Source organism: Oncorhynchus masou, chromosome 14 (genome assembly GCF_036934945.1).
Source record: "Oncorhynchus masou masou isolate Uvic2021 chromosome 14, UVic_Omas_1.1, whole genome shotgun sequence".
In the NCBI taxonomy this organism is placed as follows: Eukaryota; Metazoa; Chordata; class Actinopteri; order Salmoniformes; family Salmonidae; genus Oncorhynchus; species Oncorhynchus masou.
The window spans coordinates 25,409,062-25,471,681 of record NC_088225.1 but is presented as its reverse complement, the minus strand read 5'-3'; the positions used below and the strand labels follow the sequence as shown (position 1 = coordinate 25,471,681).

The 62,620-nt window shown below is 42.8% G+C and overlaps 7 protein-coding genes and 1 pseudogene across 11 annotated transcripts; 4 read left to right on the top strand and 4 right to left on the bottom strand.

Moving 5' to 3' along the window:
- Positions 1 to 3,122: 3,122 nt before the first annotated feature.
- Positions 3,123 to 18,124, bottom strand: si:ch211-256e16.3 (kelch-like protein 20). 3 transcript variants are annotated; one of them, XM_064987016.1, is made up of 12 exons: positions 17,996 to 18,124; positions 16,435 to 16,723; positions 12,439 to 12,573; positions 12,082 to 12,273; positions 11,507 to 11,650; positions 6,738 to 6,924; positions 6,171 to 6,317; positions 5,832 to 5,960; positions 5,390 to 5,566; positions 4,911 to 5,057; positions 4,534 to 4,699; positions 3,123 to 4,172 (listed from the first exon to the last, which is right to left on the bottom strand). In XM_064987016.1, exons 2-12 carry the CDS (start codon positions 16,702 to 16,704, stop codon positions 4,001 to 4,003), a joined length of 1,866 nt encoding a protein of 621 aa, XP_064843088.1. In that variant the 5' UTR covers positions 16,705 to 16,723; positions 17,996 to 18,124; the 3' UTR covers positions 3,123 to 4,000. The 3 variants fall into 3 exon arrangements, with proteins under 3 accessions (XP_064843088.1, XP_064843089.1, XP_064843090.1); XM_064987017.1 differs by lacking the exon at positions 17,996 to 18,124 and adding an exon at positions 15,931 to 15,985 and having other exon boundaries at positions 16,435 to 16,522; XM_064987018.1 differs by lacking the exon at positions 17,996 to 18,124 and having other exon boundaries at positions 12,439 to 12,557; positions 16,435 to 16,509.
- Positions 18,125 to 19,015: 891 nt separating this feature from the next.
- anks4b (ankyrin repeat and sterile alpha motif domain containing 4B) lies at positions 19,016 to 28,742 on the bottom strand. Its single transcript, XM_064987019.1, has 2 exons — positions 28,433 to 28,742; positions 19,016 to 20,893 (listed from the first exon to the last, which is right to left on the bottom strand). The coding sequence occupies exons 1-2, from the start codon at positions 28,591 to 28,593 to the stop codon at positions 19,732 to 19,734; spliced, it is 1,323 nt and encodes a 440-aa protein (XP_064843091.1). The 5' UTR covers positions 28,594 to 28,742; the 3' UTR covers positions 19,016 to 19,731.
- On the top strand, positions 21,839 to 23,537 carry LOC135554836 (zinc-binding protein A33-like; annotated as a pseudogene).
- A 377-nt stretch (positions 28,743 to 29,119) lies between the features above and the next one.
- Positions 29,120 to 35,457, top strand: slc25a17l (solute carrier family 25 member 17-like). Its single transcript, XM_064987020.1, has 9 exons — positions 29,120 to 29,468; positions 29,688 to 29,748; positions 30,017 to 30,083; positions 30,424 to 30,578; positions 30,802 to 30,918; positions 31,012 to 31,157; positions 31,241 to 31,336; positions 31,537 to 31,619; positions 31,770 to 35,457. Exons 1-9 carry the CDS (start codon positions 29,394 to 29,396, stop codon positions 31,915 to 31,917), a joined length of 948 nt encoding a protein of 315 aa, XP_064843092.1. The 5' UTR covers positions 29,120 to 29,393; the 3' UTR covers positions 31,918 to 35,457.
- Positions 35,458 to 37,674: 2,217 nt separating this feature from the next.
- Positions 37,675 to 48,350, bottom strand: dxo (decapping exoribonuclease). Its single transcript, XM_064987010.1, has 7 exons — positions 48,271 to 48,350; positions 42,869 to 43,365; positions 42,355 to 42,581; positions 40,365 to 40,584; positions 39,566 to 39,701; positions 39,307 to 39,401; positions 37,675 to 39,131 (listed from the first exon to the last, which is right to left on the bottom strand). Exons 2-7 carry the CDS (start codon positions 43,357 to 43,359, stop codon positions 38,981 to 38,983), a joined length of 1,320 nt encoding a protein of 439 aa, XP_064843082.1. The 5' UTR covers positions 43,360 to 43,365; positions 48,271 to 48,350; the 3' UTR covers positions 37,675 to 38,980.
- LOC135554615 (inactive serine/threonine-protein kinase 19-like) lies at positions 47,469 to 50,976 on the top strand. Of its 2 annotated transcripts, XM_064987011.1 has the most exons (8): positions 47,473 to 47,544; positions 48,316 to 48,466; positions 48,707 to 48,805; positions 48,901 to 49,046; positions 49,370 to 49,605; positions 49,955 to 50,052; positions 50,136 to 50,283; positions 50,722 to 50,976. In XM_064987011.1, the coding sequence occupies exons 2-8, from the start codon at positions 48,409 to 48,411 to the stop codon at positions 50,765 to 50,767; spliced, it is 831 nt and encodes a 276-aa protein (XP_064843083.1). In that variant the 5' UTR covers positions 47,473 to 47,544; positions 48,316 to 48,408; the 3' UTR covers positions 50,768 to 50,976. The 2 variants fall into 2 exon arrangements, with proteins under 2 accessions (XP_064843084.1, XP_064843083.1); XM_064987012.1 differs by lacking the exon at positions 48,707 to 48,805 and having other exon boundaries at positions 47,469 to 47,544.
- A 238-nt stretch (positions 50,977 to 51,214) lies between these two features.
- Positions 51,215 to 58,514, bottom strand: LOC135554616 (ras-related C3 botulinum toxin substrate 1-like). 2 transcript variants are annotated; one of them, XM_064987014.1, is made up of 6 exons: positions 58,186 to 58,514; positions 55,311 to 55,382; positions 53,831 to 53,948; positions 53,514 to 53,576; positions 53,070 to 53,233; positions 51,215 to 52,785 (listed from the first exon to the last, which is right to left on the bottom strand). In XM_064987014.1, exons 1-6 carry the CDS (start codon positions 58,218 to 58,220, stop codon positions 52,725 to 52,727), a joined length of 513 nt encoding a protein of 170 aa, XP_064843086.1. In that variant the 5' UTR covers positions 58,221 to 58,514; the 3' UTR covers positions 51,215 to 52,724. The 2 variants fall into 2 exon arrangements, with proteins under 2 accessions (XP_064843086.1, XP_064843085.1); XM_064987013.1 differs by having other exon boundaries at positions 51,432 to 52,785; positions 53,074 to 53,233; positions 58,186 to 58,512.
- A 424-nt stretch (positions 58,515 to 58,938) lies between these two features.
- LOC135554617 (small integral membrane protein 10-like protein 2A) lies at positions 58,939 to 61,400 on the top strand. The gene is made up of 2 exons (XM_064987015.1): positions 58,939 to 59,333; positions 59,701 to 61,400. The coding sequence occupies exons 1-2, from the start codon at positions 59,154 to 59,156 to the stop codon at positions 59,719 to 59,721; spliced, it is 201 nt and encodes a 66-aa protein (XP_064843087.1). The 5' UTR covers positions 58,939 to 59,153; the 3' UTR covers positions 59,722 to 61,400.
- Positions 61,401 to 62,620: the final 1,220 nt, after the last annotated feature.

The following is a 62,620-nucleotide window of genomic DNA, read 5'->3' as shown; positions in this document are numbered from 1 at the left end:
CGACTGTAATGCATTTTCATATTGTAACTTTTGTCATAAGGGTATGTGTTAAATACACTACAATAAAACAAAACAGTTGTGGTGACTGAAGGAGAAACAGCTCAGCTGAAGAGAGAGGGCAGGTCTGGTGTGATCAACTGGGTTTGTCATCAAACCCACCACAAGACTGTCTTAGCCCACTGAGCTAAAGCCTATGCATTAGCTTGGCGAACAAGTCTTCAGGTCTCATGCAAGGTTAGTCACACAAGTGAGACTGACTGCAAATGGATTTGAACCCATCTGCGCAATACAAGACTGGTATTCTATTCTAAAAGCCTAGGCGGTATTTAATAATGCAAGTCTTTGTGTCTTGCAGCCATTAGCTGTTGGATTTTGAAATTTGAGGTATGGGGATTCTTACTGACTTAAAAAAGACTATGTTCAGATTGTGCACTATCCCTAAATTCATTACAACAGCTCAGTTTCATATCTCGATAGAATACCATTTCTACAGCGTGATTAAAGTCCCTCCTCCCGGGTCGCCAGTAGCTTCCACCATAGACAATCGGCACATAACTAATACCGTGAAGAAAGAGAGAGGTGAAGTTAAGTCAGCCTGGTTAAGTGGAAATGGTACATTGCTAATATTTTGTGGTATCCAGGCTCAGCCATGGAAAATTCTGCAAATGGAAAAGCTTAATGGGAAGAAGATTAAAAGCCATGTACCTGGTGCTTATTCCAGGTTGAGGGGGAGTCATCACTGGGGTCCCAATATATATGTCCACAGCATATGAGATTAGTGCAACCTTAATTGGGGAGGACAGGCTCGTGGTAATGACTGGAGCAGAATAAGTGGAATTTATAAAATACTTCAAACACATTATTTCCATGTGTTTGACTCCATTCCATTCGATCCGTTCCAACCATTATTATGAGCCGTTCTCCCTTCAGCAGCCTCCACTGGTCCACAGATGTGAAGGGAAGCAGAGTGATTAAGGATGGTGTTCTTGGGATTGTACTCATTCTTCTTCCTCCAAACACGGCAAGTGGAGTTCATACCAAAAAGCCCTATTTTTGTCTCATCAGACCACATGACCTTCTCCCATTCCTCCTCTGGATCATCCAGATGGTCATTGGCAAACTTCAAACAGGCCTGGACATGCGCTGGCTTGAGCAGGGGGACCTTGCGTGCACTGCAGGGTTTTAATCAATGACGGCGTAGTGTGTTACTAATGGTTCTCTTTGAGACTGTGGTCCTGGCTCTCTTCAGGTCATTGACCAGGTCCTGCCGTGTAGTTCTGGGCTGATCCCTCACCTTCCTCATGATCATTGATGCCCAACAAGGTGAGATCTTGCATGGAGCCCCAGACCGAGGGTGATTGACCATCATCTTGAACTTCTTCCATTTTCTAATAAATTGTGCCAACAGTTGTTGCCTTCTCACCAAGCTGCTTGCTTATTGTCCTGTAGCCCATCCCAGATCATCCTGCACCTGCCACTGCTCTGCGAGGACCTATGTGTTTGTGCGCTCCAAGCAGGCCCTGGGACGCGCCCAGTCATTGCCACTTCGGTCACCGTCAAGGAGGGCTCGCAGCTTAAGCCCCAGATCCAGTCTACCCAGATGGCCATTGAGAGACTGCTGGTGTGAGCAGAGAGCTCAGGGTGGGGGTTGTAGGGTTAATGGGACACCACCTGCTTTGGTCATATTCAGATTTTTGTAAATGGGACGGACTATGATTTAATGTTGTCCTGCTTTGTTTCATGTCCTGTCAGACTTATGTACAGAATATTCTATTTTGTAGGGCTGTGTCCATTTTGAAATGTTGGGACAGAATAGGTATATCTGAAGCGTTGGAACAAAAATGGCGTAACTTGTTTAACATTACTATGTTGTAAATGTGGTAATTCTATATAGAGTATACTGGACGTCAAACTAAGCATAGTAGAATCATAGCAACTACACTTAGCTTTCCTTATGTTGACCTTTTTCCTTAATTTGGTGCAGTTAAAGGTGGACATGTTCATTCCAGTATTTGTAGTGTTTCATTTGGGAAACATTTGGTGCAGACTTTGGTGCAGTTAAAGGTGGACATGTTCATTCCAGTATTTGTAGTGTTTCATTTGGGAAACATTCCGACATTGGTTTTAAATTATAATTTGATTATCGCCTACACAGTGACTTGCCCAATGTATTTAATGTATAATTATGGAAGACCCTGTTCAAGTTTCAGCATTGTAATCAAAGGAACCTCTATGGGCAGATGGCTACATGTATGTCACTGGAAACCTGGGTAAAAGCCATGTGGTAAAATGGGTTGAGATCCTGGCATCTGTAGAGGGACAAGATTAGGTTGAGATCCTGGCATCTGTAGGGGGACAAGATTAGGTTGAGATCCTGGCATCTGTAGGGGGACAAGATTAGGTTGAGATCCTGGCATCTATAGGGGGACAAGATTAGGTTGAGATCCTGGCATCTATAGGGGGACAAGATTAGGTTGAGATCCTGGCATCTATAGGGGGACAAGATTAGGTTGAGATCCTGGCATCTATAGGGGGAGATCCTGGCATCTAATAATGACAAGATTAGGTAGATCTATAGGGGGATCCTGGCATCTATACGGGCATCTATAGACAAGATTATGGTCCTGGTTGAGATGTGTTGAGATCCTGGCATCTGGGGGACAAGATTAGGGGATTAGGTTGAGATCCTGGCATCTGTATAGGGGACAAGATTAGGTCCTGGCATCTATAGGGGGACCAGATTAGGAGATCCTGGCATCTATAGACAAGATGTGTTGAGATCCTGGCATCTGGGACAGGGGGACTGAGGGGACAAGATTAGGTTGAGATCTATATATAGGGACAAGATTAGGTTGAGATCCTGGCATCTATACGGGGACCATCTATAGGGGGACAAGATTAGGTTGAGATGTGTTGAGATCCTGGCATCTATAGGGGGACCAGATTAGGTTGAGATGTGTTGAGATCCTGGTATCTATAGGGGGACCAGATTAGGTTGAGATGTGTTGAGATCCTGGCATCTGAAGGGGGACGAGGTTAGGTAGAGATCCTGGCATCTATAGGGGGACAAGATTAGCATGCCACTCTAGGTTGAGATGCACCCAGAATAGCCAGATTCAGTATTAACTATATTGGCATCGATATGCTTTTATTAAATTCACATTTCCACTTTTACAGAATTAAAATGACTACTCAAAAGCAACATTTACTAAGCATACCGATTAGACATATAAACTAAACCATTTAACAGGCAGTCAAAAGGCAATTGTGAACATACCTTCCAAATTTGCATGACAAAACACTTAACATGTTTGGCTTTTGTTCACTAATTAGTCTTAAATACTGTTTTTACAATGGATTCTTTGGCCAATAAAGAGCATCTTTTATAAACGGGAAAAATAATGATCTTCCAATTGTAATAAAATGGGCCATCCTCAACTAAAGACATCAAATAAATACAAAACGTCACATACAAATAATGCAAAAATAGACTGCGATGGTTGTGGAGAGAACATCTTGGTGACAGTTTAATGAAACACCCTGACCCCAAACGTTCACGTAACTTTAAAAGAGAGGGTTCCATAAGTGTGTGACGAGGGTCATCCATCCTAAATGATACCGTTACCATGGACATACTGACATGGCAACAGAATGGAACCATGCCATTGAGTAAGAGAACAGGCTTTCATGGTGAAATAAAGACCACTTTTGTCAGGCTTGCCATTGAGGCAGTCACACAACTGTCCTTCTCCATGAGTTAAGCCTGGAGGCGCAGTCACTTGGCAAGGTCAAGACTCACGATGAGACAGAATACCAGCCCAACTAAGGTAGTTAGCTGCCCTCTGGCATTCTCTCTGGCACAGAGTGACTTTGTTCAGCACCTTAACAGCCAGGGTCAGGTTGACTGTTTGGCAGAGATGCATACTCAGAGCTCTCCAAAAGGTGGCAGCCTGGAGCAATATAAATGAATGGTTCAAGGACCTCCGTCGGGAGTTCTCCCTCAGTCCACAGAGAACTCGGTCTCCGAGGCAGTGCCGGGGCGGCTGCCCCCATGGGCATCCTTCCTCAGCTGCAGAGAGACACAGCTCAGCCAGCTCCGGCTGGTGGGCATCTCCCCTACGATCTCCCAGCTGTCTGTCTCCTCACAGTACCGCTCGATGGTGTCGTGGTACCTGGCGGACAGATGGGACAGGTTGTGTAGGCTCTGGTCAAAAGTAGTGCACTACATATGGAATAAGGTGCCATTTCATCAAAAGTAGTGCTATGAATAGGGTGCCATAGGCAGCCCAGATACTTTTCATATTCTCCTTAAAAATATATTTTATAGGCCTTGCACCTGCCAAATCAGGGTCGTATTCAGTAGGCACCAAACGTGGGAAAACTGGCTGAAATAGGGAGAGAATACGTCAACCTGTTCAATAAGAAATGCTTGATTTCATTTTCTGTTGAAAACCATTTTGCTCAGGTGTGGCCTAATAAATACAATCAAGCTGAATATGATTAGAAAAGGCTTGACATGGAGCTGTCTTTTACCTGTCCCAGCCCTCCTCTCCACCCAGCACGTAGATCTTGCCGTCCACCACGGCCACACCGGGCCGGTAGCGCCTCTCCCTCATATGGGCACACATGGTCCACTGGTTACTCTTGGGGTCGTAACACTCCACCTTGTCTGTGTTCTCTGTGGACGCATGCCATCCACCTAGGAATGGAATACAGCAGAAAATCCTAATGTATTTTTCCACAGACAATGTGGAAATATCCCCTGGCTTCAAACTTGGGCCTTACTACTTTTTTCCTGAGTCACTATGTATCAAGCATCTTAGAGTAGGTGTGCTGATCTAGGATCAGGTCCCCCATGTCCATGTAAATATATTCATTGTGATCTAAAAGTCAGAACTGATCCCTGATACCTATGACGTAGATTTTCCCCTTCAGGGTGCAGGCAGCAGAGCCGGAGCGAGCGATCTGCATGGGGGCCACCTCAGTCCATACAGACGTTTTAGGGTTGTACACCTGGGCCAGGTCTGTGCCGTCACCATCCTCTAGAACAGCACCACCTAGGAGCCAGGAGGACACTGATAAGTTACTATCTAATATTAAAGATGACCTGTAGACAAATCAAACTACCGCATAAAGCAATTTCAGAAAAATGATATAAACCAAGCTGAACCTATAGAGTTGCTGTGACTGTCCACAGTAAATACTTTGCCTGAGTTTATACAGTCATCCCAATTCTGATATTTTTCCCACAAATAGGTTTTTGACCAATCACATCAGATCTTTTTCAGAGCTAGAGACCAATTAATGAAAAAAAATATCAGAATTGGGCTGCCTGTGTAAACGCAGCCATAGACTTCTCTGGAAGTGGGTGAGCAATGATCTCCCCTACCTGTGACATAGAGCAGTCCATCCAGTGCCACCACAGCAGGGCTGGTGACGGCCATCTTGACCGACTCCATGAACTGCCAGGTGTTGGTGTGGGGGTTGTAACACTCTACAGAGTCCAGGCGGGAACGGCCCTCCCAGCCCCCCACTGCAAACACATAGCCGTCCAGCATCACCAAACCTGGAGGGAAGGGAGGGGGACATATTTATGGAAGAGCTGGCCTGCTCAACTTTAAAACAGAGAGGAGTTATCCAATGGAAGTCTGTCAGCATTCACAAAGAATGTACTGTATTGGCTATTGTTTTATTCCATTACAGAAGTCATGGACGGGGACCTAAGCTGTTACAAAAAAAGTAATGTCCCCGGCTGTCCTAACCAGTGTTATGACATGTCAGATAGCATGTAAAAATGGATAAATAAATTGCTAGAATTGACTGATTTTTACCTAGCTCTGAGCGAGCTACGTTCATGGGGGCCATCTCCAGCCAGGAGTCGAAGCAGGGGTCATAGCGCCACATCTCTCTGCTGGCTGAGCCATCAGGGAACTCCCCTCCAGCCAGGTACAGAGTGGAGCCTGGGGGAGTGAACATGGAGATTGGAATAAATTAGAAAATGATCAAATTCCTCACAAAATGTATGTATTTTGTGAGAAACTGACATCTCTTTTCTTCATCTCTTTCTCAAGCATGAGGTAAAATGTAACAAAGGTCCTATAACTATCTATGACATAGGATCCAGCTTACCACTAGGTCTTAATATACAAACTAAACCAAATGGTCCTCACCTGAAACCACCAGGCCATGTTTACTGACAGCGAAGGGCAGGCAGGCCAGACTCTTCCACTGGCTGGTAAGGGGGTCAAAACTCTCCACGCTACGCAGCACCACCTTATCGTCCTCTCCTCCCACCGTCACAATCACCTCAGCTGTCCCTGTCACAGAGAGGCCAGCAGACAGGGATGTGACTGGGGAGCCACAGAGACTTGTCCCTTCAGAGAGCTGATCATTGTATTAAAGGCAGTTGGTAGAACAAGCCTCCAGGCATACCAGGGTTTGCGCTTCAGAAGTCTAATTAATTAAAGCACTAGGCGTGTGGAGTGGGAGGTTAAATGTGTGTGTGTTCAAGTCCTTGTGTTTGTGTGTGTTAGGGTGACAGGGTGTATTTGGAGTGTGTATGTTCATGTATCCATGCGTGTGGTACCTACCTGTGGACCTACGTGGGCGTGCTCGGGGGCAGTAGAGCTCTCCTCGTCGGTCCTGTAGCAGCAGGTAGTCCTTGTGTTTGTGTGTGTTAGGGTGACAGGGTGTATTTGGAGTGTGTATGTTCATGTATCCATGCGTGTGGTACCTACCTGTGGACCTACGTGGGCGTGCTCGGGGGCAGTAGAGCTCTCCCCGTCGGTCCTGTAGCAGCAGGTAGTCCTTGGCCTCAGAGATGAGCCTCTGACAGCGCTGGGACTCCCGGACCACCTCCAGAGACTCAATCACATCGTGGATGTAGTACGGGCTGATCAGGGGCAGGCGGATGTGCTCCAAGACCTGCAGGGAGACGTGGGTTAGAATGAAGACACATACACTGAAAACAAACACACCCACTGGATATAGACATGAGCAGACAGACACAGGTAGGCATCTCCATCCGACCTCTACAGTGTTATATACACATTAAAACAAGGCCATAGGACCTAACCTTCAATTTTGTTCATTTAATTTAATGGTTAGGTCCTATTCCATTTTATCAGAGCGACCTTGATACCTCCAACTTCCACTTAACATGATAGTGTCGCTGACCTCTGACCTATCCAAAATGACACCGACTCACATCTGAGGCTTTAAATTATATTGGTGCCAGGCCAGGGTGACACCTTCCAGGGCCCATGGTTACTACAGGACCATACAATGGGGTTCTAACCCCTATAAGAATATTTTGAAGATAAATACACAACACAGGATGACAGGACTAATGGTCAATAGCAAATTGTAAATAGGAGTTGATTTTCAGTTCAACATCTGTTCAGAATCTGTGGAATGTCACTCCTGAACTCAGAGCAATGTGGGCTACATTTGCCACATTTTCATTGGTCTGTACATTGAGTCGGGAGCACCAGATACTGACTGTTACTTTTGATTTTTCTTGTTATTTGCCATTGGTCAAGTTGTACTGCAAGGACTTCTGATTGGTCAACCCCAGGCTAGGGTTGGGGGGTTATAAATGGCATCCTGTTCTTTTTTTTGGTGGGGAAAAGCTGAGGACAGGGGAGACTGAACATTGACTCCCAGCATAACATCTTGATTTATCCTCTCTGAATAAACCTATTCTTCTCCCCCTGATTTGCTTTGGAGTTTGTGTTATTGAAGAATAACATAAATTGCTAACACTTGGTGTCGTGTTCCTGATGAATTGGTCTGAACAACAATAAGAACTTATCAACTGTGTGTTTATCCAGAAGAAAGAGGCTGAGCCCAACCCACTTTGGGGAGTCAACTCTTAATCTCCTGATTGATGACAGAATTGCTGGGTGAGTCTAGACCAAAATCCTTTTAAACAAACCAAAACAGGTTCAAATAGTGTATGCAATGAGTGATATGTATCTGTGATGTATAAGTGTTCAAGTCCTTTGTTTTATTACAGAGTGTAGTCCTTTACTGTATAAAAAATGTTGGAGTCTGTTCTTGTGAAACCTTCTAGCAATTTTTACACGTGGTAAATGTAAGCCTTGTAAATCATTCAAAAAGCTTTGAGTGAACATACGCTACGGGTAGCCAAGCCCTACAGAAACAATGTGTTCTAGAAGAGGTTGGGGTCCTCAAAAAGGGGTTATATAACAAAAAACACATACATAAACTAAAAAAAATGCACAAAAAAAAACATCCTCTCACTGTCAACTGCGTTTATTTTCAGCAAACCTAACATGTGTAAATATTTGTATGAACACAAGATTCAACAACTGAGACAAACTGAACAAGTTCCACAGACATGTAACAGAAATGGAATAATGTGTCCCTGAACAAAGGGGGGGGGGGTCAAAATTAACAGTCAGTATCTGGTGTGGCCACCAGCTGCATTAAGTACTGCAGTGCATCTCCTCCTCATGGACTACTCCAGATTTGCCAACTCTTGCTGTGAGATGTTATCCCACTCTTCCACCAAGGCACCTGCAAGTTCCCGGGCATTTCTGGGGGAATGGCCCTAGCCCTCACCCTCCGAACCAACAGGTCCCAGAGGTGCTCAATGGGATTGAGCCTATTGCGGGCAGTCTGAGCACTGATGGAGGGATGGTGCCTTCCTGGTGTAACTTCGGCAGTTGTTACCATCCTGTACCTGTCCCGCAGGTGTGATGTTTGGATGTACCGATCCTGTGCAGGTGTTGTTACACGTGATCTGCCACTGCGAGGACCATCAGCTGTCCGTCCTATCTCTCTGTAGCACTGTCTTAGGCGTCTCACAGTACGGACATTGCAATTTATTGCCCTGGCCAAATCTGCAATCCTCATGCTTCTTTGCAGCATGCCTAAGGCACATTCATGCAGATGAGCTGGGACCCTGGGTATCTTTCTTTTGGTGTTTTTCAGAGTCAGTAGAAAGGCCTGTTTTGTGTCTTAAGTTTCATAACTTTGACCTTAATTGCCTACCGTCTACAAGCGGTTCGTGTCTTAACGACTGTTCCACAGGTGCATGTTCATGAATTGTTTATGGCTCATTGAACAAGCATGGGAAACCGTGTTTAAACCCTTTACAATGAAGATCTGTGAAGTTATTTGGATTTTTATGAATTATTTTTGAAATACAGGGTCCTGAAAAAGGGACATTTCTTTTTTTGCTGAGTTTATATTATATAAATTTTGACGTTAATGTAATGTCATTGTTAAGTGAGAAAACCACTCTGGAAAAGGGTGGAACAGCTCTTTCGGATGTGAACATGACATTTTAAATTCACTGTCTATAACCATTTCAAAGTAGAGCAGGAGACAGATGAAAGTCAGACATGACTCCCACCCGTGGCCTATGTTCTCCTAATCTATCCTTACACTGAGTTGTGCAAGGCAGATCAGATTTCAAGCAACTGGTTGGCACTGCCTGTCTTTGAGTCAACAGATTCTGACAGCAGTGACGAACAATGTCTTAGGCCAACCAGAACACAGGCTGTGAAAGGGAGTAAAAACAAACTCCAAAACAGTTGGATTAATGGTCAAAAACTTTTAAGCTTCCATGAGACGTGGTTACCAGAGTTATACAGGTTCCGAGTGAAACCAACAACATAATCCGTTCAGGAGAAGAGAAACCTGGTGTGTCATTATTGCGGGGTTTCTGATCACTGGCAGCAAGGCTGTCAGAAAAGAAAACATGATTTTATGAGAAGTGGCCAAGAGAAGCAGGGTCCGTCTAAGGGAAAATTGAAACAAGACAACAGCCCCAACGACACAATACTTGTGCAGAAATTTAAAAAGCTCTCCAGCTCAGCAGCAGAGGTTGCTTGATGCTGTGGAGGTAAACTAATAGACCCCCCTCTTACGTCCCATCTCAGCTGGTGTACACATGAAATCGGATGGAATATATGTGAACATGATGGTTAATAACTTTGCAGTAGATTTTTTAGTAGATACAGGTGCTGAAGTCACTGTATTGCCCACATCTTATGCAAAACATATATGTCCTCAGTACACGGGAAAGAAAATGGGAGCAACAGGAGTGGAGGGAAGACGGATATGAAACAAACCAAACCATTATCAATTTCTATTGGTCCAATGAAGATTGATGCAGGGGTATGGATAGGCTCATTTGAACAACCTATTTTAGGCTTTGATGTTATTATGTAACTTGACTCAACATTGAACATTCCTTAAGAAAAGGTGACGTGACAAATTAGACAACCCCAGAAATCTATAGTTCAGAACCATGCTATTTGGACTATGAAGAGAAATGACTGTGGAACTGTGGATATGGAATCAGTGTGCTTGACAGGTGATGCCCCACCTTGCACAAAACAATATCCAATTAGCAAGGTAGCTATAGCCACAACTAAAGTCGTGAGTAAAGATCTATGGGACGTGTGTATAGTTGAAAAGACACCATGTAATCCAGCTACTCTGATGCTTCCTCCAGACACCACAATGTGAATGTGGTAGGGACCAGAATGTGGTGGGGACCAGAATGTGGTGGGGATCATCACCACACCAAGCCTCATGACTGTGGTCAATGTGCCCGTGGTAACTGTCCTCGGTGCTGTAGTGAACCATGCTCTCTCAGATGTACACTTGTTAAGACCTCTTTTCTATAACTTTGTGTGAAATCTATTTCTTATGGCAACGGCAAGTACAATATGCCCTTTGTGTTTTATAGAAATGCAAGGTGTTTAATGTGAATTATTTTATGCTTACTGCTAATGTATTTTATTCTGTCTATTTTTTATGTTTTCTAAAATGACATTTTAACCATGTTTCTTTTTTTAAATGGTCTAGGGGGAAATAAAATAATATTTTGAAGATAAATACACAATTCCGAGGACGAGTGTACTAGAGTACTAATGGTCAATAGCGATTTGTAAATAAGAGTTGGTTTTCAGTTCAACATCTGTTCAGAATCTGTGGAATGTCACTCCTGAACTGAGTGACGTGGGCCACGTTTTTATTGGTCTGTACATTGAGTCGGGAGCAGGATACTGGTTATTTGGCCATTGGCCAAGTTCTACTGCAAGGACTTCTGATTGGTCAACCCCAGGCTAGGGTGGGGGGTTATAAATGACATCCTGTTCTTTTGTTCGGTGGGGAAAAGCTGAGGACAGGGGAGACTGAACATTGACTCCCAGCATAACATCTTGATTTGTCCTCTCTGAATAAACCTACTTTTCTCTCCCTGATTTGCTTTGGAGTTTGTATTTTTGAAGAATAACAAATTGCTAACACCCCTAACGTTTATGTAACGCTGAGTGACTGACAGCTGGGGTTTCAGACGGTCAGATCTACTGGGGATTCCAGAGCTTAAACCCCCCCCCACCACAGTCAACAGAGAACTGTAGGGAGGGGGCGTAGCACAGAGCTGGACACAATCTGTCGCCTAGATACCGCTCAACACACAGACAATGGGGGACCACTGCATTGACTGTTGTGTTTTCATGCTGACCTTTTCAAAGCTCTGCCTGCGGGTGGCGCTCTTGTCCAGCCACAGCATGGTGGCCTCGAACACTGTCTCCTCCTTGGCTACGTTCAGGTGGTCGCTGGCGATGATCTCCGTCAGCTTGTCTGCACACAGAGAGAGGAACTCCTCCTGGGGGGGGGGGGGGGGGGGGCAGTGTTCAAAAGATCTTGAAATTTAAGCAAAAAATTACATTGCTTATTGGAAGAAGTCCAGGTAGTCCCTCCCTGTTTAAGTCTAGTTTCTTCCTTTTGGTGCCTAAGGAACATGATCCTGGGCTGGCATAGACCAGCAAGGGGAACAAAAGACAGTTGACTATGATGTCACTTCCCCTTTCTTATATACACAAAGAATGGGAATGTCTAAACAATGAGACATGAGAAATGTCCCCTCCTTCATCTGCACTGTTCTGAAGGAACAACACGGGTGAAACCAAATACCTCTCTGGGATCATTGTGTTCAATGCAGCACAGATGAAGGAGAACAGAGGTGAAAAATACATTTGAAACTATTGAGACCAGGTCCCAGGTTTGGACTACACAATCCAGACCTCCCTATCTCACCTGTTGGCAGACACTGCCAAAGTGCTGGAGGATGTAGTCCATGCTGTGTTTCTCCAGCTCCCTACAGGAGTGGGCCTCAGCAAAGCAGTGGATGCCCACACAGTTCATCTCATCCATCTGGCGCTCCATGAAGCGGCAGCAGGCTTCGCGCACTGCCATCACATCCAAGAGGTTGGCCGCAGCCAGCAGGGCCTGGGGGTCACAGGTCAATGACATTTGATTTCAAGACAGTCAACTCAGGACATTTATATGAAACTGACTTCAACTCTGGGGTAGTACAACTTTAATTTAACAACTGCAATGCTAAACCAGAAGCTGACTACAAAGTGAGACTGGAAGACAACGGTTCTACCTCACCTGCACGTTGGCCTTGGAAATGACCACCTCAGCCGTGTAGGCGTAGCTGACCAGCATGCCAATCATCTGGGACTCCACTCCGTTGATGGCCACCCGCTCCTGTCTGGACTCCATCAGGTCTGTGGAGAACATGGCCTGGGGAGGACAGAGGGGACGGCAGAGCATTAGGAGAAGAGAGAAACATACTACTGCCAATGGAAAAGCGCCAACAGCAAATTACCACATGTAAGTACTTCAGGTCTGCAGTGAGTGACAATATAAAAGATGCACGGTCATCAGTAAACTGTATCCATTCAGTAAATGGAATAGTTGAGAAGCAGGGGCACCGTCAGCTTGCTCATCCCCGTTGCACCACTGTATTTCCCTCTGGGTCTATGTAGTATAGCAGGGGGGTGGGGGGTGCTGCTGATATTTGTCCTGTTATTTGCATATCCCAACTCCCCCTGAGGCACCCGCATGGAGTGGGGTCACGGCCAGGTTCACCATTGTACTGTTCCCCTGGAGCAATTAGGGTTAAGTGCCTCAGGAGCAAGGGCCCTGTGCTCAAGGGCACAGCAACATTTTTTTTACCTTGTCGGCTCCGGAAGTCCAACGCTCAAACCTCGAGGCCATCGACTTACAGTGGGGCAAAAAGTATTTAGTCAGCCACCAATTGTGCAAGTTCTCCCACTTAAAAAGATGAGAGGCCTGTAATTTTCATCAAAGGTACACTTCAACTATGACAGACAAAATGAGAAGAAAAAAATAATCCAGAAAAATCACATTGTAGGATTTTTAATGAATTTTCAAATTATGGTGGAAAATAAGTATTTGGTCAATAACAAAAGTTTATCTCAATACTGTTTTGTATACCCTTTTCTGTAAGTCTTCACAAGATTTTGGCCCATTCCTCCATGCAGATCTCCTCTCGAGCAGTGATGTTTTGGGGCTGTTGCTGGGCAACAGACTTTCAACTCCCTCCAAAGATTTCCTATGGGGTTGAGATCTGGAGACTGGCTAGGCCACTCCAGGACCTTGAAATGCTTCTTACGAAGCCACTCCTTCGTTGCCCGGGCGGTGTGTTTGGGATCATTGTCATGCTGAAAGACCCAGCCACGTCTTCAATGCCCTTGCTGATGGAAGGAGGTTTTCACTCAAAATCTCACGATACATGGCCCCATTCATTCTTTCCTTTACACGGATCAGTCGTCCTGGTCCCTTTGCAGAAAAACAGCCCCAAAGCATGATGTTTCCACCCCCATGCTTCAGAGTAGGTATGGTGTTCAACACGACAAGTTGAGTTTTTACCAAAAAGTTATATTTTGGTTTCATCTGACCATATGACATTCTCCCAATCTTCTTCTGGATCATCCAAATGCTCTCTAGCAAACTTCAGACGGGCCTGGACATGTACTGGCTTAAGCATGGGGACACGTCTGGCACTGCAGGATTTGAGTCCCTGGCGGCGTAGTGTGTTACTGATGGTAGGCTTTGTTACTTTGGTCCCAGCTCTCTGCAGGTCATTCACTAGGTCCCCCCGTGTGGTTCTGGGATTTTTGCTCACCGTTCTTGTGATCATTTTGACCCCATGGGGTGAGATCTTGCGTGGAGCCCAGATCGAGGGAGATTATCAGTGGTCTTGTATGTCTTCCATTTCCTAATAATTGCTCCCACAGTTGATTTCTTCAAACCAAGCTGCTTACCTATTGCAGATTCAGTCTTCCCAGCCTGGGGCAGGTCTACAATTTTGTTTCTGGTGTCCTTTGACAGCTCTTTGGTCTTGGCCATGGTGGAGTTTGGAGTGTGACTGTGAGGTTGTGGACAGGTGTCTTTTATACTGATAACAAGTTCAAACAGGTGCCATTAATACAGGTAACGAAAGAAGAAGTTACAGGTCTGTGAGAGCCAGAAATCTTGCTTGTTTGTAGGTGACCAAATACTTATTTTCCACCATAATTTGCAAATAAATCCTACAATGTGATATTCTGGATTTTTTCTCTCATTTTGTCTGTCATAGTTGAAGTGTACCTATGATGAAAATCACAGGCCTCCTCTTTTTAAGTGGGAGAACTTGCACAATTGGTGGCTGACTAAATACTTTTTTGCCCCACTGTATATTAACACAGTCTGACTGTCCGGTAAGTGTTAGTATATCATATGCAAAATTTCCACGGGGGATGAGAGGGACATGTCCCCTCCCCCAATATTATTATAATTTTTACATTTGACCCCCTTTTCGTGGTATCCAATTGTTAGTGCTTACGATCTTGTCTCATCGCTACAACTCCCGTACGGGCTCGGGAGAGAGATGAAGGTCGAAAGCCATGCGTCCTCCGAAACACAACCCAACCAAGCCGCACTTGCTTCTTAACACAGCGTCGAAGAAACACTGTGCGCACTGCGCCCGGCCCGCCACAGGAGTCACTGGTGCGCGATGAGACAAGGATATCCCTACCCCAAACCCTCCGTAACCCGGACGACGCTAGGCTAATTGTGCATCGCGGCCAGCTGCGACAGAGCCTGGGCGAAACCCCGAGTCTCTGGTGGCACAGCTAGCGCTGCGATGCAGTGCCCTAGACCACTGCTCCACCCGGGAGGCCGGTCCTCCTCCAATATTCTGACCAGGTTGATTGCAGAATAACAGGCCATTTGATTTAAAACTACAAAATTCTTTCTCATCCTCATGGCAAAATGTGAAAAGCATGAGATGAGCTATAAAACAGCACATTTCTCTCTACCTCATGGCAAATGTGAAGAACTGCAAAATAATTGCTTTAAAACTGCAACATTTTCTCTCAGCCTCATGACAAAAGTGTGTAGAATAGCATTTATAAAACTGCTCTGCATTAGTCCGGCCCCGTTCAGACGCACTGAGCCTCCTCCGCTGTCTATACAGACGCACTAATATATATATATATATAAATACATATAAATATATATATATAAACATATATAAATATATATATAAACATATAAACATATATATATAAACATATAAACATATATATATATAAACACACATACATACATACATACATATATATATATATAAAAATAAATAAGCATATATATATATATATATCTCCCGCTTCAGTACCAGTAAGTGAAATATTACTAATTTACAGTTACAATGAAGACTCTCCCCTACCTCTCCAACAGGCATTCAGCCAGTCCTTAGTTCAAGGTGTGTTTTAGCTCAACCTTCACCTGTAAACTATGAAAACTTGATAGTCAATGTATGATCAACTTAGTAGATGACATCCTATGTAAATATGTGCATCATCATTATAATAGTACTCAGTCTTCATCTTTTGTGTATTATTAATATTTTAAATACTTTCATTGGTGACTTATCCTTTCACTTATACCGTTTTCAAAGTACCCGTCAAGAGGGCATAAATTCATGTCAAAATGTAGAATTGCAGGAACTTTCTTTTTATAGGTAAATATTCACAATTATAATAAAACTCAGTCTTGATCTTTTTTGTCTTCTTAATATCTGCCTTGAAATACCTTAATTCATGATGGTGCTGACTTATCCTTCCACTTGTACTGTTTTCAAAAAACCCTTCAAGAGAGGCATAATAAAGTAATGTCAAACTGTGCACAATTACAAGAAATGCCTTTTAAAAAGTTTCCCCAAATATTCTGGGGAACGACTCCCAGATCCAACGTCTACTGTTTGTCCCCCCAAATATCTACCCACAATTTAATTTACATATACATTTTAGTCATTTTAGTAGACGCTCTTATCCAAAGCGACTTACAGGAGCAATTAGGGTTAAGTGCCTAGCTCAAGGGCACATTGGCAGATTTTTCACCTAGTTGGTTCGGTGATTCAAACCAGTGACCTTTCGGTTACTGGCCCAACGCTCTTAACCACTAGGCTACCTGCTGCCCTTGTAGTGTATGGAGAAGTAGTGTATGCATTCTATGTCTGCTCCTGGACAATGTATGTTTTCTGCACTCTTGTGGGGATTAATAAGGTTGTATTGTACCGTACACCACTGTCCATACCTGGAAGTAGGTGCTAAAGGAAGCCAGTACGATACGGTGACAGGGGAACTCCTGCCCCCCACAGCACAGTGTCACATCACAGAAGGCATTGTTGAGACGCAGGCTGTTCAGGCCCTCCAGGACCTTGTTGGGGTGCCTGGCCTCCACAAACACATAGTCCTCACTGTCCAGCGAGGCCAGGGGAAAGCCAGAGTCCTCAAGGACAGGAGATGGGGGCAGGAAGAAGGTGGCGGATGTGGCCGAGATGTTCACAGCAATGATATCGGCCATCCTTTCACTTTAGTCAAGCCTGTAGGGGAGGAAGAGGCAGATAGAGACCGTAGCCTACAGTCTTTACCCAGCAGATCTGATCCACTTGCTTACAGCTGCACTAGGGTCAGACAGCATTCCTGTGTATATTAAGAAACCGTGGACCTGGCGTGAGATTTGGCTCAGAAAACATACCAGGGATATGTAATCCAGGGATGAGAAATGTGCTGTACTATGAATTGTCCCATTATCCCAACTGTTACACTGACATCATGCTAGTTATAGGTAGTCACAGCAACCATTATGGAATGGCGCATTGAACAACAAAATGGCTGCTATGTCTTCTGCTATCTAGCATGAGGACAACAATTACACTTTTCCAGAAAAACTAGCAGTCGTTCAATCTTCTCAGTTTAACAGTTGGGATAATGGGAAAATTCGGAGTACAACGCATTTCTCATCCCCCAGGTCAGCAGAAGACAAATCAAGCTCTGCACGGCAATGCCATTCGACTCCAAAATGTTGTAATAATGTGAATAACAACTCCGTATAGCTCTGCATTGACATGACTGGTTGCATTATGTCCTGTATAAACACAAGCTCCCTTCCTTGACAACAGCTATGCGAATTGCAAGAAGTATGAATGCCTTGACTTCTGCAGAGCCGCATCGGAGTAAATGCTGTGTATGACTGAGCATGCAGAGGCTTTAAAATCGACACAGGAATGCTGTCCAACCCTAGAGCAGCTTTAAGCAAGCCGGTCGAATCTGCTGGCTACAGTCTATTTTTCCCCAGTTTGCCTGTCAAGAATATTTTCAGTCCACTGGGGCAACAGTCTCCTCTCATATACTGACCTCTCCATAACAAATACAATAATACAACATTAAAATAAGGTTAGTGAGGGAATTTATAGCAGCATCACAAGTGTCTAGTACAATTTCAAGACCAGATAATTCCATTCCAGTTCACACAACATACTATTGTAGTAATTACATTTCACCCTTATGACAATTACACCATTTTCAACCAAAGCAATAATTTTGAGGACGCAAACTGATTCTTTCGATTGAAATAGTACATTGAAACTGAGATTAGAACACTACATATGCAATGAATGTGATTAAAACACTAACAAGCTAGTTTGTTATTGCCGAAGATTTCTGGAAAGCGCTCAGACTGATTGACACTGTTGACAACTGCTAAGTTAAATGATGATCGACACTTGCCTCCTAAAATTGTCATTTATTGCCCAAAAGCTAAGACTGCAGACCATGCACTTCTACCCTGACATTATGATAATATGTTACATTACCTGATAAACATTGCCGCATCAATAGAACAATCCAAATTTGTCAGGTGTCGACCGAAAAATTGTTAAGAATCGTGACCACCAGACGCCATGTCTTCTTTTCTCTCTGTTTTACTTTCTCAGCAAAGTGAAACAGAGCTCCTTATCGCCCCCTGCTGTTTAGGTCCTCGAAGGTCCTTGCTTGGTTACACCCTAAAAGGTTGATCCATCATGTACCGGTTCAAAGTATAATGTAATAAAACACATTTTGTGTATATCAGTTAGTCACACTGTATTATGCATCTCCTTTGAAGCTGTAAATCCACATATTATCACCAATAGCCATAATACCACTCCAGTGACTCATGGTTACATCAGAGATAGACTTTGTAAATGTCAGTGGTGATCCTATGCAATGTATGATATGGTCAGATTTCATATAATGACCAACATCTGCATACTGGCACACACACGACTGGTTGTAGTCACTTACAGTTTAGATAAAAACAACTATTCGGATGGCCTTACAATAAAGTTTCATACGGAAAACAGTTTAGACTTAAGCGATACTTCATCATCATGACAATGACAAGTTGTCCACCAGACACAACCCATGTAGATAACTGGCTTGAACCTGTCTTCTCCCTCTCTCTGTGTCCTCTCCATTGAAGCCAGAATCAAAAGCTTTCCGCCTGAGCTGACTGCTGGTGCATGGGACTCCTCCTCCCTTCATTGCCTGGTTGACTGGGTCAGAAGGATCTCCTGATCATGGCCTGCCGGGATTCCTTCCGTCTGCCTCTCTATCATATGTGTCTAATAAACATTTAAGATATTTTTTTTAATCGGCTGGCAACAAAGGCTAGATTCACATTACCAGGGCTCAGAGTTTTTCCTGGTTAGGTCACCTGGTAAGGAGAAACTCATGGCACACTACAGTTTTGCATGGTATTTATCTACTTCACCAGTGATTCAGAACTTTCAAGTGCCAACAAATCCAGTCAGAGAAAATGTATGCATGCACCTGACATGAAAGAATTGATCAACTGATTTTGAAACGTTATTTATTTTCGTTGTCATATGTTTTTTTCATCAATGTACAAATCCCAACGATTAAAATTCATATACAAAATGGCACAACTGAATTCATCACAATATCGTCTCCTTTCTATCAATCATCAAAGAAGGGAACAAGAAAATCAAGATCAGAACAGTTTCCACTTAATAGGCTCTTACATTACATCATTACTCAAAATGAGTTGTGTGCTTCTCAGAGACATGCCAAAAAGAGCATGCAGCTCAAATTATGTTTGAAATCTGACAGTGTTTCTTCCTTCTATCTTCATGAATCGGTATTGCAAGATGGTGGTTGGTAGTGGTTGTGGTGGTGTTATTGCCACTCCATTCATCTAAATGACATTCCTGCTCAGTTCAACCATCTCCAATTATCTCGTCACAGTGCCAGGCTTATCCAGCCTGTCGAACCCCCCATTGTTTTGGGTGAATCAATGCTAACTTTAGCCTGTGGCGGCTATAGCAACGTAATGAAGGGCTGCAGTCACTCCTAGTCCAAGTTAAGAGAAAGATTAAACAATTGGTCTTTAAAGGATAGAAAACCAGGATATGTATTTCCACTTCAAACTCTCAACTTTGCATCAGTGTTCTTTTCATTCAAAAGTATTGTCAATCTACATCCTCCTACTTGCATTCATCCTACTTTCTCCATTCAGCCATATTCAACCACCTCCAATATCAGAATTTCATCACAGGAAGCTGTCCTTGATGGCGCCAGGTTTCTCCAGTGCACTTTTCCGGCGAGCGGCAGCTTCCAGGATCTTCTTGCGGGGCCCCAGTTGGATGCGGATGCCCTTGAGGTCGTCGTCGGAACAGAGCATCAGCGCCTCCAGGTCCAGCTGTTCGCGGGTGAAGGCTGGTGAGAAGTCTGGCAGGGAGATGGATGAGAGGAAGGCATCCAGCGGGGAGGTCTCCTCATCCTGGTCGTCATCCAGGCCGATCTCTTCCTGGTTCCAGGGCAGGTCGTCGTCCCCCTCGTCCTCAACAAAGCCTGTGTCCTCCCCTTCTGTGTCGAACCCCTCCCTGCGGATGAGGAAGCCCAGGTTTTCATTGTTCCCACTGGGGAAGTCGTCGGGCTCTATCCCCATCTCCATGGAGAAGTTCTTCCTGAAGACCATGTTCCCCAGGCCGGGCCGTTTGAAGATGGACTCCTTGGCTCCTGGGCCATCTCCTCCTTCGTCATCGTCATTAACGTCATCATCAGTGAATCTTCTCATCCCTCCATCCTCTTCCTCATCGATCTCGTCCTGCTCGGAGAAAACGCCCATGAACTCAGGCTTCCCAGAGAGGGTGCCGTTCTCCTGCTTGACGAAGATGACGTTCCCATCTCTTCCCACCTTCTCCGTCGTTCCTTTATCCTTTTTCCCGAATATCCTCTGGAGGGTCCCCTTCGACCGGGCCGTAAGCGAGCCTGAGGTATCGGAGGCGATCAGCTTGGAGAACTGCTCGTTCACACTGTTGATGGTGCCCATCTTGGAGAACGACGGAGATGCCGTGCTGGCCTCTGACACTGACCCTTGGTACATCTTATCCATCTTGCTCTTGTGCCTTTTTTTGACTCTCTCACACAGCTTCACCCGCATTTCAGCCTCTTTGGTGGCCTCCTTCTTCAGCCTGGCCACTTTCTTGGCATTCTGGATGGTCTGCTGTGATGCGGCACTGTCCAGGAATCGCACGCAGTCCATGCGGTCGCCCGACGCTGCCACGTCCATAGCTGTGTGGAAGTCGTTGTCCTGGGAGAAGAGGTTGGCGCCGAAGTTGACCAGGAAGCTGAGGATGTGCATGTGACCATTGGTGGCGGCGTGGTGCAGCGGCGTGTTGCCCCAGATGTCACTCCTGTTGGGGTCCCCTCTGAAAGAACACAGAAACATCTGTCAGTCAATCAACAAACCAATTAATCAACCAACCAATCATACATTTCTATGACACAAGATTATATAAAATATGTTTTATCTCTGTGATTTATGTTCAGCTTTGGCTCATCATTGTAGGTGTGAAAGGTATGCAGTTGGACAAGTTTTATGTTGTAAGTAAAAAAGTCCCTCCAGATGAGTACATGGACAAGGCTACACTGAAGGAAAGCCTTTGTTCAACTAGGAAAACTGACTCTGGTATGTTTGCTTTTAGATTATTCCAGTTTTTCTGTGTGTATTTTTTTCTAAACACTGAAATGTCATTATTGACTCCCTGATTTGAAGTTATGGAATTCATCTTGATCATTTGTGTAATCATCGCTTTCTGGAATGATGGTGATTCTACCAGATTGTCTTTGTCCCTCTCCTCCACAGAGCAGTCTCAGGTACAGGAGGCCTACTCTACACCTTCACTGTGTGTGTGTGTTCATTTATTGACAGCTCCCAGTCTGAGGTTTCTTTCTCTTTTTACTCTCTGATCTGAACGGGTCTCTAGGATCCGAACCGGCACGTGTCTGTTTGGGTCGGTTTTTCCACAGGCCTTTTTCAGAACTGGTCTGACTGTCCTGGGTTCCATTCGGAATGGGAATCTGTTTTTTTGTTTGTTGATGAAACAATTCGGATTGGGTGGGAAAGCCACAGATCCAATGCGCAACTTTTTAGACCTGTGAAGACCTCTACCTCAAACCCGGTATCAATGCTGAGGATATGAGAGTGGAGTGGTTTAGACTTCCCCACCAAGGCTCTGCTGTTCATCTTTACCAATACTGAAGAGACAACTGTAAGGATCAGATGGTCTCCTACAGGGGAAGTACAGCACTGTTTAAAGACTAACTGAAAAGATGCAACACCTTGAAACTGACCAGGGTACAAGGCAATGATGATGGGTTTTATCAAGTACTTTACCAAGACAAAGTCCAGGTATGATGATCTCCCCGTTGAAGTCTGTATTAAAGGTAAGGTTACATTTTCTGTCAAATGCAATAACCTATACAGTCTGCTTTATAACATGTATTCATTTTCTCAAAACCTCACTTCAGTATTTTAAATCTTGTATACCTTTGTGTCTGTAGCTGTTGGCTCCCAGCCAGTGATCTCAATGGAGGAGCTGAGAAGGGTAGCCATTGGTCCGAGGCGTAAATCTAAAGGCTGCTATCCAGGACAGTGAGGGAACTAAGGGAGCCAAATTGTATGGTTGGTATTCAGAGATATAAAGGAACACTGAGAGATTCTACTCTGCCAAACTAAAGGTCACTCAACAGGAGACAAACAGAAAATGATTTGATATGTATTGTTCAACAGAGCCCGCTCAATGAAGTGAGGAAGACAGAATCTCACATTCCTCGTCAGCTGTTCCGGTGTGTTAAGTACATATGTGAAGATGAAAATCATTAAGGGATATTTTGGGGGTGCTCTCTCGTGTTTCTCTTGCTGGTTGCTGTCACATTCGTTGAAATGAACGGACCAAGGCGCAGCGTGCATAGAGTTCCACATGCTTATTATAGTGAAACTCAACAACAAAAACCATCAACAGCAACCGAGCCGTAACGACTTGCGTGCTCACAGGCACTGCATAAAAACAAGATCCCAAACTAAGTTGGGGAAAAAGGCTGCCTAAGTATGATCCCCAATCAGAGACAACGATAGACAGCTGCCTCTGATTGTGAACCATACCCGGCCAACAAAGAAATAGAAAAACTTGAATGCTCACCCAACTCACACACCGACCTAACCAAATAGAGAAATAAAAAGGCTCTCTAAGTTCAGGGCGTGACAGTTTCTTCTACTGTGGACTATCTGTGACCATCTGCCGTCTAAAATATAAAGGATCATGTTAAACAGCAGTGGGATGACCTCAGGATAATTAAAACCTCACCAAGGAACTACTTCTAGTCAAAGATGAATGCATTTTAGCTCATGGTGAGCAAAGGGGTCTCATTCAAGAGAGGGATCGCATCAATGAAGACCTCAACTGTCATCTGAAAAACCTAACTGAGGAGCAGGATCAGATCAAAGAAGCTGATTGTACTCATTAATCAGTTGTGAACAGGAAGGGGTAAAGATCTTGAAACCATTCAAAAACATTCAGTGAATGTGACTCTAGACCCTGATATGGCACATCACCGTCTCATTCTATCTGAGGATGGAAACAAGTGGAACATGGAAATATACATCAGACACTGCCAAGCAAGAGAGGTTTGATACTTTTCTCAGTGTCCTGAGAAGGGGGGTTTTCCTCTGGGAGATTTTACTATGAGGTGCAGGTTAAGGGGAAGACTGAATTGGATTTTGGAGTGGCCAGAGAGCCCATCAACAGAAAGGGGATGAGAACACTGAGTCCTGAGGATGGATCCTGGATTTTGTGGCTGAGGAATGGGAATGAGTACATGATTCTCGCTAATCTTCATGTCTCGTTTTCCCTGAGAGAGAAGCCCCAGAAGGTGGGGGTATTTGTGGATTATGAGAAGGGTCAGGTCTTCATCTACAATGTGGAGGCCAGGACACATATCTACTCTTTCACCGGCTCCACCGTCACTGAGAAACGATATCCTCCAGACCCTGTGGTAAAAATGGCAGCATAAAATATAAGACCTATGATCATCTCTCCTGTAGAAGATACTGACACTGACTGATTCTATAATGGATGTCACTGTCTGACAGTTTGAACAAAGCAAGGCAAATTAACTGTTTTGAGAGTGATAACTTTTGCTTTTCAGTTTGAGTGACCTGTAATTTGTTTATCATTATATCTTTTGCATGGAGGTTTACAACTTCGGGAGAAATGTAAATCCAAACTGTATCAATCAATTAAATGTATTTATAAAGCCCTTCTTACATCAGCTGATGTCACAAATTTCTGTACAGAAACCCAGTCTAAAACCCCAAACAGCAAGCAATGCAGATGTAGAAGCACGGTGGCTAGGAAAAACTCCCTAGAAAGGCCAGAACCTAAGAAGAAACCTAGTGAGGAACCAGGCTATGAGGGGTGGCCAGTCCTCTTCTGGCTGTGCCGGGTGGAGATTATAACAGAACATGGCCAAGATGTTCAAATGTTCATAGATGACCAGCAGGGTCAAATAATAATAATCACAGTGGTTGTCAAGGGTGCAACAAGTCAGCACGTCAGGAGTAAATGTCAGTTGGCTTTTCATAGATTATTACCATGTATTATTTATAACAGTGAATAACGTGTTTTCTGTATTTTTAAGGTATATTGCAGATATTGTGAAAAACCTTTATCTACACAGTGTACAAAACATTATGAAGAACTTCCTAATCTTGAGTTTCACCCCATTTGCCCTTAAAACAGCCTCAATTCACCGGGCATGGACTCTACAAGGTGTCAAAATTGTTCCACATGGATGCTGGCCCATGTTAACTCCAATTCTTCCCACAGATGTGTCAAGTTGGCTGCATGTCCTTTTGGTGGTGGACCATTCTTGATACACACAGGAAACTATTGAGTGTAAAAAACCCAGCAGCATTGCAGTTTTTGAAACACTTAAATTGGTGCACCTGGAACCTACTATCATACCCTGTAAAAAGGCATTTAAATATTTTGTCTTGCCCATTCGCCCTCTGAATGGCAAACATATACAATCCATGTCTCAATTGTCTCAAGGTATAAAAATTATTCTTCAACCTGTCTCCCCCCTTCAGCTACACTGATTGAAGTGGATTTAAAAGGTGACATCAATAAGGCATCATAGCTTTCACCTGGATTCACCTGGTCAGTCTATGTCATGGAAATAGCAGGTGCTCCTAATGTTTTGTACACTCAGTGTCTATAGACATGTATACATATTAACACATACAGTGGGGAGAACAAGTATTTGATAACCTGCAAAATCGGGAGTGTTTCCTACTTACAAAGCATGTAGAGGTCTGTAATTTTTATCATAGGTACACTTCAACTATGAGAGACGGAATCTAAAACAAAAATCCAGAAAATCACATTGTATGATTTTTAAGTAATTAAATTGCATTTGAAGTACTTGATACATCAGAAATCAGAATTTGTAATTTAAAAAAAAAATGTACCCCCTTTTTCTCCCCAATTTCGTGGTATCCAATTGTTAGTAGTTACTATCTTGTCTCATCGCTCCAACTCCTGTAAGGGCTCGGGAGAGATGAAGGTCGAAAGTCATGCGTCCCCCGAAACACAACCCAACCAAGCCGCACTGCTTCTTAACACAGCGCGCATCCAACCCGGAAGCCAGCCGCACCAATATGTCGGAGGAAACACCGTGCACCTGGCAACCTTGGTTAGCGCGCACTGCGCCTGGCCTGCCACAGGAGTCGCTGGAGTGCGATGAGACAAGGATATCCCTGCCAGTCAAACCCTCCCTAACCCGAACGACGCTAGACCAATTGTGCGTCGCCCCACGGACCTCACGGTCGCGGCCGGCTGCGACACATCCGACAGAGTCTCTGGTGGCACAGCTAGCGCTGCAGTGCAGTGCTCTAGACCACTGCGCTACCGGAGCAGAACTTAATATTTGGTACAGAAACCTTTGTTTGCAATTACAGAGATCATACGTTTCCTGTAGTTCTTGACCAGGTTTGCACACACTGCAGCAGGGATTTTGGCCCACTCCTCCATACAGACCTTCTCCAGATCCTTCAGGTTTCGGGGCTGTCGCTGGGCAATACGGACTTTCAGCTCCCTCCAAAGATTTTCTATTGGGTTCAGGTCTGGAAACTGGCTAGGCCACTCCAGGACCTTGAGATGCTTCTTACGGAGCCACTCATTAGTTGCCCTAGCTGTGTGTTTCAGGTCGTTGTCATGCTGGAAGACCCAGCCATGACCCATCTTCAATGCTCTTACTGAGGGAAGGAGGTTGTTGGCCAAGATCTCGCGATACATGGCCCCATCCATCCTCCCCTCAATATGGTGCAGTCATCCTGTCCCCTTTGCAGAAAAGCATCCCCAAAGAATGATGTTTCCACCTCCATGCTTCATGGTTGGGATGGTGTTCTTGGGGTTGTACTCATCCTTCTTCTTCCTCCAAACACGACGAGGAGAGTTTAGACCATAAAGCTATATTTTTGTCTCATCAGACTACATGACCTTCTTCCATTCCTCCTCTGGATCATCCAGATGGTCATTGGCAAACTTCAGACGGGCCTGGACATGCGCTGGCTTGAGCAGGGGGACCTTGTGTGCGCTGTAGGATTTTAATCCATGACGGTGTAGTGTGTTACTAATGGTTTTCTGTGGTCCCAGCTCTCTTCAGGTCATTGACCAGGTCCTGCCGTGTAGTTCTGGGCTGATCCCTCACCTTCCTCATGATCATTGATGCCCAACGAGGTGAGATCTTGCATGGAGCCCCAGACCGAGGGTGATTGACCGCCATCTTGAACTTCTTCCATTTTCTAATATTTGCGCCAACAGTTGTTGCCTTCTCACCAAGCTGCTTGCCTATTGTCCTGTAGCCCATCCCAGCCTTGTGCAGGTCTACAATTTTATCCCTGATGTCCTTACACAGCTCTCTGGTCTTGGCCATTGTGGAGAGGTTGGCGTCTGTTTGATTGAGTGTGTGGACAGGTGTCTTTTATACAGGTAACGAGTTCAAACAGGTGCAGTTAACACAGGTAATGAGTGGAGAACATGAGGGCTTCTTAAAGAAAAATTAACAGGTCTGTGAGAGCCGAATTCTTATTGGTTGGTAGGTGATCAAATACTTATGTCATGCAATAAAATGCAAATTAATTACTTGAAAATCATACAATGTGATTTTCTGGATGTTTGTTTTAGATTCCGTCTCTCACAGTTGAAGTGTACCTATGATAACAATTACAGACCTCTACATGCTTTGTCAGTAGGAAAACCTGCAAAATCAGCAGTGTATCAAATACTTGTTCTCCCCACTGTATGTCCATATCAATCTGAATCTAACAATACAATATAATGAACAACACTTGAAAACTAAATAATGAGTCTTTAACTGATGTTGTATAATAGCATTCCTATAATAAATGAATGAAAAAGGACTGCCACCAACGTTATCCTCATGAAGTACAAACCAACCCTTCCTTATGGGTTAATTGGTAAGCCATTAAGAATGAAAGTCCTTTGTGCCATCACGACCTCTATAAAACTCCCGATTGCAGTATCTTAGCAACAGGTGATCATTAAACCGAGTTTGTTGAAGTACATCCTACTGCTAACGCCCAACATGGAAATACGCAGCTATGATCACAAAGGTATGATTGACATCATTCCAATCATTTTATAAAAATACACTGAGTTCAATGTTATGAAAACTTCGTAATCCATTGTTTGTGTGATTCAATTAAATAATCAAGCAATTGGTCAGTTGTCATCTTGACAGAAATAAATAAGAGAGATGAAAATCAGGTCTGTTTTTTTTCCTGCAGTATGAAAGCAGGGGAAAGCTGCTAGGGGAATGAAGGGCTCTATTGTTTGTCATGAATTACATGATTCCCCTTGGCTGATTACATATTTGGCTCTGCTTATGGGAAAATGTGGTCTAAAAGGCTGTGGGGGGACAGTTTCAGAGTGGCATGCATGTCTAATGCACAAAAATAACATGGGTGAAATGTGACATGGACATACAGTACATTGTAGAATATAGTTAAAATCTCAGAGGCATTCAGTCACCATTTGAGGACGGTGGTTTAAGTTGATAGAGAAACCTGTGAGGTTGAAACCCATGTGACACAACTAACTGCACCTCTCTCACCTATAAATCCTTAATGAGGGTAGTCTCTAGTAGGTTTATGGGCATCAGGAATGAGGTGATGGGCATTCCTTCTATCACTTCAATTAACAATAAAGACCACCTTTGCTCTTCGTTCAAGTATTTGTTTTGGGAACGAGCAGCAGTGCTGGGAATAGGATCAGCATTAGGCCACTTCCGGACTTTTATCCTCCAACTGCATCCCTCCCAACAAAACATGTCATCAATATTAAAGGAGATAAAATATTACAGTATTCACTGGACTGGTACTATAGGTTTTGTGACTATTTTGTAGGTTACTGGAGGATTCCTTTATTGTTGTGTTTTAGCAACTCATCAATGTAGATTTGAGATTGGAAATATCCGTCCTCATACCAGGAAGAATTCATCAAGGTAATGACAGTAATGGACAAGGACTAGGAAGAGGTCAAAAGGTAAACCATAACCTATAGCTTCTATCCTTCCTCGTCATGTCAGGCAGAGTCAGCAGAGTTTCTGCTATTTTTTCATTGGATTAGAAGTTAATTGATCTAAACATACATAGGGTAAATTAAATTAAAAGAGGTCCAAATAAATTCACATTCTAATAGTTTAGACTTGGTTAAATCAGTTAACTAATATGAGAAAAATCATTTCTGAATTAGGTTTCAATTGATTGGAATTAGTGATTGTAAAAACGTCACAATATATATTGCTAATATGCCACTTAAAATATTTTGGGATTGTAGGTATGGGAAGGTAGGCTATGACTTCTGAATATCAACTGCACTCACCCTCGGCTACATATAAGTTGAAGGGCCTCGACGTGTCCATGAAAAGCAGCCCATAGCGTAGGCGTCATCCCGTCCTCGTCCGGAGAATTCAGGTCTTTCCTGGTAGCCTCTTTCAAGAGGTCCAGGTAGCCATCGATCGCTGCTTTGTGGTACCTAGACATGTTTACTCTGTGTTTAGAACGCTACACGGTGAAATTAAATAAAAAGGCACGTCTTTTAGCAGAAGAAATATGGCATTTTGTTCTTCCTTCCAGCGCGTTGGAGCGCCACAATTACGCATCGGAGATGTGAGTGGTTTGGTCAGAGCGCTGGGCGTCATCATATCGGTGGAACTCACTGCCATAAAACAAAAGCAAAGTCCATTTGGGATTTGTCATGCTGTCCCATTGAGGAAATTCAAGAAACTACAATTGATATGCTGAGAGAAGTTATTAGGCTACTGTATAGGCCTAGTCACATGTTGCTAAATGATGGAATGGCAATGACAGAGACAATATATAGTCAAAATATGTTAAATGAATTGTGCATATATCAGTAGGCTTTTTTTAATTCATAAAATGTCACGAGGTCATAAAACAGGACAGTGGCCATACCTGGCTTGGCGCGCTTTTGAACTCAGCGCAAAAAGAAAGCCGCACACATCTCAGGTGGTCTAAAGTACTCCATTCCAGTAGATGGCAGTATCGCCCTTTAGGGCGTTTCTGAACTCTGACTGACTGCACCACCAAAATTAGTTATTAGGAAGCAGAAATCTCCACAACGAAATTTGACTTATTTATGGCACTGTCAGAGTACACAAAAGCCACTCAAGCACTCATCATGGAATGACAGCAGGTAAACGTACTCCACCACAACCAGTCTCACCGCAAGAAACTCAACCACCGGTTGTTTGAACAGGGTGCTCTGCAGTCGCTGACCGATTTGTACTAGATCGACGCTCTGCGGCCCTAAAGAATCGGAGATGTCCGACAATGGTGCCTCAGCGATCAACCTTCTGTCTTATGAGACACTGGTACACGCCGTGGCAGGTGCAGTGGTAAGGACATCTCAACGTAGTTTGCCTATGTATGAACAGTCCTTTAATAATAAAGACAATGCCAAAACGTTCGAATAACTACACTGAAATGTTACAACCGGTGCCTCTAGCTAGTTTGTTAGTTAGCATACTGTGTCAGATTGTATCAACTGAATTTTGTCGTGTAACTTAGGTTTAACTACCCGTCTATTCTATATATCATAATGTATTTGCTTCTAGGGTAGCATGACGGCGATGTCCGTCTTCTTTCCTTTGGATACAGCGAGGATCAGACTTCAGGGTGAGTTGTAGAGTAATTGGTGGTACATACTGACTGCTGATAACCATCTTTGTTGTCAGTGTGGCCATACTTGTCTGCTATAACGTTGGACTCTGCACCCAAGGGTCAGTGAGTTCACAAGGAAATGAGTGATGGATATATAGAAGTGGAAGCATTGACAAGAGAGACCTTACCATTGCATGAGCATACCAGACCTGCAGACTACTTCCAATGTTACAATAATGTAAGAAAATGACAATCCCTTTTCTGCCTTCGTTTTCTGTTGCAGTGGATGAGAATCGGAAGTCCAAATCGACTGCCATTCTCCTGGCTGAAATAGCAAAGGAGGAAGGCCTGTGAGTATTGTATGGAACTGTACACCTACTTTACTACAATTTATAATCCACCTTAGATTGCGTCAAATCAATTGACTGGAAAGGAAAGCTGGCCTCGTACCACCGCATACGGGCTTTCACTGGGCTGTTGTACCCATAGATCTAGAATAGATTAGTAGAATGGCCATTCCTTCAGTTCAAAGCAATGTCCATTCCACCCATTGTATTTCTATGACTACTTTTGTGTTGGGCCAGGAGTTTTCCCCAGTCAGATCACATGCACAGGAAAAACTCCTAGTCCTGGGTTTCCATGGCCCAATGACTGACTTTGTGGATTTCCCTGGTCTTTCTCCCCTCCCAGTTTGTCTCTGTACAGAGGCTGGTTCCCAGTCATCTCCAGTCTGTGCTGCTCCAACTTTGTCTACTTCTACACCTTCAACACGCTGAAGAAAGTCATGGTGGGTCATCAAGGCCGGTCCAGACCGGGAAAAGATCTTCTCATGGGCTTCATCTCAGGTAGGAGGACCGAACAGGGACCTTTTAGTGGTAATGGCTAAGTCACTATCAACCTACTGCCACCTAATTTGATGGACTCTAAGTCATTGATGTAGTTATATTAGGGAAGGGGAGTCTGAGAGGTGATTAACAGAGAGATTCATTGAAGAAAGTTGATTTGACCTCCATATTGAAATGTATTTAAATGTCTTTCTGTTGCCCAAGTTGTGTGTTTCTCCCCCAGGATCAGTGAACGTGCTCCTGACCACGCCCATGTGGGTGGTCAACACCCGGCTCAAGCTGCAGGGGGCAAAGTTCAGGAACGAAGACCTCCAGCAGACCCACTACAGAGGCATCTTTGGTGTGTGTGTCTATTTGTGTTATTCACTGTCTCTTTTCAGTACTAATAAAATGTGACTTACTATCATCATACAATGTGTGTTTTCGATTGCAGATGCTTTCTCACAGATCATAGCCAGGGAGGGAGTGGGGACTCTTTGGAATGGTACACTGCCTTCTCTGGTGCTGGTACTCAACCCTGCAGTCGTGTTCATGTTCTATGAAGCCATGAAGAGGAGAGCAGGCAGAGGAGGGAGGAAGGTGAGGTAAGGAGAGGAGGGAGCCAACTGTGTCAGTCATGCTGAAGGTTTTTAAGCCTTTGTTTTGTTTTTGTCTGCTTCTAGATTACATCAGCAGAGATCTTTCTCATTGGCGCTGTGGCCAAGGCCATAGCTACCACGGCGACGTATCCCCTGCAGACCGTCCAGGCCATTCTCAGGGTAAAGAAATACACATGCAAACTTGTGTATCTCTAAACGCACACACCTGCTAACTGAACACTCATAGCAGTGTTTCCCCAACGTTACCCATCAAACTGTGTCTGATATCATGATTATGTACTGCTCAGTAAAATAAGTCTGTATTTCCTGTACTCACAGCTCATTTTGTTGATTAAGTTACTGTCTTTCTATCCCCCCAGTTTGGGCAGCACAAAGCTGAGGGCAAGGGAGGTCTACTGGGCAGTCTCCGAAACATAGTCTACCTACTTATGGACAGAATCAAGTGAGTAGATCTCACACACACAATGGAACTCTTGCGTCTCAGCAGTCTGACTACTGCAATGTGGCGGGACACTTTCAGACCGTCTTGTGCCAATGAGTATGTCTTGTGTTGATCCATCGCCGTGTTCCCTCCCTGTCCTCTCCCCTGCAGGAGGCATGGTGTGCTGGGCTTATACAAAGGCCTGGAGGCCAAACTGCTCCAGACGGTACTAACGGCAGCCCTCATGTTTGTGGTGTATGAGAAGATCACCGCAGCCACCTTCAAGGTCATGGGCATCAACAAGAAACTGAAGCACTGAGGTGTGAGCTGGCCCTTAGACCTCAACCTGCACTGGCTATACAACAGTGGTCACCACCCACTCTGGCCCCGGAGAGGAGCTCACAGGGTGTGCCGGGTTTTGTTCCTGCCCAGCAATGAAACCCCTGGTTCAACGTTCAGATTGACCTATAGATATTACCACGTATCTGGAACTTGATTCAGGTGTGCTTAGCACTGGGTTATGACAAAAGCCTACACACCTGTCTCCAAGATGAGGGTTGGTGACCACTGGGCTACTGACTCCCCATCCCAACTCCCCTTTCCTCAATCCCAACATACACCTCAACCAGAGATGGTGTCTCTCCTCCTCTCTTTTCCCCTTACACTCAGAGGTTTATTCCACATACAGTATTCATATCTGTCTTCCCTACGCTGCCAATATGGGTGAATCTCTCTGGAAATGGTTGTACATGGTCTTATAGGAGGTGCCATAACTCTAGAATATGCATTCTGTGGCAATTGTATTATATCTGAATGAATGTTATTACAGTTGAAGCTTGTTATGCTTTCTCCACCACTATTACCCTGGAGTGCTGATAACAACTAGCAGTTTTACTAGCCAACTCCTTTTGGCTTAGATGTTGTCTTGCCAAATAGTTGTTTAGAAAGACGATGCCAAACAACTATTTGCTTAACAAGCTTGGACAATACCCAAGCGAGTGAAGAGCAATATTCTCAAGAACTTTGAGGGCTTGAGTGAAGCATCAAGGTATTTGCAGACATGGCTATATTCTATTTAAATCTCTGTATATGTCACGGTGCTCCTTCAGCCCTGCGTTAAGACCACTGCAAACCCTTTCCGGAGAGCTGTTACTGCTCTTGAAAAGTAGGTGTTGATTTCTCAGCTGGCTGTGACAGTTTGGTGGCTACAGTTGAAGTTGGTAGTTTACATACACCTTAGCCAAATACATTTAAACTCACAATTCCTGACATTTAATCCTAGTAAAAATTTCCTGTATTAGGTCAGTTGGGATCACCACTTTATTTTAAGAATGTGAAATGTCAGAATAGAGTGATTTATTTCAGCTCTTATTTCTTTCATCACATTCCTAGTGGGTCAGAAGTTTACATACACTCAATTAGTATTTGGTAGCATTGCCTTTGTTTAACTTGGGTCAAACGTTTCGGGTAGCCTTCCACAAGCTTCCTACAATAAGTTGGGTGTATTTTGGCCCATTCCTCCTTATAGAGCTGGTGTAACTGAGTCAGGTTGTAAGGCCTCCTTGCTCACACATGCTTTTTCAGTTCTGCCCACAAATTTTCTATAGGATTGAGGTCAGGGCTTTGATGGCCACTCTAATACCTTGAATTTGTTGTCCTTAAGCCATTTTGCCACAACTTTGGAAGTATGCCTGGGGTCATTGTCCATTTGGAAAACCCATTTGCGACCAAGCTTTAACTTCCTGACTGATGTCTTGAGATGTTGCTTCAATATATCCACATAATTATCCATCCTCATGATGCCATCTGTTTTGTGAAGTGCACCAGTCCCTCCTGCCACAAAGCACCCCCACAACATGATGCTGCCACCCCCGTGCTTCATGGTTGGGATGGTGTTCTTTGGCTTGCAAGCCTCCCCTTTCTCCTCCAAACATAACAATGGTCATTATGGCCAAACAGTTCTATTTTCGTTTCATCAGACCAGAGAACAATTCTCCACAAAGTACGATCCTTGTCCCTATGTACAGTTGCAAACCGTAGTCTGGCTTTTTTATGTCGGTTTTGGAGCAGTGGCTTCTGCCTTGCTGATTGGCCTTTCAGGTTATGTCGATATAGGACTAGTTTTACTAAGGATATAAATACTTTTGTACCCGTTTCCTCCAGCACCTTCACAAGGTCCTTTGCTGCTGTTCTGGGATTGATTTTCACTTTTCGATTTGCACCAAAATACGTTCATCTCTAGGAGACAGAACGTGTCCCCTTCCTGAGCGGTATGACGGTTGCGTGGTCCCATGGTGTTTATAATTGTGTACTATTGTTTGTATAGATTAATCTGGTACCTTCAGGCGTTTGGAAATTGCTCCCAAGGATGAACCAGACTTGTGGAGGTCTACAATTTCTTTCTGAGGTCTTGGCTGATTTTCTTTTGATTTTCCCATGATGTCAAGCAAAGAGGCACTGAGTTTGAAGGTAGGCCTTGAAATACATCCACAGGTACACCTCCAATTGACTCAAATTATGTCAATTAGCCTATGAGAAGCTTCTAAAGCCATGACATTTTCTGGTATTTTCCAAGCTGTTTAAATGCACAGTCGACTGTGTATGTAAACTTCTGACCCACTGTAATTGTGATACAATCTGTCTGCAAACAATTGTTGGAAAAATGACTTGTGTCATGCGCAAAGTAGACTTGCCAAAACTATAGTTTGTTAACAAGAAATGTGTGGAGTGCGTGAAACAAGTTTTAATGACTCCAACCTAAGTGTATGTAAACTTCCGACTTCAACTGTATGTGCTGAATAGCCTAAGTTTGATCTGCTTGGCCATCTGCGCACTATTGGCACAGGACAGAAAAAACTTTGCTTCAATTACGTACTGGAAGGGGATTCCAGTTTTTACTCCTGAAATATTTACCTTGTATTGCCTTTTTAATGAAGCCAGTCAACCATTTCTCAGTCTTATGATTTAATTCAGAATACAATAATGATTATTCTAAATGCTTCTCTTATTTAAAACAAGTTTCCCCCAACCACCTAACAAGGAACAACACTGGGCCCTAGTTATTATTAAAATACTGGTTTACCATAAGAGTTTAACCTCGAAGAATGTCTGCAAGACAAAAGGCTACTTTTATTTATTTAGGGTGTCATTATAAGATGAGTGTTATGTCATGTTTCACACAACTGTAGCCAGGAATGTTTGTCTATAGAGAAATTGGATAAATACTTTTAAATATGTTTTACATTTAGATAAATAATCTTAATCTCTAGATTGGATCAACATTTTTCCAATTTGAAAAGCATAGTATACATTTTCTATGCTATCTTGAAATATATCTTGTCTACTTAACTTGCACAGAACATGATGGGGTTTATATTCAAATCTAAACTAGTTAAATGAAAATGGGCCAACTAGAAGAATCAATACATGTACATTTGGCAGTGCTAATTATAATTTCACTGCAGCATTTAGAAATCTATGTAATGTTTTCATGCATTGTTGTCATTGTTCACTGGAATTCTTGAGCCTGTACTTTTTTTATGCTAAGTGCCTCCAAACCTAGGAACTAGCGATGGTGGTGGACCAGATCTGATAGCACTGTAAAGATGGATGACACACATCACATACTGACTGTGCTGATCAGTAGTCAAATCTGTTATGTCTTAAAATCAGTAGTTCATACAACCCATAATCTGCTGCCTTGCTTAGCCTAGACAGTAGGCTATATATGTAGATTGGATGTTCAGAATGATATGACCAGTATGTGACCTGCTTAGCCTAGACAGTAGGCTATGTATGTAGATTGGATGTTCAGAATGATATGACCAGTATGTGACCTGCTTAGCCTAGACAGTAGGCTATGTATTGTGTTCAGAATGATATGGATGTGACCTCAGCCTAGACAGTAGGCTATGTATGTAGATTGGATGTTCAGTATGACCAGTGACCTGCTTAGCCTAGACAGTAGGCTATGTATGTAGATTGGATGTTCAGAATGATATGACCAGTATCTGACCTGCTTAGCCTAGACAGTAGGCTATGTATGTAGATTGGATGTTCAGAATGATATGACCAGTATCTGACCTGCTTAGCCTAGACAGTAGGCGATGGATGTAGATTGGATGTTCAGAATAATATGACCAGTATCTGACCTGCTTAGCCTAGACAGTAGGCGATGGATGTAGATTGGATGTTCAAAATGATATGACCAGTATGTGACCTGCTTAGCCTAGACAGTAGGCGATGGATGTAGATTGGATGTTCAGAATGATATGACCAGTATCTGACCTGCTTAGCCTAGACAGTAGGCGATGGATGTAGATTGGATGTTCAGAATGATATGAACAGTATCTGACCTGCTTAGCCTAGACAGTAGGCTATGTATGTAGATTGGATGTTCAGAATAATATGACCAGTATCTGACCTGCTTAGCCTAGACAGTAGGCGATGGATGTAGATTGGATGTTCAGAATAATATGAACAGTATGGGACCTGCACTAAGAAAGCGGACTGTCTTCCACAGCAATAAATTATACAACTTATAATAACTGTCTACATTTTACTACATCTTTATTGCACCGAAATTCTGACTTACAGTGCATTCGGAAAGAATTCAGGCCCCTGACGCTTTACACATTTTGTTACCTTATTTAAAAAAATCTATTTAACTTGGCAAGTCAGTTAAGAACAAATTCTTATTTACAATGAAGGCCTACCTCGGCCAAAACCGGAAGACGCTGGGCCAATTGTGCGCCACCCCATGAGACTCACAATCACGGCCGAATGTGATGCGGCCTGGATTCGAACCAGGGACTGCAGTGACGCCTCTTTGCACTGAGATGTAGAGCCTCAGACCGCTGCGCCAATCAGGAGCCTGATTCTAAATGTATACATTTTCCCCCTCAACCTTCACACAACACCCCATAATGACAAGGCGAAAACAGGTTTTTAAAGTTTCTGCAAATGTATTAAATTAAAACATACCTTATTTACATAAGTATTCAGACCCTTTGCTATGAGACTCGGAATTGAGCTCAGGTGCATCCTGTTTCCATTGATCATCCTTGAGATGTTTCTACAACTTGATTGGACATGATTTGGAAAGGCACACACCTGTTTAAGGTCCCACAGTTGACATTGCATGTCAGCAAAAACCAAGCCATCAGGTTGAAAGAATTGTCCGTAGAGCACCGAGACAGGATTGTGTCAAGGCACAGATCTGGTGAAGGGTACTAAAAAATGTCTGCAGCATTGAAGGTCCCCAAAAACACAGTGGCCTCCATCATTATTAAATGGGAAAAGTTTGGAACCGCCAAACTGAGCAATCGGGGGAGAAGGGCCTTGGTCAGGGAGGTGACCAAGAATCCGATGTTCACTCTGACAGATCTCCAGACTTCCTCTGTGGAGATGGGAGAACCTTCCAGAAGAACAACCATCTCTGCAGCACTTCACCAGTCAGGCCTTTATGGTAGAGTGGCCAGATGGTAGCCACTCCTCAGTAAAAGGCACAGCCTGCTTGGAGTTTGCCAAAAGGCACCTAAAGGATTCTCAGACCATGAGAAACAAGATTCTCTGGTCTGATGAAACCAAGATGTGACACTTGGCATTCAGGTGAAGCATGGTGGTGGCAGCATCACGCTGTGGGGATGTTTTTCAGTGGCAGGGACTGGGAGACTAGTCAGGATCAAGGGAAAGATGAACGGAGCAAAGTACAGAGAGATATTTTATGAAAACCTGCTCAGGACCTCAGACTGGGGAGAAGGTTTACATTCCAACAGGACAATGACCATAAGCACACAGCCAAGACAATGCAGGAGTGGCTTTGAGACAAGTCTCTGAATGTCCTCGAGTGGCCCAGCCAGAGCCTGGACGAACATCTCTGGAGAGACCTGAAAATAGCTGTGCAGCAACCCTCCCCATCCAACCTGACCGAGCTTGAGAGGATCTGCAGAGAAGAATGGGAGAAACTCCCCAAATACAGGTGTGCCAAGCTTGTAGCATCATACCCAAGAAGACTTGAGGCTGTAATCGCTGCCAAAGGCGCTTCAACAATGTACTGATTAAAGAGTCTGAATACTTATGTAAATGTTTTATTTTTATTAGTTATACATTTGCAAACATTTCTAAACCTGTTTTTGCTTTGTCATTGTGGCGTTTTGTGTGTAGCTGGGGGGGGGGATTGAATCAATTTTAGAATAAGGCTGTAACGTAACAAACTGGAAAAATTCAAGGGGTCTGAGTCATTTCAGAATGCACTGTATGTGGTTATAACAGTCTATTTCCACTTCTGACTTGAGGAATGATTAAGGATGTACAGTCGGACATGACAAGATGTGCCTTGGAATTCATGGAGAACTCTGGGACTAGTATGCATCCTGCAGATTTTAAATGAATAATAATTCTGTAAATTGCATTGAAATAAATGAAAGCTATGACAGATTAACATCTTTACAGAGCAAATTGTGTGTTTTTTTTAGTTAATTCCATTCAGCACAACTGCATTGTAGAATCAAACTTTTACCTGGGATGTTTTCTACCATCTGCGACATTGTCAATGCGTCATTCAATGAAGGTGTAATTTATTATAGGACAAAGGACAATGCATTCTGACACTGGACAGTTTCCATGAACACTTTGGTTAAAACTGCTTATGCAATATTGATGTTCTTAAGTTTTTTTTGTGGCATAATTTAATTAATGTACTTCAGAAAAGAACATGATAAGTGATCGATATGCCCATGGGGTTAATAATAAAAAGGTTTGATTGGGAAATTAAATCTTGTTATGGTACTATTGTTTCACAGTTTCAGAGCAGACACTTCAAACCACAACTGTTACATTCAAATCACAGAATTTTGTAATAAAAAAAAAATAAAAAAATACAAATCAGAGATGAGCTGAAAAATGTAAATACTTCACATAAAAAAAGACACCACAAATCATTAGGAAAGATATGTCTTCTGTAAACCTGGACACCATTTGTGAGAAAGTCCCAAAAGCTGGTTTGTGAATGCTAAAGTCCATGCTGATCCACACTATATAACTCAGCCACTCTGGGAGGAAAATGGAAGTTGAATAAAATGACTTTCTTTATCCTCAAAAACCGACCCGTCAGAACCCGCCTACTCCTTCAGGGCGCTTGGTGTGTTTCTACTTCATTATCAAATAACAGGTTTCAGCGTTAAAGTATTGTTTCAAGTCCATACTGGTGTAAGGTGAAAACCTTGGCCTGTACGCATAAAGCATATCAAAGTAGGAGTGCTGATCGAGGCTCCGTTTTGCCTACTAAATCAGAATGAATAGGATGAGGGACCTGATTCTAGATCAGCAGTCTTACTCTGAGCTGCTTTGTCAATACGGGCCATTGTCAGGTTTGTTCTGAATCAGGTCTGAGGTGGGTGGTGGTGTGTCTCACGACTGGTTGAACTGGTCATCTCCCTGACGTACCAGTCTGGTAGGAAGGAGTACTGAGAGTCTCTGTGGATGGAGTAGGTGACGTCTCTGTGTGGATCCCATGAGAACAGGTGCACCACCCTGACAGAAATAAATAACATAGTTAACTAGAGTCAGAATGTTTCTAGGGAAACTCTTGACTGTATGCAATAGCAAGTTCTCTTAAGCTTTTTTTAATGGTAGCAGAAAGTAAAGGTTATGAGCACTGTAATAAAATAACTACTTTAAAAAGAATCTTAACCATATCAAGCATCACCTTGGATCGTCTTCTGTGACCACACTCTTCACGAAGGACAGGAATTCACAGCAGAAGTTCATGCAGACAGTTGGCTTCCAGCAGTTGGTTTCATTCTGTATGAGAGAAGAGACAACCACTTAGGACAAACAAGCATGCACATTGTTTTTAAACTCACAAAATAGGCATCCTATATTACACAGACCTACTGGGTTTCTGGTAGAAGACCTGTTAAAAATGTGTATGTTCTTTTTCAGAAGAAAAACAACTGGAACCGTACCTTGATAAGCTGAGATATCTTGGAGATGTGGTAAGTCTCCACAGACACAACCACTCCGTCATGATCACGGAAACCAGCTACGATTCGCGGTACCCCAGGAAGAAAGGACTGGGCCCACCACTTTAGTAGTTTAAACCTGGAAGGAGAACATGCACAAGAGAAAACACACATTTTAACTCTCTTGGGAAAATGTTCCAACTGAAGATGTGAGGAGCTAGCCTTGGTTCCAGTTTCATTCTGTGTATATTCATCAGCAAAATGTGTCTTTACCAGACAGTGACAACAGTACTGGTTACTGGGCAATTCCATGATAATGGAATTACGCTGAGACTCAGATTTTTCACTTTAAAATGTATGTCTAACAAAAAACATTTAAAAGTTTAACAAACCATACAACTCTATGCACAGAGACTAATTTTAACAATTTACACTGAGAATTTTACAAATACAGGAAGAACTGTGCAGATATAAAGTTTGGTAACAGAATAAAACTGGAGATTTTACCGTAATTCTGTTACCAAACTTTGCACCAGCACAATTTTTCAAGTAAATGTTTTTTTTTATTGTGTAAATTGTTCAACATAGTCAGTGTGCATAGAGTTGTATGGATTGTTAAACTTTGAAATCAATGGCTTTTGTTTGGCATACAGTTTAAAGAAAAATATGAGTCTCAGCGAAATTCCGTTAACATGGAATTGCCCAACTGCAGATATCCAGAGATATAAGATATGGATATGCAAATGTGCAATCCGTCTCCATAATAGGGGTCTAGTGCAGAGCGTATCTGTGGATAGTTTACCTGTGGAAGTTGCTGCGTTGTTTGGGGGTGGAGATTTCCAATGAGGTCTTCATCTCGATGTAGTTGGCTGGAGGAGACGGGGCCTTGGGGTCTTTGTCCCGACAGTCCACCTCGCCAGAGAACAGCAGTCTGTGCTCGGCTAGCCGGGTCTGGACTACAGTGCAGAAGGCCTCGTTGGTGTTTACAACCCCACCTGGATCTGGAAGACTCTGGGCGTCATCTGAAAGAAGGTTACAGACATTTCAAAACAATCCAAGGACTCCAACTACAATCCCAAGTATGAGAAATATTATGCATTTCTGGGTGTAGGCTTTTCAGGAACTGTACACCAATCTCAAGTCATATTGATATTAAACCATCAATAAAAACCATCAGCAATCAATCATCTGAAAGTCCACCACAACATACAGTGGCTTGCGAAAGTATTCACCCCCTATTTTTCTTATTTTGTTGCCTTACAACCTGGAATTAAAATAACTTTTTTGGGGGTTTGTATCATTTGATTTACACAACATGCCTACCACTTGAGCATGCATAAATATTCACCCCCCCAAAGTCAATACTTTGTAGAGCCACCTTTTGCAGCAATTACAGCTGCAAGTCTCTTGGGGTATGTCTCTGTAAGCTTGGCACATCTAGCCACTGGCTATTTTGACCCATTCTTCAAGGCAGAACTGCTCCAGCTCCTTCATGGATGGGTCCCGCTGGTGTATAGCAATCTTTAAGTCATACCACATAATCTCAATTGGATCGAGGTCTGGGCTGTCAATAGGCCATTCCAATACATTTTAATGTTTTCCCCTTAAACCACTCGAGTGTTGCTTCAGCAGTATGCTTAGGGTCATTGTCCTGCTGGAAGGTGAACCTCCGCCCCAGTCTGAAATCTCTTGAAGACTGAAACACGTTTCCCTCAAGAATTTCCCTGTATTTATTCATTGCTTCAATTCTGACCAGTTTCCCAGTCCCTGCCGATGAAAAACATCCCCACAGCATGATGCTGCCACCACCATGCTTCACTGGTGTTCTCTGGGTGATAATAGCTGTTGAGTTTGCACCAGACATAGCGTTTTCCTTGATGGCCAAAAAGCTCAATTTTAGTCTCATCTGATCAGAGTACCTTCTTCCATATGTTTGGGGAGTCTCCCACATGCCTTTTGGCGAACACCAAACGTGTTGGCTTATATATTTCTTAAGCAATGTCTTTTTTTCTGGCCACTCTTCCATAAAGCCCAGCTCTGTGGAGTGTACGGCTTAAAGTGGTCCTATGGCCAGATACTCCGATCTCCGCTGTGGAGCTTTGTAGCTCCTTCAGGGTTATCTTTGGTCTCTTTGTTGCCTCTCTGATTAATGCTCTCCTTGCCTGGTCTGTGTGTTTGGGTGGGCGGCCCTCTCTTGGCAGGTTTGTTGTGGTGCCATATTCTTTCCATTTTTTAATAATGGATTTAATGGTGCTCCATGGGATGTTCAAAGTTTCTGAACTTTTTTATAACCCAACCCTGATCTGTACTTCTCCACATCTTTGTCCCTGACCTGTTTGGTGTACTCCTTGGTCTTTATGGTACCCCTTGCTTAGTGGTGTTGTAGACTCTGGGGCCTTTCAGAACAGGTGTATTTTTACTGAGATCATGCAACAGATGATGTGACACTTAGATTGCACACAGGTGGACTTTATTTAACTAATTATGTGACTTCTGAAGGTAATTGGTTGCACCAGATCTTATTTAGGGGCTTCATAGCAAAGGAGGTAAATACATTTGCACGTACCACTTTTCCGTTTTTTTTTAAACAAGTTATTTTTTTTCAGTACAATTCACCAATTTGGACTATTTTGTGTATGTCCATTACATGAAATCCAAATAAAAATCAATATAAATTACAGGTTGTAATGCAACAAAATAGGAAAAATGCCAAGGGGGATAAATACTTTTGCAAGGTACTGTAACAACTCAGTGCGTACAGCAAAAGAGGAACACAAGAAGCCATCCTCTACCTGCACACGTGTACTGTTCAAATTTGTACCCCCAGTACATCATCTCCTCGTGCCTCTCGGTGCGGTTCTCCCGGTCCCGGCGTGCAGCCTCCGTCTCCACCTCACTGATGTACAGTGTCCCCCCCATCCTGGTCACAGCCAGCAGCCAGCCCTCCCGGGTCTCATAAGGCGTGGTCAACAGCTTGGTTAGGTGGCCGCGCCATGTCACAATGTCTACACCTAATGCACTGGTAGGAGAGGTTGATCAAAGAATACATGTCTGTCAGAACACACAGGTTAATATAGTCACAGTCATTCCTTGTGACTAGGAATCACAGAATTGACTGAGGATATTGTGTGTGTGTATATTGAATATTGTGTCCATCACAACTGATCCCATTCTGAAATGTTTATGGCCTTGATGACTGACAATTAGTGGGCCTATATCTGTATAACTAGACAGAAAGGTGTTGCTACTGATGAATAATGTATCAATTAAAATAACATCTCTTAAACTGACACTAGTGGTGCTTACCATGGGGAAGAAGAAGCAGCTGTGTCCTTCGACTGCAGCTTGGACCTGTTTGCCAGGATCCATCTGAGGATGTGGTCCAGTTTCTCCTTCACCCTGTCGTCCCTCTTGACGAAGCGGCCCCTGTACCCGTCTCTCAAGTCGAAGTTAGGACAACTCTTCTCCGGCTCCACGTAGTAACGCAGCTGCCGGGCATCATTGAAAAACCTGCGCTCAGAGTCCAGGGAGAAATGTCCCACCTCCACAGGCTGTTTGTATAAGGGGAAGTCTCTCTCGTACAGCTGTCGTTGTATGCTCAGGCTCTGGGTTGGGGGGCTAGATGGGGGTGTTGAAGGGCCAGCCGGGTGATGGTTCTGACCGGGTCTAAAGCGCTTGTGTTGGAAATGGCCTCTCCCACTGTCATCCATGTCTCTCTTGAATGTTGACTGGTGGTTGTCGTGGTGATTGGAGTTTGGATGTTGGGGTCTGTGGTGGGACTGGTGGCGTTGGTCCATGGTGATCTAGGAAGAGATAAATATATCTAGTTAATAATCATTCAAATTACAATCGAATAGTCAGTGTCTGACTCAATCTCTTCCAATCTTTCCTTTTTGTATACTACTCCTAATTAAAAGCCCAAAGCAGTCCAAATGTGACTTTCCTGTGTTTTTTATTTTATTTTATTTTTTTACATATTACCACACTTTGAAGTGTGAAATTAAAAAATTATGATGCCCTTTTAGCTGTTTGAAAAGACTGCCTGAAATGTCAGTCTATTTATGTGGGATGGAGTTTGAGCCTGCCTGGTGTAGATGAATTAATAGACCAATAAAGAAGGGAGTTCCAAACCTGGGGAAAAACAGACGAGGTTGGCTTGCTGACAGGAGGGAGGATGGCGGAAGCGGACACACTGACGTGGATTGGGAATCTAATGGCGGTAGAATTAAGGAAAATTTGAATATTGTCCAAAATAATGGAAAATGGAGCAAGATAGGGCTGAGAATGACCCTTCGTATCTTGTAGGAGTGCGGTTTGTTAATGACGAGCAGCTGATCGGATTACTAATCTTGAAGAATCCATTTGATACAGTCAGGTCCATAAATATTTGGACATTGACCAAGGTATTATTGTTATTTTAGCTGTCTACCACAGCATATTGGAGTTGAAATTAAATAATGAATATGAGCTTTCATTTGAGGGTATTTACATCCAAAGCGGGTGAACGGTGTAGGAATTGCAGCACTTTTATATGTGGCCCCCCCTTTTAAGGGACCAAAAGTAATTGGACAATTGGCTGCTCAGTTGTTCCTTCATGGCAAGGTGTGTGCTTTTCCTCATTAGTTAATTTACAAGTAAGCAGATAAAAGGTTTAGAGTTTATTTCAAGTGTGTCATTTGCATTTGGAATCTATTGCTGTTAACCCTCAATATGAAGTCCAAATAGCTGTCACTGCCAGTGAAGCAAGCCATCCTTAGGGTGAAAAATCAAAACAAACCCATCGGAGAGATAGCGAAAACATTAGGTGTGGCCGAATCAACTATTTGGTACATTCTTTAAAAGAAAGAACGCACTGGTGAGCTCAGGAACACCAAAAGTCCAGAAAAATTACGGAAAACAACTGTGGTGGATGACAGAATAATTATTTCCCTGGTGAAGAAAAAACCCTTCACAAAAGTTGGCCAGATCAAGAACACCCTCCAGGAGGTAGGCATATCTGTGTCAGAGTCAACAATCAAGAGAACACCAGAGTAAATACAGACGGTTTACCACAAGATGACCAGATTACAGTTTGCCAAACAACATCTAAAAAAGCCTGTACAGTTCTGGAACAACATCCTATGGACAGATGAGACAAAAATCAACTTGCACCAGAATGATGGCAAGAGAAGAGCATGGAGAAGGGAAGGAACTGCTCATGATTCGAAGCATACCACCTCATCTGTGAAGCACACCACCTCATTTGTGAAACATACCACCTCATCTTTGAAGCATACCACCTCATCTGTGAAGCATACCACCTCATCTGTGAAGCATACCACCTCATCTGTGAAGCATGGTGAAGGCAGTGTTATGGTGTGGGCATGTATGGCTGCCAGTGGAACTGGTTCCCCTGTATTTATTGATAATCTGACTGCTGACAAAAGCAGCAGGATGAATTCTGAAGTGTTTAGGGCTATATTATCTGCTCAGATTCGGCCAAATGCTTCAAAACCATTGGATGGTGCTTCACAGTGCAGGTGGACAATGACCCAAAGCATACTGAAAAAGCAACCAAATACTTTTTTAAGGCAAAGAAGTGGAATGTTATGCAATGGCCAAGTTAATCACCTGACCTGATTCCAATTGAGCATGCATTTCACTTGCTGAAGGCAAAACGCCTCAAGAACAAGCAGGAACTGAAGATAGCTGCAGTAAAGGCCTGGCAGAGCATCACCAGGAAAGAAACCCAGCATCTGGTTATGTCTATGTGTTCCAGACTTCAGGCAGTCATTTGCAACCAAGTATTAAAACTCACAATTTAATTTATTATTGTTAGTTTGTCCAATTACTTTTGAGCCCTAAAATAAAAAGTGCTGTAATTCCTCCACCGTTCACACGATTTGGATGTAAATACCCTCAAATTAAAGCTGAAAGTCTGTACTTTCAGGTCATCTTGATTGTATCCTTTCAAATCCTTTGTGTTGGCATACAGAGCCAAAATGAAAATGACTTGGTCAATGCCCAAATATGTATGTACCTGACTATATCCGAACTGGTGGAGAGTGCTGGGTAAAGTGAAGGCTGTGAGGATCACGAGAGGCGGGCTTGTTTGGATTTTTTTGTACTTCTTCTGATCTGAAGGAACGTGTGTTGCGTCTCACCCAAGTTGATAAGTTTGACATGTTGTGTGTGTCTCTTAGAACAGGGCACCCCTCAAGGGGGTAATATCTGGCGTCTCGTGGGAAGTCGATGCACGGATGAATCGTGTGGTGAAAGAGTCTATCTGTTCTTTTGTGGAGTCTCTCCCTACTCAAGTGCAGTTGGGGTATATAAACTACAGAGTCAGAGTATTTATCCCAAGAACAATGCAGTGTGATCACTTTAAAGCTTTTGGACATGTTTCAAGTGTTTTCAGAAGGGAGAAGACGAGATGTCCAAGTTGTGTAAAACAATCATGTCATGTGTTTTAAAAGTGATGAAAATGTTGCAATTGTGGTTGGAACCACGAAGCCAGGTCTTTGGAATGCCCAACAAGGAAGAAAGAGAATGAGGTGGCCAAAGTCAGGGCTGTCCAGAGCATTTCATATGCAGCAGCTGTTAAAAGGGTTGAGTGTTCGAATGGTGCTCGTCGCCATGGTGGTGGATAGGCCTTCACTGCAGGTTGCAGCGGTTGACTTTCACCAGCAGGACCCAAATATTTAGAAGGTTAAGAAGGTGGACTTTGTGGCCTTTATAGCTATGGTGATAGAGAAAGTCCAGGAAAATAGATATCATTGTGGATGTGGCGGAGCGGTTCCTGGGATTGAAACATTTCTCAGCGGAGGATGGAGTATTGTCACAAGCCGTACCACCCTCTCTGGCCCTAGAGCCTGTGAAGGGAGATATTGAGATTTGAAGGAAGGAAGTCAAATCAAATTTTATTAGTCATGAGCACCGAATACAACCTTACAGTGAAATGCTTTCTAATGAGCCCCTAACCAACAATGCAGTTAAAAAATATGGATAAGAATAAGAAATAAGGCCTCCCGGGTGGCGCTGTGGTTAAGGTGCTGTACTGCAGCGCCAGCTGTGCCACCAGAGACTCTGATGCAAATAGTCTGGGTAGCCATTTGATTAGTTGTTCAGGAGTCTTATGGCTTGGGGGTGAAAGCTGTTTTGAAGCCTCTTGGACCTAGACTTGGCGCTCCGGTACCGCTTGACGTGCGGTAGCAGAGAGAACAGTCTATGACTAGGGTGGCTGGGCCTTCCTTTGACACCGCCTGGTATAGAGGTCCTGGATGGCAGGAATCTTGGCCCCAGTGATGTACTGGGACATTCGCACTACCCTCTGTAGTGTCTTGTGGTCGTAGGCTGAGCAGTTGCCATACCAGGCAGTGATGCAACCCTGCAGCAGTAGAACCTTTTGAGGAACCCATGCCAAATCTTTTCAGCCTCCTGAGGGGGAATAGGTTTTGTCGTGCCCTCATCACGACTGTCTTGGTGTGCTTGGACCATGTTAGTTTGTTGGTGATGTGGTCACCAAGGAACTTGAAGCTCTCAACCTGCTCCACTACAGCCCGTCAACGAGAATGAGGGCATGCTTGCTCAGTCCACAATCATCTCCTTTGTTTTGATCACGTTGAGGTAGAGATTGTTGTCCTAGCACCACACAGCCAGGTCTCTGACCTCCTCCCTATTGGCTGTCTCGTTGTTGTCGGTGATCAGGCCTACCACCGTTGTGTCATCAGCAAACTTAATGATGGTGTTGGCGTCGTGCCTGGCCTGGCCAAGTTTTGTTTTTGTCAATGTACTATTTTTATTTGGGTGGATTAAGTTTGTTTTCGATGTCATGTATGGTTTTGGTGTTTTTCAACCCATCCAGTTGGTGGCGGCAAAACACCTTTCGGTGTTCTAGTCTGTCATAAAATCCACAGAAGAAGAAGTTCCAAACCTCTCTGCCAAGAGGTTGGTTTTCCCCTCCCCACTCCGAGCAAAATTCTTGTTTGAGAAATTGCTCTTTGGTAATAAGCTATTTTAGTTTCTTTTTGATTTGAATTCAAAACAATCCCTGTAATGTACTTGATTGTTACCCAGAAATGATTTGATAGAGACTTTTTTTAAATAAACAAATAATGTCTGCATTGGACCTTTAACTGATCTGGAAGAACAGGATGGATAGATGGAGAGACAGAATGGGTCAAACACATTGCTTCTTCCTATTTATTAATGGAGACTGCAGTCTTTCTAGAAAATGTTTAGACATCGCTCTCCTTTGGGATGCAAACCACAGAAGTAGGCTGGCTAGCTAACTAACGACTAACATACAGTATGCAGCAATAACATAGACACCGGACCCAAACCTTCGGCTTCTGCCACTGCTGTCTCGAATGACTGGCTGAAAGCACGCGTAACTAAATTAGGTAGTTATGTGGACTAGATAGGTAATATCACTGTATTGGTTATTACATAAATACTGTAACATGTTACATCAGACGTAATAACAGATAAAAAAAATAAAAAAAATACACTACCCTCCAGTCAATGTAACTTCAGCATTGCAAATGCATGGCTAGCAGTCTAGCGAGCTAGTTAGCTAGCTAACAGTAAATGCACAACGGTATTAACTTAGTAGCAGTTTCCTTCAACACAAACTGCATGCATGATACATTATGTTATGCATGCTACTTTCTATGTTTTGATCAAGCAAAGCAGATGCAACTCATTTTGCAAAATGTGAATTTACTCACCACCGTCTTATTAGCTAGCTAGCTAACGTTACTTCTGTTTTGCAGGATGTGTAACAGTTGATTCTGACGGATAGGTGGCGGTATGTTTCGGAGTCGGGTGCTGTGTTGTCATTCTGACAGAATCATTTTGTCCGGTGTATGTTTGGGAAATCTTGTTTGACCAAGAGTTGCTACAGAAATGCTTACTTTAAGTCAGGTATGGACATTCATTTTATTGCTAGTGAATATACTTATGGAAAACAAAACCAATATTTTGTAATAGTACCGTTATTATAAAGTTTACCGTCGTAGACAAATGGTTAGAAGCTCGTTTATTTTAACGTTAGCATGCTGCTGTCTGTCTCCATAATAACAACTTGCTACTGTAGCTAGCCACTAACGTTAGCACTCCACAACGATTGTTAATGTTAATTGTTAATGTTTTCATGCCTCTCAGTTATGAACCGAAAACGGGCCCTTATATCAGACACGTTTAAAGTGAACAAACGAAGAGTTGGTAATGAGAAGCAGTTTGGAGCTGTCAACAATGGAGAAGGTGCCTTTCCTCAAACTTAAATGAAGCTATCTAGCGAAATGTGTCAGTGTTTGACTTGTTGTCCTTCTCCTTTCTTGTCCCTTTCTTTCCCCCAGCGGGACCACTGGACGTCAAAGCCACCCTGCAGGACCTTATGACATTATTCCCACGCAAACTCTTCAATGACGCCCTTCCACAAATTGTCCTAAAACACCAACTCTACAGCATACACAATGATAGGACCCAAGTGGACAGGCAGCTTGTAAGCCCAATGAATATTTCTGGAGCAGTGTTCTTCAATCCTGGTGGTCTCAATCAAATGTGTTATTTTATTTAACCTTTATTTAACTAGGCAAGTCAGTTAAGAACAAATTCTTATTTACAATGACGGCCTACACCGGCCAAACCTGTATGACACTGTACTGGGCACTAACAAAAACCTCCACACGTTGTTGGTCTCCACTGGGTTTGAAGAACACTATTAGTCCTGGAGAAATATTCAAATGTGTTGTCAATTTAGACCATTGCCTTGGTTGAGCCATCTGTTAATGTCCAACATCTTATTTTTCATCATCTCTTTGTTAGAGTGACTTGAGGGAACAGGGGGAGCTGTTGATGTTCCAGCTGGGCTTTGACGCCGAGGCCTTTGGGTTGGTGTTCGCTGCAGACTACAAGGCTAAAGTCCTGGCTGGGGAGGAAGGGAGAGGGACACGGGGCACAGTGGATAAATTCCTGGAGAAAGTGCTGCCCTCCTGCAATGACCTGAGCTTCAACAAAGACAAAATGCTGAAGGAGTTTCTCTTCACAGACTCAGAGATAACGTACGAGGAAAAATGTTTTTATTTTTATTAATCTTGGTCTCTTCATGTATTGAAAGTCTTTGTTTGAATGCGTTTGTACTGTAGCTTGTTTGCCAGACACAGATTAAGCCTAGTCCTGGGCTATGTCAATGGAGATTGTCTATTATACATGATTTTTAGTCCTGGTCTAGGCTTGATCTCTGTCCAAGAAACCGGCACTGTGTGTGTGAGATTTTTTTTTTTATGTTTGAGAGGGTGGTCATCTATGCTGCATCTTATCCTTTTCATGTATCTGAAAGTCTGCTTGGATGCATTTGCTCCATTGTAAATGAGTCACTAATAACTTGTGCTATTTCCCACCCCCACCCAGGCAACTGGTGAAGTCGGGGGTTCTGACTGTGAGGGACGCTGGCAGCTGGTGGCTCTCCATCCCCAACTCTGGCCGATTCACCAAGTACCTAATACAGGGTCAGCTACCAAACAAAGAAGTAATTAGCACTACTTTGCTAATGGAGTGTTGACTGTTTACTATCTTCCTCCCCCTGACCCAGGTCGTAAAGCTGTGCTGGGCATGGTTAAGAAGTCCAAATATAACGAAGTCTTAAAGGCAGAACTGGAGGAGAGGCAGACCAACTCACAGGTTAAATTCCAGATCAAGTACCACATCCATGACATCATTGGTGCAGAGCTAGTAGAATGGTGAGACTGGTTTTCATGTCAGTAGGACCAAGAGTTTTCCCTGAACATCATGCCACTCTTGCACACACCCACCACTTATGCTGCTGTCATATTGTTTACTATTATGATCTGTCCTGCTACCAGTCACTTTCTCCTAATCCCTGCCTACATGTACATATCTACCTCGACTAATCAGGTATCCCTGCACATTGTAAGTCTGCGACTGACCCTGTATACAGCTTACATGTTCCTTTTTTTTTTCTCCTGGCTTTTAACTTGTACTATTTTGATATTGATGGAATAATGGAAAGGGCTTGCAAGTTAAGCATTTTACTGTACTTGTGCACGTGACAACTTGGAACTTGACTCCTGGGCGTAGCCATCAACTATTCTTGTCGACATGTATCTAACACAATTGGTCATGTTGTACCCACCTTACCAGCTCTTTTCTTTTTTTAGTATACCCACAACTTCAGGAACATTATTACGGTGTGTGGACTACTGATCTCAACTGACTGAATGGATACAACCTGTTTCATGGAAGAAACCCTTAAAGCAACTGAACATGACGAGAGGCCATGTTACACCAAATGAATCTGGTTAATCATTTGTTATTGCCTTGTTTTTCTGGATTTTTTTTCTGCCAAATAGGTAAACCCAAAGTGAAACCTTGTAGGTTGAAATGCCAATGGTGTAATAAAGCCTTGTCTGGTTTGTAAATCGTTTTATTGAAGGTTCCTTGTTGACTGTCCTTGTTCTAAGACAATTGCAACGTGTGAACCCTACAACCAGCTATACTTATGCTCGGAGTCCTCAAAGGAAGTACAATAGCATGTCAGTCCTTAAGCTTAAACACTAATTGCTGTAACTACTGTAAATATGAATTCCTCAACAGAAGCTAAGTACTGTGACATGAATACCTCAAATGTAAAGGCAAAGTAAATGCACACAGTATGTTTAATTCAAATTTAATGATTCTCAAAGTGACAAATTGCTTTATCCATAAAACCAAAGGGCCACAACATTGGCTCAGTTGGAGCGCAGCTTGATGCCTGAATAACAGTTACATATCTTGTAGGTCAAATTTGTAAATGAAAAAAATAAATGTATATGTATCAGTATATGTAGCACATTTCATGCCATCTGCATTAATTACAAAAGGCTAGATGTGTAGGAAAATTAAAGGTTTATTTGTAGTTGGTAAACAATAGTGTTCATAGTTTGTTTAAAAATACAGTGAGTGATTCACTTCCGTGGAATTTTTTTAATACAAAATAGCCAATTGAATTCAAATGGTAACCAAAGATGAATATATACACACTATGTCCTTACTGACTGTAGCTTAGTTACCGTTACAACATTCCTCAGTCATTTAAATGCTCTCTCCTTTGCTCCGCCTTCCAAGTAGGTGTGGCTACTGTAAATCAAATGGGCTATTCACAAAAAAAATACACAGAAGAAATCACTGCATGAGTAGTTTCTGATAAATGCCCAAAGACTAATATAAAAGGTGCTTTTATCTCACATCGACACCCAAAACAGTCCTCACATCCAATCTTCTCATATAAAGTCGCAAGCTTTGTTTTTCTCAGGCAACGATTCGGTTCAGACAGTACAGGGAGGACACGGCAGGAGCGGGTGGGGGATACAACATTTTTGACTAACAGGTTCAACCGTGCAACGAGGCACGCCAGCTCTCCCATTAAATACTGAAGGATCACGCTTTTTCCAATCTACAAAAAGCACTGTTGGCTAAACCAGTGTTTCCAAAACTCAGTCCTAGTCTAATTAGATGTATGGTACATTAATTAGTAGTTGGAGGTGAAAATAAAATTGGTGATGCTATTAACTTGGCTAGTTCTGGATTTCCATGTTATAAAGAATGCCACCCCACAAATAGAATGCCATCTTAACCATGTAACCGTTAACTGCAGTGCATCATGCCAAATTATTAGCTGTACTGTTAAAGAGGTAAACCTAAAGAAATAGCAACAAGTTTAGTGTCTGTCTGCTGTACAGCTTCTAATATCTGCAGTATGCAGTTTGGCAAATTCACACTCCACCCAAAACAACCTCAAGACTGTAAACAATATGGACTACGAGTAAGAGCAACAAATCAAAAACATTTCATCATCCTTCTCACAGAAGTTTAAATCCATTTTTAGAAGGCCTCTGGAATTTCTTACACTTCAGTGATGTCACCCATTCCTAAACCTATCTGTATATTCAGTTTCTTTTAACAAAGGAACAGTGTGTCCCAGTGCTGTACTAGTAGAGACTAATATATTATATATAAAAGGAAAGATTCCGAAGTAAAATGCTTTTGTGTCTGCGTTGTCTGTCTCCCTGCCCGGCGTGTGCCCACATCCCGACACTTCCTGTCTGCGGGGTTCTAGAGCAGGGAGCACTTCCTTCTCCTCTTCTTGACAGGCGGGGGGCAGAGGACCGCCCGGATGGCCTCGTCAAACACAGTCTTCAGGCCGCGCTGGGTCAGGGCCGAGCACTCCAGGTACTTCACCGCACCTGAGCGACAGGAGAGAGAATGAGGAGACTGTTACTACTAATGCATGGCTCTGAAGGGTGTGCATTTGCAGTCCAAGCAGGAGAGAAGCCAGTTACTCTTCACTCACTTTCTTTGAGAGATCACTTTTTAAAGCCTTACTCAGAGAGCATAACTACAAGTAATGCATGAGTCCAACCACTTTCTCCTGGTTGAGAAGGTTATCTGTATTCAAAGCATGAATTGTTCCTAACAGTAAACACACTCCCTAAACCTGCATTCATTGTCACTGATAGACACTGAACACATACCGATCTCTTTGGCCATGGCCAGGCCCTGGGGGTAGGTGATAGGGGTGAGCTTCTTCTCCCTGAGCTTCTCGATGGTGTCCTTATCATCCCTCAGATCCAACTTGGTGCCCACTAGGATGATGGGCGTGTTGGGACAGTGGTGCCTGACCTCTGGGTACCACTATGAAGAGAGACCACATCAGGCATGCCACTTTCATAGGGTTCCCATTAAATTTGTCATTACAGTTTCCATGACTTTTCAAAAGTTTGATCAATATAACCAGTAAAAATCAGTTTAATCTTATGAAGAATCAATATGGACTGTCTTTTCCTAAATGCAGCTCTGAAAAATAGAGCTAGACAATATAAATGTGCTTGAACTGAACATCATGTGCTGTAGACAAGCTCCTTGTATTGAATTCTTTAGAGCTATGATGAGTTGCTTCAAACAGGGCACCCACCTTGGCACGGACGTTTTCAAATGAGGCAGGACTCACGAGGGAGAAACAGATAAGGAACACATCCTGGAGAGAGAGAGGGGGGGGGGATAATCTCAGTCAGTACCTGTGATAATCACTTCCGTAATCAGTGTTCCTTACATACAAAGGTGTGTGTTTCCTTATCTAAAACTTCCTTATTATTACCCACAGAGACGAGGACTACGCTATTTTTTTACAGAATGTCCTGTAAGTACACAAAGGCTTCATTTCAAACAAAACAATAGTAAGGAAGTTTCAGCTGTTCGTTTGGCAATGCATGTCTGGTCTGTCAATCTTACCGTCTGTGGGTAGGAGAGGGGGCGGAGTCTGTCGTAGTCCTCCTGTCCTGCTGTATCCCAAAGGCCCAGGTTGACTGGTTTTCCATCCACCATCACATTGGCAGAGTAGTTGTCAAACCTGTAGGGATCAGTCAACCGCTATGAGTTTGGGTATAGGCTAATAATCAACTGCAGACAACAAAGGAGAGAGAAGTGTATTCCATTTAACTTGATGTGAAAACCTAAAGTGCCTCGCTGTATGTATCAGACTAACTATAAATCATATTTCTATAAGGGAATAGAAGAACATCAATAGATGTTTTTACATAAGCTCGTAATCCTTATTTAAAGGGACAATCAACAGGTGAAACAAAGCATCCCCACCTCTTTTGGTAGAAAGCTGAAGGATGGCCCTGGAGAAATGCAACCAATTCAATTCAGACTGACCTATAGATGCAAGGACTGACCATCCCAGATATCAAAATGATAGACCAATTTAGACCTGTGACACCAAGTTAGGGCAATTAATTATCAGGTAGAACAGAAAATAAAACAGAAAACCAGCAGGCACCAAACCTCATGGGGTAAGAGTTGAATACCCATTCAGTGTTGGTTTACATTTACAATAATTACAAACATTGGAGTTAAACAAGCATACATTTTGGGTTCTGCTGTATGACAGTTAAACTAAGGTCATGGGGCATTTATCAGTTATATTCTTTAAGAATCAATAGGTCTCTCTCATTAATTTAGAAGTCCAAAAATGGAAGTAGCAGCTGCAGATATCCCTTTTAACATTATTATTTGAATGTTTTACAGTATTCCCTCTTATGAAGAACTGGTTCAAACTGGTGAAAAGCTCTTGGTAAATCTGACCAGTGACCATCAATAATAGAAAAACTGGTTTAGATAAGTGACCAGGTTATGTTACTGATACAGATCAACATAACAAGTTAGTGCCAGGTCAGATAAGACCTAAAAACCCTTCTGGTAATTTATGTTGCCGTGTTTTCCCCAAGTATTTCTTCCCCGAAGGGAGCGCACACAACCCAACGAATGTCGATCTGCCGGTCATCTGCTGTTTGTTTGGCGCAGTATGTTTTAGGGACCACCCCGCCAGTGAACGTCTGACTGACAACATTTTTCATGTGATTCTACATGTACAATTGGTTAGCAAATTACGTCTGGCACTCTGTTCAGAGATGCTAAGTACTCTTGGCTGGCAAACGCTACCGGTATGATGCTAAGGCCCCCAGGTTAGCATGATTAGCATCCCAAGCTGCCAACAAACATTTTCCCACCAAATCCAATTGAAATCTTATTTGCAAGTTTAGGTGGGGGGCAAAAGATAGGGAGGGAATCTCTACATAGCTACCTAGCCTGAATAATGGTTGTGGAGACAGAGACAATGGGAGAATTAGAGGGGTGTGGTGCTGGGGGTGTCTGGCTTCAGGGGGTTCCCAGGCCAGACCTCCCAACCGGGGGCTGTAGAGGTACTCACACTGTGGGGATGTACTCTCCAGGGAAGGCGTTGGTCGTGTAGCTGATCAGCAGACATGTCTTACCCACAGCTCTGGAAGAGGAGAAAATAAAAGGCACATGTCAATGTTATGGAACAAATCATAGGTGTGCATGCCATATGCCAATTTTAAATTTTATAGCATGATGTCGATCCTCTGAAAGAACCATGCTGAAGACATGGCTATGGTCTATTATAAAGGGCACTGAGGTCCCTACCACTCTTGAATCTGGGTGGATGGACAACACACACTTCAAAATCTACCTTGAATGATTGAATGCCCTGCAGCCAGGAACTCAGGCTTGGTTCAAATGAGTAAGGTTGAGATTAGGCCTAGCCTCAGCCAAGATGTCTGATGCCATGCTCTACACATTAATGATCACACATTGATGATTAGAGGTCGACCGATTAATCGGAATGGCCGATTAAAAAAAAAAAAAAAAAAAAAATGAAATCTATATATATATATATATTATATATATATATATATATTACACCTTTATTTAATCAGGCAAGTCAGTTACAAACACATTCTTATTTTCAATGGCGGCCGAGGAACGGCGGGTTAACTGCCTTGTTCAGGGGCAGAATGACAGATTTTTACGTTGTCAGCTCAGGGATTCAATCTTGCAACCTTACGGTTAACTAGTCCAACGCTCTAACCACCTGCCTCACGAGGAGCCTGCCTGTTACGCGAATGCAGTAAGAAGTCGTGGTAAGTTGCGAGCTAGCATTAAACTTAATCAATCATAATCACTAGTTACTACACATGGTTGATGATATTACTAGTTTATCTAGCGTGTCCTTCGTTGCATATAATCGATGCAGTGCGCATTCGCGAAAAAGGACTGTCGTTGCCCCAACGTGTACCTAACCATAAACACCAATGCCTTTCTTAAAATCAATACACAGAAGTATATATTTTTAAACCTGCATATTTAGCTAATTTTAAAAATCAGTCGATTAAACGGCATCAGCTTTTTTTAAATCCTCCAATAATCGGTATCGGCGTTGAAAAATCATACTCGGTCGACCTCTATTGATGATCACACATTTCACACCAACTCAAGTCCGTAACTCTTTGAAATGTGGCCTAGTTACTATTTCAAAAGATAAAAAGCTAGCCAACGAATGGGAGTGGACAGTTATATTACCTCCTTTAATCAAAGAATAGAACAGTTCAGCCGTGGTTCCATCTATGACATGTGGGCTTTAATTTCTCCTGCTGCCAACAATATACACCACACCCAGCCCAGAGGGTACATACTCTGTTGTGTACACCCTCCCCTCCCTCCTACACATTATGAGGAGTGCCCAAACAGATCAGAGTTTTTCTGATACGGTCATCCAAAAGTGCACAGTTATTTGAATGGCTAAATACCAGCCAGGTGAGGAACAGGTTTGACCAGCACCACTAGGGTAACTAAAATATGTTACCAAGTTTGTTACCTATTTGTTGGGTAATACCTACCGACCAACCACTAGCAAAGGGTTTGTATCTACCTGGTTAGCAAACAGAGGTTGGTGAAGTGCAGTGAGTCACCACGTCTTATTACCATGCTCACACCTCAGGTTTCACCTCAGGCCATTTAACTTAGTTGGGAACGGCAAACATCAAGGAGTTATACAGTCTAGATGAAATACTCCCTATGATCCAGACATTAATATTCATATATAGAGTGAGTCAGTCCACCTGTAATGGTCTGGGATAGTTGAATGCATTTAGTGGGTAAGTGACTAGGTATCCCCTTTCCCTCTCTATACTTTACACCAGGAAAATGTTTCTATGGAAACATTAGCTTGCTAGCAAAGATGAATACCAGTTAACTGTTTTCACAATTTAGATTCAATGAAATAACCAAGTAAACAATGACAGAAATAAACTGGAGACAAGGTTTACTTGAGCCCAAAAAATACAAAAGCTTCAAATACAGATTGCCAAGTACCTCAACTCCTCCATTAAGTTGAGTGCAGTTTTGAAAGGAACCTCCGAATTCAAAACTTCAAAAATATACATTTGTAAACCCTTACATGTATCTATGTTTGTCCTCTGTTGCGTGCCTTTATTTGTTTGCTTTAAGCCCTACCTTTTAATAAAATGTTCATCAAATACAATCGCTGACTGTTTCCATGTTGATTCAATTGGCACAAGCGCATTTGCGCGGAGTTGCCATCACAGCAACGGAGAAACAGTCAGTGGTTGTATTTTATTAGCGTTTTATTAAAAAGTATGATTTCAGCAAACAAATGGCCTGCAACAACAGAGGACAAACACAGGTACACGGTAAGTGTTTAATAAATTACATTTTTAAGTATCGACGTATAGTTACTAGTGATGGGGGAAAATCGATAGTTACATATCGCAATATAATTTTTGGGCAACATTATATCCGTATTTTACTCCAAGTATCGACTTGTAAAAAACAAAATATTAATTGGTAGGGGAGTTGAGATACTTGGCTAGAATATAGACATGTTTCAGCATCAGAATGTACACAGCTATGGCAGAGCTTTGATTTAATTCATTAAGTTTACACACCCACTTAATTTAGTCACATTGATGGGGACTAAACCAGCTGATTTGCACAAATGACAATTGTGCGAATAAGCATGTATTTGCTTGCGTAATGTTGGATTGTCATTGAACTTGTTAGTTTGGTAGTAACCTAGCCTTTAGCTAACTTTTCACCTAGCTAACTAACTAACGTTAGCTAGCAAGTTAACACATTTAACAAAGTTAACACATTTGCTAGCTATATTATTTATTTATTTATTGACATTCACACCAAATATAGATAGTTACTTAGCTATAATGGTACATCGTGTATTTATAGTTAGTAAACGTTCATAAACTTACCCGTCCCCAACCACGACACACTTTATGGCCTGCATTGTTCCGGACCGTACTACCAGACTGGTCCAGATGCGTCGCTAAGTCCTTTTACTAGCTTGGGTGCTAGCTTAGTTACCCACTATTTTGTCTGAACTTGTTCAAACTTGAAATGTCTGTAGTTATTTGGTCAAAGTAAGACTGATTGACAAGGTTCATGTGTGTCTTTTCTAAAGTGTCCGATAAGATATATTTTTTTGAAGTGATCTTGCTACATTCCCATACTTTCTCAACTGGAAATTATGGAGCAAACAGCTGCTACCACCCATTGAGGAAAAAAAACAGAGCTGCGTTTTACATCGCGGAACTATCCGTTCACCGGGTCATTTCCGGTTGCTTTAGACGCCCACGCACGGATTTAAATCACTGATGTGCAGCAGTTTAATCCTAAAACAAAAGACAGTACATTGTGAAAAACGAAAGAAGCATGAAATTAAGAAAAGGGATATGAACTCGTATCTTTCACACAACATACGTCCAATTATTTATAAGTAAGTTAGCCGACTTTCAGTTTTCAGGTAGCGTGGAGTTAACAGAAGATAATATGCTGACATCGTGATGTTGATATACGGTATGGTATGCAAATGTATCTGGTATACATAGTAACCAGAACAGTATACGAGAGACTAGTTTATCCAAATGATTATATTCTCCAAAAAAATAAGAGTATTTACGGACACCATAGACAGTTACACCATGATGACGTTGCCGGATATCATTGCATTGCAACTTCCGTGTGTCACACTAATGTTCCGTTTGACCAAAACTGGAAAAGAATGGTGGATTTTTCGGTTGGGGTGGGGTACCTCGTCAAAATACGAAAATATGAATGTTAAAAACTCCAGACAACGATGGCAGTATGCACTGTTGTATCTTCTTAACTTGTAAATAAGATTCCGGTGGTAAATAACAATCTCCGTTGTAGACATTGTTTTATGGCGGGTCTGTCTTATTTAGTGTTCCGTTTTTCGGGGTCCGCTGGTCGGACTTATGGGGTGTTTTCTAAAGGATTGACGAGGACTTTGTTGATATTTTTTGATCTCGCGTGGCGACTGCGAATCAGATTCCCATACCTCTACCTCATCGCTTCGATGATGTTCAATGTGCGATTACAGGTAAACATATTCCTGGCTAACCTTGCACCTAAACGGTGCATACAGTTAGCTAAAGCGAACATTTTATCTTCACATATTGACTGAGCTATTTTAGCTGCTAGCTAACGTTCGTTAACGCGACAGCTAAATAAAAAATCAAGGTAATTTGCTAGTTTGCCATCTAATCTAAGAAGCCACAGCATAAGGTTTGGCAATGCAAATCAAGTTTGAAGTACAGTATCACGACCATAAAGGAGGCAGATTTAGACAGCCACTGCCCACTTTGACATGTCATGCTTTGTTGAGTGTCATTTCTTGTTTTCATACATTTACAATATGTCAGATTTCCAATTTTTAGCCAACTGTCTTTGTATTTTCCTATTTGCAGGTCCATATTGAGATTCACTGAGTGTGTTACAACTGCCACAATTGAGGACCCAACACCCCTGACTGTTCATTAGTGGGCATCTTCAGTCAGAACTTCCCAAAGAGACCCTGCAGACCTCACACAATCAACAATGTGGAAGAGGGCACTAGGATCAGGGGCCAGTATGACAATGCGCAATGTTACACGACCGTTGTCTCAGCCACCCCTTGTCATAGGAACCCAGTGCCTTTGCTTGGGAAGGACACCATGATGATGTCATTAACAATGGCCAACAATGGTGCAGAGATTTGTGAGGTTGTACTGGGATATATCCCTCACAGCCACTCGTCACCAGAGATTCTTGAGCTGCCCATCTGGAGACATAGGAAAGGATGACCAGTGGAATTTGACACTGCCTTTTTGTCGCAGACCACAAGGAGGACTGAGAAACAAAAATTACAATGACAACAATGGAATGAATGTTTTTGGAACCTTTCTTATTTCTTCTTCCTCTTAGAGTTCTGTTTGACGTGTTCATCAGTGCTCATCTGTAGTCGTCTCTTGAAGGAAAACTGGAAACTTGTCATATAGTTCCCCTCATAATGAAACACAAGTATCCACTAGCTTGCATCTCCACCGCATGACATAAACCAGTGCATGTTTTCTATTCTCAGTGGTTTGGGCATATTTTTTGAGCGGTTTTGGAAAAGTTTGTTTCCCAATGGAAAGATGGTGCAGTGAGTTGAAAAGTGGAAGAGGATACATTTCAGTGTAGTTCAGCAGGGCTACTGTTACAACCTTTCAGTGTAGTTCAGCAGGGCTACTGTTACAACCTTTCAGTGTAGGTCAGCAGGGCTACTGTTACAACCTTTCAGTGTAGTTCAGCAGGGCTACTGTTACAACCTTTCAGTGTAGTTCAGCAGGGCTACTGTTACAACCTTTCAGTGTAGTTCAGCAGGGCTACTGTTACAACCTTTCAGTGTAGTTCAGCAGGGCTACTGTTACAACCTTTCAGTGTAGGTCAGCAGGGCTACTGTTACAACCTTTCAGTGTAGTTCAGCAGGGCTACTGTTACAACCTTTCAGTGTAGGTCAGCAGGGCTACTGTTACAACCTTTCAGTGTAGTTCAGCAGGGCTACTGTTACAACCTGTCAGTGTAGCTCAGCAGGGCTACCGTTACAACCTTTCCGTGTAGCTCAGCAGGGCTACTGTTACAACCTTTCAGTGTGGGTACGGTCACCTTTCAGTGTGGGTACGGTCACCTTTCAGTGTGGGTACGGTCACCTTTCAGTGTGGGTACGGTCACCTTTCAGTGTGGGTACGGTCACCTTTCAGTGTCGGTACGGTCACCTTTCAGTTATAGAAATGGCAAGGTGCTTGTTGTGTAATGTGCATCCTTAGTGTCACTTCTTCTCACTGATTTGGAATGGAATGTTGCAGTGTAGGTGTCAGACAAACAGGAAGGATCCAGGAAAGGAATGACTGCATGACACACAAACACACACTTGTCACCCACTTCTCTCTATCGGTCAATGGAGCTAACGAGGTGGCATTTTAGATTTGAAATAAATGGTTTATGATTTTGTCTTAGGTATGCACTCATCCTTATTTCTCAGTAAAGTGTTTGTGGGTTTTGTCAATTCTCGAGTCACTGTATTAAAAGGGTAAGGAATTTAATATGGTTGTACATCCTTGGAAACAATAAATTATTAAACAATCAACTATTTCTGTCATTTATATTCTATGAAATTACTTTTAGGTTATAATCTTCATCATCTTGGATTCATACACAAACCTCTACCCTTCTACACCCTCATGGTAATGTTTACTTAAGTGGGTAAGATCTATAGTAAGGATTTTTGTGTTAAATCTGTTATTTAACCTGTATATCTTATCCTATGTATTATTAGAGAGTGTCCAGAGGGCATAGCAGAAATACCATTTCAAAGATCAGTGTGACTATTGAGGTCATTCATTCATCCTCTCAAGATAGATTACATAGCCCACAGATAATTTACAATGTGGATCAATTAATTTAATTAAAAGTGGATTTCAGACAATTTAATTACAGTCAATTCAACATATCCCCTTATGGATGAAGCAGGACATTGTCTGCAATCAAGATGATCCATTGGTCCATTGATCAGTTAAAGATTCTCTTAGAAACATATTGTAAGGGAGTGAACAGGGTAGCCTTGTGGTTAGAGCATTGGACTAGTAACCGAAAGGTTGCAAGTTCGAATCCCCGAGCTGACAAGGTACAAATCTGTCGGTCTGCCCCTGAACAGGCAGTTAACCCACTGTTCTTAGGCTGTCATTGAAAATAAGAATTTGTTTTTAACTGACTTGCCTAGTAAAATAAAGGTAAAATTAAATAAAAGGGTTACATGGAGAAAATCAGACCTCTGAAATGAAAATGGTTCACCCTTCCTTCAGCAAAACATATTTGACCTAAACCCTCCCTGCCTGAATGCTTGAAAAAACAGGTGACCCTCTATACCTAAAATGATCATTTAAATAAAGTGAATAGCAGGGAACATGCCTACTGTTTACCCTCACTTCTTGGACAGACCAGAACCTTAGATATGCAGTTTTAGAAGCTGTTCTTCATCCTGTAAGCATTATATGGCAACTCAGGAATGTTGATAGCAAGAGTAGGGTGGAAAGATCTCCTTTATTGTAAAAGCATTGCATAAATCTTTCATCCTATTTGCAGGACCAATAAAAAATGGCCTTTTATAAAATAATGTACATATTAGCAGAATTGTTTTAATACCGTGCAAATTCCCCAAATCACAGGCTAAGAATGGATAGAGAGATAGGCCTATGTGTTAATCTTAACATATTTCTCCAATGCCAAATCATTGTCTTGTTTGCGACTAAACTGTCCCTATTTGCAAATCATAAAATCTGAGACGTCATTAGGAATCTGAGCATAGTA

Coding starts and splice junctions, on each gene's coding strand:
- anks4b (XM_064987019.1), bottom strand. CDS start 28,593: ATGTCTAGGTACCACAAAGCAGCGATCGATGGCTACCTGGACCTCTTG. Junction 20,894..28,432: donor CAACTTATATGTAGCCGAGG/GTGAGTGCAGTT, acceptor GTGTTCTTTCAG/AGGGGACCCCAACAGGAGTG.
- dxo (XM_064987010.1), bottom strand. CDS start 43,359: ATGGACCAACGCCACCAGTCCCACCACAGACCCCAACATCCAAACTCC. Junction 42,582..42,868: donor GCTGCTTCTTCTTCCCCATG/GTAAGCACCACT, acceptor CTCTCCTACCAG/TGCATTAGGTGTAGACATTG. Junction 39,702..40,364: donor CAACGCAGCAACTTCCACAG/GTAAACTATCCA, acceptor TTCTCCTTCCAG/GTTTAAACTACTAAAGTGGT.
- si:ch211-256e16.3 (XM_064987016.1), bottom strand. CDS start 16,704: ATGGCCGATATCATTGCTGTGAACATCTCGGCCACATCCGCCACCTTC. Junction 12,274..12,438: donor TTTCCAAGGCCAACGTGCAG/GTGAGGTAGAAC, acceptor TGTGACCCCCAG/GCCCTGCTGGCTGCGGCCAA. Junction 4,173..4,533: donor GGAGAGGAGGGCTGGGACAG/GTAAAAGACAGC, acceptor TCTGTCCGCCAG/GTACCACGACACCATCGAGC.
- LOC135554616 (XM_064987013.1), bottom strand. CDS start 58,220: ATGCAGGCCATAAAGTGTGTCGTGGTTGGGGACGG. Junction 53,949..55,310: donor GGAGAGTACATCCCCACAGT/GTGAGTACCTCT, acceptor TGATCCCTACAG/GTTTGACAACTACTCTGCCA. Junction 53,234..53,513: donor TTGAAAACGTCCGTGCCAAG/GTGGGTGCCCTG, acceptor CTCTCTTCATAG/TGGTACCCAGAGGTCAGGCA.
- slc25a17l (XM_064987020.1), top strand. CDS start 29,394: ATGTCCGACAATGGTGCCTCAGCGATCAACCTTCTGTCTTATGAGACA. Junction 29,469..29,687: donor ACGCCGTGGCAGGTGCAGTG/GTAAGGACATCT, acceptor ATTTGCTTCTAG/GGTAGCATGACGGCGATGTC. Junction 30,084..30,423: donor ATAGCAAAGGAGGAAGGCCT/GTGAGTATTGTA, acceptor CTCCCCTCCCAG/TTTGTCTCTGTACAGAGGCT.
- LOC135554615 (XM_064987011.1), top strand. CDS start 48,409: ATGTTTGGGAAATCTTGTTTGACCAAGAGTTGCTACAGAAATGCTTAC. Junction 48,467..48,706: donor AAATGCTTACTTTAAGTCAG/GTATGGACATTC, acceptor CATGCCTCTCAG/TTATGAACCGAAAACGGGCC. Junction 48,806..48,900: donor AGCTGTCAACAATGGAGAAG/GTGCCTTTCCTC, acceptor TCTTTCCCCCAG/CGGGACCACTGGACGTCAAA.
- LOC135554617 (XM_064987015.1), top strand. CDS start 59,154: ATGGCGGGTCTGTCTTATTTAGTGTTCCGTTTTTCGGGGTCCGCTGGT. Junction 59,334..59,700: donor TGTTCAATGTGCGATTACAG/GTAAACATATTC, acceptor TCCTATTTGCAG/GTCCATATTGAGATTCACTG.